Here is a 70,936-nt window from a genome sequence, read left to right as displayed (position 1 = left end):
CCACCTGACATCCAATATCCAGACCACTGGTTATCTAGAGCAAGCATGTCAAACTCAAAGGCTAACACAGGCTAAATAAATGAGGTATGCAGCCTACAGGCCGCGAGTTTGACATGCTTGATCTAGAGAAATACTATCTCAGACCAATGCAGAGGCTAAGAATGCAGGACTGATTCTTCTTAAGGATATACTTTTTACCATAAGAACCCTCTCTGCTTTTATTTCTTCTTCAGAACACTCTGGGTATTGCCTAGTTGTGATTCTGGTTTGCAAACCCTAAAACTCTTGAATAAATCTTTCCACTTATTTCCTTCCAAAGCCTCCTAATTCAGTTATACTCAGTAGACAAACACAATACTTGTAACCTCAAAGCAGTTTTAAAATATTAATTAGCATTTTTAAGTTAAAAGTTTAACTTGATTCATCTAATGAAATATTTATTTTTTTAAATATATTTTATTGATTTTTTTACAGAGAGGAAGGGAGAGAGATAGAGAGTTAGAAACATTAATGAGAAGAAACATTGATCAGCTGCTGCCTCCTGCACACTCCCTACTGGGGATGTGTCTGCAACCAAGGTACATGCCCTTGACCAGAATCGAACCTGGGACCCTTCAGTCCACGGGCCGACGCTCTATCCACTGAGCCAAATCCGTCAGGGTGAAATATTTATTTTTTAAAGGCCAATGACCAAGTTGATTTTATGTAATCCAATATCACTGTATTCTTTTTTTTTTTTTTTATTAAATTTTTATTGTTCAGATTACATTTGTTCCTCTTCCCCCCACCCCCATAACTCCCCTCCTTCCAGTTCCCGCCCCACCCTCCGCCCTCACTCCCCACCCACTGTCCTCATCCATAGGTGCACGATTTTTGTCCAGTCTCTTCCCGAATCTCCCATTCCCCTCCCCCCCCCCAAGAATAGTCAGTCCATTCCCTTTCTATGTCCCTGATTCATTATAATCACCAGTTCATTCTGTACATCAGATTGTTTATTCACTTGATTCTTAGATTCACTTGTTGATAGATGCATGTTTGTTTTTCACAATTTGTATCTTTACCTTTTTCTTCTTCCTCTTCTTAAAGGATACCTTTCAGTATTTCGTATAATACTGGTTTAGTGGTGATGAACTCCTTTAGCTTTTCCTTGTCTGTGAAGCTCTTTATCTGACCTTCAATTCTGAATGATAGCTTTGCTGGATAAAGTAATCTTGGTTGTAGGTTCTTGGTATTCAGCACTTTGAATATTTCTTGCCATTCCCTTCTGGCCTGCAAAGTTTCTATTGAGAAATCAGCTGACAGTCGTATGGGTATTCCCTTGTAGGTAATTGAGTCTCTTTCTCTTGCTGCTTTTAAGATTCTCTCTTTGTCTTTTGCTCTTGGCATTTTAATTATGATGTGTCTTGGTGTGGTCCTCTTTGGATTCCTTTTGTTTGGGGTTCTCTGCGCTTCTTGGACCTGTAAGTCCATTTCTTTCACCAGGTGGGGGAAGTTTTCTGCTATTATTTCTTCAAATAGGTTTTCAATATCTTGCTGTCTTTCATCTTCTGGCACCCCTATTATTCTGATGTTGGTACGCTTGAAACTGTCCCAGAGGCTCCTTACACTATCTTCACACTTTCGGATTCTTTTTTCATTTTGCTTTTCCAGTTGGGTGTTTTTTGTCAAATCTTTGGTTTGATTCTTGTGCTCCTCTGGTCTGCTATTGGGTATAATATTCTTTATTTCAGTCCGTCTATGCTTACTTTCTAATTTCTTTATCGTAGCATCGAGGGTCTCATTAGTTTTTGTGAGGCTCTCCACAAGTTTATTGCAAGCCCTCAAAATTGCGATTCTTAGCTCCATATCCTCCATTTCTGTCATGTTTTTTTGTCTCCGCATCTTTTATGCTTTCTTGGTGCACCCCCTTGTGGTCTTTGTGCGCAGTCTTGTTCTAGCCAAGCCTTAATTGTTGTAGTTAACACTAGAGGGATTTGACCACCAGGCCGACTGGCTGTAGGAATCAGCTGTGTGGAAAACTTCAGTCCTCTGGGGAGGCGCTAGTCCAGCCTTTGCCTGAGGCGATTGGCAAATGGCTCTGTGCAGGGCCTGGGCGGGGCGGGCTCAACAGGGCGGGGGGGGGGGGGGAGCAGCTATGGCTGCTCTCAGTCCGTCTCCAGGGGCTCTGCCTCTCTGTCCCCGCAATCGCTGCAAACCTCGGAGGGACCGTAGCCAGACAGTCCCGCTTCTCCCGTTTGAGTCTGGGTCCCTAGAGACTCGCCCGGATCTGTAGCCCAGAGTCTGAGACTCACTCCTGATTGAAAACGACAACCGCGCCCTCAGCCACCAGCCCGCTTTGCGCGTGCACCGCCGCACCACCGTACCTTTAAATTTTCCACACTGCGCCTCCTCTAAGCCTCGTAATGCTGTTGTTTTTCCTTCTAGTTGAAGAGTCTCTCCTCAGCCAGCCTTCCTGTGGTTCTGGGTGATGTCCGTTCCGTCTTTTAGTTGTATTTTTGAAGTGGTTGTTCGAGGCAGCAAACTCTGGTGTTTACCTATGCCGCCATCTTGGTTTCTTCTCTCTGTATTCTTTTCTTCCATAATCATTCATGATCCTATGGCAATTTTGACTGTTTATAATAATAAATGATTAACTCCTGTTACTGGAAGATTAAACAATACATCTGTAATCTTTTACAAATGTCTTAAACTAGTAAATGCAACTATGTGTCACCTGTATAAAATGTCAACAGTGTAAACTGAACTGATATGAAGTTGTGATACAGTTGTACTTAGCTAGTTCTTTTTTTTCTTTTTCTTTTTTTTAGCTAGTTTTTAATAATAGGAAAGGAGCAAAGGAAAGGCCAGATATTATAGGCATGTCATTTGGGCAGCTTCACTAGGAAGCTACTTTACACTCCCTAGGGGCCCAACAAAGGGAAGATAGACACATGCCCAGTAAAGGTGCTTGCTGTCAATCACACCTGAGGACAGAGATGGTTGGCCAGAATGGGCGTGGCCACTGCAAGGGTGCAGACACTGGGGCTACAGAGCCCCTAATCAAAGAAGTTTGCTCTCCTGCTCTCTTGTGTGCTCTTGGCTCTTTTAGGACTTGAGTGACTCGGAGATTATCGGGCTCTTTTGCTCCTGTGTTCCTGCATTTGCCCACATGGCCCATGGCCATGTGAACCCCACACACAATGGACTAATGGACCATATCTAGCCCGATGCTGAACAGGACCCAGCTCCAACAAGGAAAGGAAACTCTGGACACTGGCTTTGTTTCTAGCTTTACTAAACCTCAGCAACACTTCTTCTATAACTGGACTAGGGAAATCGGACTTTGGAAATCAGGGTGTAATTCCAGGGAAATAAAGCTTTGTACTATATCCCAGGGACCTCTGGAAATGCTTATTCCAGCGGTACCCCAAGAATCCCACTTCCACTAGCAATGGGGGAAGACGAGACATTTTTTCCCCCCAATAACAGTTGTATCATTTCAGCAATTGAAAGAATTTCTGCTTTTTCTGATTGCACAAATGCAATCAAGTAGTCACTGTGGGAAGCAGTGAAGAAGCGGTGGAATGAAAGTGTGTAGGATGGGAAAAGGAAGGGAGATCACTCTGAAAACGAGAAAAAAAATACTTGCCGGGAGCCGGTCCATCCTTGCTGCTTGACACAATCGCTGCAGGAAAGAAACATCTGCACAGCATATGTTTCAATGGACCTGGCATATATAGCATACTGTTCTTAATATGTTTGCTCCCTTTAGCGCCATGTGTTTTAACCAAGGTCACCTCTCCGAGAAAGGGTGTTTCCCCAGGTGGGGATCTTTCCCTGAGGTTAGGGAGGGGATACAACCCCTTAATTAAGTGCCAAGCAGGTAGTTAAGCTACATAATCTTTACTCCCTGGAATGGAGATAAGAAACGCCCTAACCTTTGTAATAGAAATTGACAGGATTAAAATCGGCTGGTATAAATACGGATGTAACTAGACAATAAACATCAGATCCTCATCACATCCTCGTCAGATCCTAACCAGAACCTAGCCAGAGAACATGGCAAAAGATCCTGGACAGAACCTGGCTACAGAACTTCACTGGAGAACCTAGACAGAACATGGCAAAAGAACCTGGATAGAACCTGGTGACTGAACCTGGCTGGAGAACCTGGAGAACCTGGCTGGAGAACCTAGCGAGAGAACATGGCACCAGAACTTGGTTGGAGATCCTGACCAGAACTTGGTTGGAGTTCCTAACCAGAACTTGGTTGGAGTTCCTAACCAGAACTTCGCTGGAGATCCTGGAGGGAGAACCTCGCTATGCTGATGAACTGAAACCAGTTTCCATGTCATTCATTCTTCGCCGACTCCGTCCACACCTTTGGGGATCCCTGAACCCGTTGGGGTTGGACCCCAACAAATACTTTCTAATTTAACAGAGCATGCATCTTCTTGAGCATTAATGTGAACATGTACGAAACTTCATGCAACAGGTTGTCCTTGGAAGTTCTTCCTTTAACTTCTGGTTCATCTTTTTACATCGCAAAAGGGCTGTTTCCACTGCTGAGCAGTATTTCTTTCAGTTGGGTTTTTGTTTTGTTTTATGCTGTCTAATCACCTACTGCCTGACCAATAAGCTGGACAGGTATGACTCGGTTGATCTTTTCATCGCTTTGTTCTTTTTTCTCTCTTCATTTTCTTTTTGTTTCTAAAATATTTTTTATCAATTTTTATTTTTTTTAAAATATTTTAATTGACTTCAGAGAGGAAGGAAGAGAGGAAGAGAGAGAAACATCGATGATGAGAGAGAATCATTGATAGGCTGCTTCCTGCGCATCCCCATCTGGGGGATTGAGCCCACAAACCTGATGTATGGTAGCAACCATCAGGTAGAAACTGTAGTTTAACTCTAACCCTGCTGTTTGGCTTAACAATAGAAAAGTTACTTTGATTTTCTGAATTGTATAAATCATCCCATTCGATTGAATGACTATCCCATTGATTGTTATCTTACTGGTTATCGAAGCACATTCTTCTGTACCTGGGAAACAGGACAGCACAATTACCCTAAATTGTTTTAGTGGCCACAGGTGGTGCGTTCCAGCTGACTTAGTGGTCCCGAGACCAGAACAGCACAATTACTCTAAATTGTCCTGACAACTCAGTGGTCAAGAGACCCGAGGGCTCTAGATAATGTATTTCTGTCAATTCAGTGACCCTGAGACCCAAAACTGTAATTAACATGCTTAATTCTGCTTCTGTAATCTGCTTTTTGCGAGCCAGGTGCCTCATTCCAAACCCTGAGATGTAATCAATACCTTTGTGATTTTTTGCCTATATAATCCTGGAACTGTGACCAAATGGTTGCTATGAGATTTGGGAATGGCCCCTCATAGTCCCGGATTGCAATAAATGTGACTCTTTAATTCGACTTCTTGAGGCGTCCTTCTGTGATTCTCGGGGTACATTTGAACAAACCCAGGCATGTGCCCAGACGGCCAGACAGGGAATAGAACCTTGACCTCCTGTTTCATAGGTCCACATTCAATCACTGAGCAACACCAGCCAGGATTTATTTTTATTTTTTTTTAGAGAGAGGAAGAGGGAAAAAGAGAAACATGATGTTCTACTTTCACATCTATCTGCTGCCTCCTGCATGCACCCTGGGTGTGTGTGTGTGTGTGGAGGGGGTGAGGGGGTCGAGGGGGGATTGAGCTTGAAATCCTGGCAGGTAATCTGACTGGGAAGTCAACCAGCAACCTTTTGGCGCAGGGGGAGGGCATCCAACCAATGGATCCACGCCTGCCAGGGTTAATCGCTTTATTCCTGAAAAGATGTTCTGAACTTCCTTTATATTGTCAGTAAATTCTGGCAGGTGTATCTATTTTGCTGAAGATTACGGCCTATAATTCTCAAAGATGTTCCAAAGGGTATGACTCCAGAGAATTCAAGGCCCACGGCATTAACATAAACTCCCTGCAGCCACGTGTACCAGCTCCGCGCTGGCTTCCCGCTGGGCTCAGAGCCCGGCGCGCCCCGCAGTCTGTCCTCCGCGCAGTCCTCCGAGGCGCAGCTTCCAGCAGGGGTCGCTGCGCCGCCGCCGCGCCCGTGCGTCCTGCCCGGCCAGTTCTCGCCGCGCCTGCGCCGACGGAAGGGGCGGGGCACGGGCAGGGCGGTGCCTGGAGGCCGGAGGTCGGCCCGGCTGCGGGGGGGGGGGTGGGGGCGGGGGGAGCGGCTCTGACGTACAGGTAACTGCGTCCCTGCCGGGTGCGTGGCGCCCCCGGCCCGTGACCCCTCTCTGTTGCTTCACCGCGCGCACCGGTGAACAGGCGCTCGGCGCGCGCCCCCGCCCCGCCCGCGCCGCTGCCGCATCTCCGCGTGAGTCTCCCGCTTCGTGGCCCGGCCCGGCCCGGCCCGCCTCGGGACGCCCCGGGGGCCCGGGGGCTGAAGGGGCCGTGGGAACCCGGCGGGCCGAGACTGTGCGCCCCCACGCTCGGCACCTACTGCTGTCTCCCGGCGCAGACCGGGAGCTCGCGGCCGCTCGTGTTCCGTTCCCCTTGACCTTGAGCGGGAAGGTGCGCAGCCCGCGGGCGTAGGGAGGGAGCGAGGAGAGCCCGGCCTCGTCCCCGCAGCCAGCCCGGTCTCCTCTGGTCTCCCGGGGAAGGGAGGATTTCTAATTGCAGTAAACCTGCAGCAGGTAGACCATGTCCTCCTGATGGAGGAGCGAGCAGGCTCGGGAACTGCGCCGACCCCGCAGCTCCAGGACCGCGTGGCCTCTGCAGCCTTCGGTTCGTCCACAGGTTTTATCTCTCCCCTGAAATCTCGCCCGAAACCGCCGTGGGGCTCACTGCCTAGAGCACCTCTGTGCGCAGTCACGGTGTCGCCAAGGAAATATTTTAAAATACTCTCCTCCCGGGTCGCTTACCTCCTTGGACCTTTTATGGCTCCCATGCCCTCTGGGTCAAGTCCAAGGAGATCTAAGATACGCAAGGCCTTTGGAGACTAGCTTCTTGCCCCTCCAGCCAGCCGCATCTTCTTTGCGCTCTTTCGGACTCCAATGTTTCAGTCCTGATCTCCTTTCATTCCACAGTCATTAAGCACTTACCACGTGCCGGCTGCTATCCTGGGCACTTAGGATTCAGCAGAGGAAAGGGTACAGGTGAAGATCCCTGCCCTTTAGAGTGTTTATCCTAGCAGGGGAGACAGGCAAAAAAAACAAACATTAAAAAGCCACCAGTAAGTTAGATCATGATGGCAGGTGATCAGTGCTATGGGGGAAGAAACGAGAGCAGAGTCGGGGGACGTCGGGAGGGGGAGATGCCTATTAAGTAGAGTCAGAATGAATGGATCTCATTGAAGTGAAGATGCGTTGTCCCTGCAGACCTCTGGGGCAAGAGTGTTCCAGGTGCAGCTGGCACAAAGGACTCTCCCCAGCAATGTGCCTGTTGTGTAGGAGGAGCAGCAGGGAGGCCAGTGTGGCCGGAGCTGAGTGAGCAAGGGCCAGAGAGGCAGGACATGAGGTCAGAGAGGAAACGGAGGGGCCAGATCCCAGGAAGCCTTTAGGCCAGTGGTTCTCAACCTTCCGAATGCCGCGACCCTCTAATACAGTTCCTCATGTTGTGGTGACCCCCAACCATAAAATTATTTTCGTTGCTACTTCATAACTGTAATGTTGCTACTGTTATGAATCGTAATGTAAATATCTGATATGCAGGATGTATTTAGGCAACCCCTGTGAAAGGGTCGTTTGACCCCCAAAGGGGTCGCGACCCACAGGTTGAGAACCGCTGCTTTAGGCCATGGTAGGGATTTTGCTTTTCTCGGTGCTTTCATAGGGTTTTGAGGAAAGTAGTGACATGGTGTAAATTACTTTTTAAAAGAATCACTGACCACTATGGAGAACAGGTTCTAACAGAGCCTTTGTGGGTAACCCTGGTGAGAGAGGAGGTGGCCTGAATCTGTGGTAGCAGAGGAAATGGTGAGCTATGGAACTTGATGTCCTGACATCATGCATATGGGCCTGAGGGAAAGGGAAGAGTCGAGAATGACCAGAAGCTTTAGTTCTTAGCAACTAGAAGGGTGGAGTTACCACTGACTGAGGTGGGGGAGGCTGCAGATGAAGCCGATTTGGGACTGGGGATATGTCAGGAGTTTGTTTTTGGACCCGTTGTTTCCGGTGCCTGTTACACACTTACACACTGAACTGGAGATGTGGAATAGGCAGTTGGATATTGTGTCGGGGGTCCCCAAGGCCACCTCCAGGTTCATTGATTCACTGGGAAGACTCAGTAGAACTCCGCTGTGGGTCACAGCAAACGCATACAAAGCACAGCCAGCAGTGGAGAGGATGCATGAGACAGACTGGAGGAAGCCAGGGTCGGTCTTCCAAGCCAAGAGTCCTCTCCCAGTGCAGTCACACTGGACATGTGTAATTCTCCCAGCAACACATTGTGACAACATGGGAAATGTCTGTCAGGAAAGCTCATTAGAGAGTCAGGGCCCCAGGTGTTTATTAGGATTTAGTCACATAGGCACCCTCTATGGAGAATGAACCAAAATTCCAGACTCACAGAAGGAAAGCAGGTATTCAGCATAAATCAAGTAGTTTGTACAGACAGATTAGGCCCAGTGAGCCACTCCTGTCCGTTCTGTGAATGGTGAGAACCCTCCTGAAATCCAAGTTCCCGGACACCAGCCAAGGGCCACCTTGCAAGCGGGCTTTCTAAGGATAGCAGTCTCGGGCCTACTATAGTAACTATTCTGCACAGACATACAAGTCTGGAATTTGGAAGAAAGGTCTGGAATGGTGATACAGATATAGGGAGTCATTGGCATTTACTAGTAGGTGGTATTTAAAGCCATGGAGATGCCTGGTGACTTGATAAACATTTGCCAAAACTGATGGAGCTGGATGATGTGAATGTAGAAGAGAAGAGGATCAGAGGCTGAGCCCTAGCGCCCTCCAACATTAAGATGTCAGGGAGAAGAGAAGGAAGCAGCAAAGAAGTGTCAAAAAGCAGCAGCAGGTGAGGTAGGAGGTCAGCCGAGAATGAGGTGTCCTGAAACCAAGTGGAAAAGAAAAGAGTGATTAGTTGTTTCAAATGCTACTGAGAAAGTAAGATAAGACGGGGGCAAACAGCTGTCCTTTTGGATTTAGAAATGAGAGGCACTGAAGAGAGTATAGACAACCCTTTTGAGGAGTTTTGTTATAAAGAGGAGCAAGAAAGAGCAGCTGGGGGGTAGTGGGGTTAAGAGGTTCGTTGGTTTGTTTTGAATGAGAAATAACAGCATGCTGATGAGAATGGTTCACTAGAAAGTGAAAAATTACTGTTGTAACTTGCTGTTTCCCCAAAGCTCCATTTCCAGCCACTTTTGCCATCAGAACTCTCCTCAGGCATCCCTGCTCTGGCTCCAACCTGTGCAAGAACAGCCTCCTCGACCTCAGCTTTCACTTAATGTTCTCTGACACCCACATTCCACTTCAGTGGCAGCTTCTTGACAGGACTGTGTTTTATGTAGCCCTCGCTGGCCACGTGGCATATGAGTGGATGTAGTAATAGGTAGGATGCTCATTTCATTTCTCGAAAGTGAATCTTCAAGTAGTCACTGATTTTTATGTGTGCTGAGCAGATTGGGGATGGAGTGAGAAATGGGGTACAGTTCCTGCCCTGTCACTGCCCTTAGGAGATAAGAATAGTACAAAAGACATACAGCATTGGTGCAGCGTGAGTTTGGAAAAGGGCACGGTGAGTGGGGGCAGGGGAGGGTGGAGGAGAGGCCTGGATTTTGTGCCTGGAAGAGAAGAGGCCATGTTAAAAGGATAGAAACTTTTTTCAGTAGTAGAATCCTTATTTTCAATGAAATACAACGAACCCCAGTATTCACCAGCACTGCTTGCTGTTCTGGTTGAAGAGGGGCTGGGCCTGCTTCATTAGCCCTCTCCTCTGGCACTCCCACGTCTCTGACTAGTTTCAAAACTCTGAGGCAGAATCCGAGTTTCTTTCTTAACAACAACAACAAAAAAAATGTTTTAATTGATGTTTTTAGAGAGAGAGGAGGAAGGGAGAGGGATAGAGAGATAGAAACCTCCTGCATGCCCCGCACCAGGGATCGAGCCCGCAACCTGGGCAGGTGCCCTGACAGGGTCAGCGTTCAACCGCTGCAAATCTGAGTTTCAAAGCTCTGGGCAGAATCAGAGGTAATGCTTGGCTTGCCATTTTGATTATGTTTATTGTAATTACATGAGTATGATTTTTAAAGTTATTTTGTGCTAATAAAAGTTTCCTAGTGTAGGTAACTATTAACTGTGTGATGTGTTCAGAGAGCACCATCATATCTGGCATTTCTCACAGAGACAACAGTGTGGTATAACAGCAGGACTCTGGGATGGGGTATGTGGGAGTCCAGGGACTGACACAGAGAGGGCTTCCCTCCCCAAGTATGTCTCCTCTTAGGATTTCATCTACACGAGGACGACACTTCCACTCCACTGTTCCTGAAACTCTTCATTCTCTCTAGTATTACAGTCGGTGAAGGTTAGCTTTTGTCCAAAGAAAATGAGAAATGTCATGGTGTAGCACAGTGGTTCCCAACGTGGGGCACATGCCCCACAGGGGGGCAATTTGGTTTTTAAGGGGGGTAATTCAAGAATGAGTTATTAACTGAATTTTTTGCATTTCTTATAATTCTAGGGGCCTTATATACAGTATATAAATATATTTTGTGACATACTTATGCATTTCAGTTCTCATATGTTTTGAAACTTTATTTGCTATTTTTCATATCACTTCATATTATTATTTTTTTAAACAATTTCTTAGTGACTTCTTCCTCAGTACTTCAACTGTCCTTTTGTTCTTTTATTTTTCTCTTTCATGGATGCCATGTTCTTTGGAAGCTTGTTAGACCAAGTTAATGGCCTTTTAGACTTCCTCCACGTGAATAGGAGTTCACTTTTTGAATAACAAGAATTATATGGCACGGGGTCGGGGAGGTATCAGAATTTTAGAGATGCTTTGGTGGGCATGGCCAAAAAAAGGTTGGGAACCACCGGCGTAGCAGAAAGAGCACTGGATTAGGAGTCAGAAGATTGGTGGGCGATACAGCATGGTAGCGAAGAGTCTGGATTAGGAGCCAGGGAGCCTGGCTTTGAGTCCACTTAGTGTCTGTGTGACCATGTAACTCAGATGGGCTTGTTGGAAGGAATAAATGAGTTCATATGTAGAGCAATGCCTGACCCATAGTAATTAGTGAGTGTTAAGACTTCTCATTGAAATCCTGGCTATATCACTTACTAGCTGTATGACTTAGCAACGTGTTAAATTGGTCCAATTTTCATTTGTATTCTTTTGTAAAATGAGGAGCTTGCACAGAGTTATCCCTGAGAGGCTGCCTTTGCTGTCTCTGCAGACAGGAACAGCTCTGGGAGTGTTGTTAATTGGGATGGAACATGAAGCCAGGCCTGAGCTCCAAGGCATACATATGGCCTTTGGCATTATACCTGATAGCAAAAAAATAATTTGCTGAAGTCACTTAGACCAGTGTTTTCAAACTTTTTGTTTATTGTGATCCACAGTAAATGCATTTTACATAATGACCCAGTGTGTGTGTGTGTGTGTGTGTACATACATATATGCATATGTGAGTAAATGTAACAAAAGTTTCATGAAGCACTATTAGCAGTATTTACTCTTGCTATATGTGATGCACTGTAATATTCTCTATACCCTTCAGTTGTAGCTCTTAAAAAGTAGACATTTTCATAATGGTTCATGACCCACAGTTTAAAAAACACTCACTTAAAGATGGGCAAATCATTGTTATTAATGTCAGTCTTCATCTTTTCCATTACATGAGCATCTTATAAACCAGTCTAGTCTAGGCCCAACAGCAGGGGGTGATTTCAACCAAGACTGTCTTAGCCCATAACTTAGACATCACCTGGATAAATTCTAATGAGTGTAGAACTTAAGCCCAACACAGAATTCCTGAGGCTGATGATGGAGAGCTCTGGCCACTTATGGTTAACCTTCCTGTGTGTTTTGGCTGAGTGGTTAGGTATGAGAGGACCTGCTAGTAAGGGAATTATTTTTTTTAAAATTTTACACTGTGAAGAATATATACCAAAAATGTGAACAGTAGTATCATAGAGGAGATGATTGGTAATTTGACTTTTTAAAAATTTTTTTCAAAATTTCTTTTTTTCAAATTTTATTTATTTATTTATTTTTAGAATGAGAGGAAGGGAGAAAGAAAGGAGGAGAGAGGGAGAGAGAAACATCAACCTGTTGTTCAACTCATTTATGCATTCATTGTTTGCCTCTTGTATGTGCCCTGAAAGGGGACTGAACCCGAAACCTTGGCGTATCGGTATGATGCTCCAATCAACTGAGCTACCCAGCCAGAGTTCATATTTTCTGCCATGAAAATATATTTCATATATAATCATTGAAATCTCTTTTAAAAATTACATTACTACTAAAAATTCCTTATTGGCAAAATAAAGGGTAAAAAATACTTTACTTGGTAAAATAAAAAGTAGTTCATCATTAGGTAACTTTAAAAAAAATTAATTGTAGTGGGCCATAAACTATTTTCTTTATCACTGCTGATATAAAATTTAAAGTTCTTTCTATGAGTGATTACTACCTGTTCTGTATTAGATTAGATAGACCATGTGTATAAATATCAGTATTTCTCTTTAAGGTGCTTCACGTAGTTTCTAGTCAGTATTTTAGAGTACTCTAGGGATTTCGTAGCATTTAAAAATCATTTCAAATTATAGTTGTGTTGAAAAACAGTCCTCAAATTGAGCCTGCTTTATTTCTCATTTACAGCTCACATTGGGGTCCCAAGAGCACTAAAATATAGAGTTGAGCTTCTGTAGTCTGCCTCATTCATGCCAACAAAAATAAGGCCCAAAATGTTAACAAATATAATTTAGAAGTAGCTAGCTATGAGCTGTTGAGTGAGCTTACAGGTAATTGCTGTTGTCAGCTTTGTGATGAATGGAGAGTAAGAAGGAGAAGTCGTGCGAATTATTACCAAATCAGTCTGAAAGGATATAGCCTTGGCGCAAAGTCACTTGCAGACTGGGAGTACGCGGGTGCTGACCACATGGCAACCCTTCTCGCATTACTATTCATGGTGTTAAAACCATCTTGATGGACATGGGAACAGTCTGCCACCATCATAATAATATAGTTTCTACTGCCTTTGAGGTACTGTAGGAATTGGTTGCTCTCTGGCATGTCAGCACCTCCGTGTCTCAGGAAACAATTACCTAGCTTGTGGTCTCCAAGCATCTTTTTTCTTTGCTAGCTAATGCTTCTGAAAACAGTGGGAAGATGTCAAAGGTAAAAGATGGTAAAATGGCCGAAACCGGTTTGGCTCAGTGGATAGAGCGTCGGCCTGCGGACTGAAGGGTCCCGGGTTCGATTCCGGTCAAGGGCATGTACCTGGGTTGCGGGCACATCCCCAGTAGGAGATGTGCAGGAGGCAGCTGGTCGATGTTTCTCTCTCATCGATGTTTCTGACTCTCTGTCTCTCTCCCTTCCTTTCTGTGAAAAATCAATAAAATATATTAAAAAAAAAAAAAGAGAGAGATGGTAAAATGCACACCTGTCCAGTTGGTTCATTCCTAGCTCTGCTTTGCTGGGGTTGGAGGCTGAAATAAAGTTTAGAGATTCACTCTGGGTTTTAGGAAGTCATGATCTGTGTCCTTCCTTGGCAAAGTCAATAGTGTAAGGATGTACTGTATGTCAGTCAGTAAATAGCCTTTCTCTCCATGAGATTTTTCTTTAAAAAAAAAATTGAGAACTATTGTTAATATTTTTCAGTAGCAATCAGTACCGAGCTAATTCAGGGGTTGGAAAGAGTAGAACCAGTGTTTTCACAGATATTAGCATCTAGTATGACCCTTATGGCCACCCTATAAGGCAGTGATAGTGAACCTTCTGAGCTCGGCGTGTCAGCATTTTGAAAAACCCTAACTTAACTCTGGTGCTGTGTCACATATAGAAATTTTTTGATATTTGCAACCATAGTAAAACAAAGACATATTTTGATATTTATTTTATATATTTAAATGCCATTTAACAAAGAAAAATCAATCAAAAAAATGAGTTCGCGTGTCACCTCTGACACGCGTGTCATAGGTTCGCCATCACTGCTATAAGGTAAGCACATTAATTGCAGCTTGAAGACTCACCATGGTACACTGCATGGCCCTTCGTACATGCAAACCGATACGGCCTTTTGTAGGGAGCTTCAGTACAGTAGAGGTATAAAGCGTTCGTGGTGTGTGTGTGGTTTGTGTTGTAAGAATGCCAGGACACTGCACTTGTGAAGTAAAACTGAGTCATTGTCTGTTGCAGGTTATATGCACCATGGCTATGACTAGTGTCAGATTGCCCACCAGTATTTTAAGAAAGCCAGATGCCTGGATTGGACTCTGGGGAGCGCTACGAGGGACACCTTCACACAAACTCTGTGCTTCCTGGAATCGGTACTTCTATTTTTCTAGTACCAAATTAAATGCACCAAGTTATAAAACACTTTTCCATAACATTTTCTCACTGAGACTCCCAGGACTTTTAATAGCTCCAGAATATATTTTCCCGTTTTCTATAAGACTCAAAAGTAATATAAGCTCTAAAAAATCCACTAAAAAGACTCTGCAGAAAGTTGAAGCTGAAGAGGACTCTGATGAAGAGAGTGATCATGAAGTGAGTGAGCAAGAAGAGGAGCTGGAGGATGACCCCAGTGTGGTCAAAGACTATAAAGACCTGGAGAAAGTAGTGCAGTCTTTTCGGTATGATGTTATCCTGAAGACAGGCCTAGATATTGGCAGAAAGTAAGTATGATGTGCATTTCATTACAAAATCACTTGTCTTGTTAGTTATTTAACGTAGCATTATCAGTATTGTGGTGAAGAGTAACCATAAATATGAAAAGACCTTAGAGGAAACCTCTTTCATTTCTATAGACAAAAAAATTGATTCCCAAAGAAGTCAAGTGACTGCAAATCCCACGTGCCATATTTCCTTGTTTCTAAATCTCCCAGAAGATTGTAAGATGAACCATTAATTTAATAACATCTTTGAGGAGAAAAGGAATCACTGTGGTAGATGTATATTGCAAAAAAAAAGATGTATATTGTAAGCATAAATGCATGTGGGTTTTACAAATACTGCAGCGTGAAAAAATGCCTCTCAGAATCAACGAAAGCAGTATAACATGGTGGTTAAGAATGCAGGCTCTGGCCCGGCTGGCGTGGCTCAGTGGTTGAGTCTTGACCTATGAGCCAGGAGGTCACGGTTCAATTCCTGGTCAGGGCACATGCCTGGATTTCAGGCTCAATCCCCAGTGTAGGGCGTGTAGGAGGCAGCCGATCAATGATTCTCTCTTATCATTGATGTTTCTATCTCTCTCTCCCTCTCCCTTCCTCTCTGAAATTAATAAAAATATATTTAAGAGGAAAAAAAATGCAGGCTCTGGCCCTGGCCAGTTTTCTCAGTGGTTAGAGCATTGGCCTGTGGACTGACTGAAGCATCTCAGGTTTGATTCCCAGTCAAGGGCACATACCTTGGTTGCAGGTTCCCCAGCCCCATTAGGGGCGAGTACGGGAGGCATTCAATTGATGTGTGTCACATTGTGTTTCTCTCCTTCCCCTCCTTCCCTTTCACTCTCTAAAAATCAATGGAAAAAATATCCTCGGGTGAGGATTAAAAAAGAAAGAAAAGAATGCAGGCTCTGCAGCCAGACCACTAATGTCTGAATCCTGATTCTGTGTATGACCTTGGGCATAAATTCTCTGTGCTTCAGTTTCCTTATCTGTAAAATGAGGATAATAGAACTTGCTCTAGAAGGTAATGGTAGGATTAAATGAGTATTTCTCTATGTATCTAAAGTACTTATAGCAGTGCCTGGCACATAGTAGGCACTCAGTATGTTACCCGTGATGACGAAAATACTGTGTGTGTTCATATATAGTGCACAGAGATAGCAAGTATAACTTTCAAGATTTCTTTAATCTCATTCTCTCTTAGACTATAATTATATAAGAATAGTGACCCTCATTAGTCATTCATTCCTGTAGTAATCATTGTGTGCATATTGCACTCAAGGTAAGAATTGCAGTATGAATGATAAATTCAGAAAGATTTCCTTATGTAATTTGTACTTTTATGACCTAACTTAATGGCATAGTTTAGTTTTTTTCAATCTGTGGAGCATAAGGACTCATAAAGGTGACTCAGCCCATAGGCAACCTGATTAGGATTTGTTGAATGTTCTCTAAAATCTGACAAACTCATAAGGGGTCCTCTCCTCTCCCAGGGTAGTAGCTGCTGCTGCTGTAATTAAGCAGAACCCCAGATGTCAGTCACTTGGAATCGGAGCTTCAGGAAGAAAGGGCGTTGATTTTTGTCTGCATCCTTCCCTGGTCTAGTTGCCCCAGGGATTAAATTGAGACAGATCAGCAGCTGCTGGGTTGGAGTTTCCCCAATCTCAGTGCAGACCAGTGAGGGTTTCTTACTGGCCTCAGCATACGTGTGGTGCCTGGTTTTTCAGTCAGAGCACAGAGCAGGTATGTGAGGGGGAGCGAGTGCTCATTACTTTGTTGAGAATCACAGGCGCTGCCACCTTGAAGGGAGTTGCTGCACAGGGAGTCAGGTGGAGAACCTGGGCCCCTTCCGAGAGGGCTGGAGCAGGTGCCGAGCCCTCCTGGAAAGCCCCATCAAGGCACTGGTTACCTGCCTGATGGTACTAGCAACTCTTTGCAGCAGGTCAGCGTCTACTTAGAAGTACCCTTTGGTCTCCCTGTTTTAGAAACATAGGGAGCAGTTGCCTTTCACGTTCCCAGCACCCAGGCTGAAGATTTTGTGGGGAGGTACGCGTCACTGTCAGAGTAAGCATTAATGGCAGGTGTGTTTCTCAGACTTGTGTAATGGTTCTGAATATATTTCTATTTTAAAGCACTTTGACTTTTTTTTTTAAGCAAAGTGGAAGATGCATTCTACAAAGGTGAACTCAGGCTGAACGGGGAAAAATTGTGGAAGAAAAGCAGAACGGTGAGATAATAAGACAGCCAGATGTTTTTGTCTTTGCTTTGCAAGTACTCAGTTAATCCCCCTACCTTCCCCTCGGGCTCCTTACTTGGGGCATCCTTGTGTCTGTCTTACCATTTCTCAGGTCTCCCCAGTCCTGGTCACGCTAGTGAGAATGAATCACCAGCTGCTTCAGTCACACAGATCACTTGCTCTTTTGCAGCCATAATGACTTTGAGGTGAAGCTTCTCCCCCTCCCCCCCTTTTTTCTTTAAAATTTCAAGATGACAATCAGAACTGGCAAAAATCTGTTATTTAAACTTCTCAGTCATAATAACCGGGCTAAAAAGAAATATTTGCTCTATGGAGAGGTTTTTTTGGCCCGCTGTTACCTGAGCAGATGTGTAATTCTGTGCGGGCGGAGGACACCCCTCCTCCCAGCACCTGCTGGGTACCCTGCTCTGTGCAGGCGCTGTCACACAGGAGGGGTCATGTTCTCTAGACAGCTCCACATCAACACTACTGTAAGCAAAAGAAGTCACTTGGAAAATGTATTTCCAGTATCCAGTGTTACAGTAAATCATATTTGTTAATTCTGTTAAACATATGTATTTTTGTAAAAGTAAATTACATAAATATATGCATCTAGAATTAAATTATTAATATTACTAGTATTCTTTGGGTGGGGCATTATGGGTTATATTTTCTTCGTGCTTCGTGTTTTCTGGATTTCTTACAAATATGTGTCCCTTTCATAATTGGAAAATACAATAATGAAGGTAAAAGTTAACAAAACAAAAATATGAATGACAAAGACCCTTAAAAAGTTAGGAAGACAGACCTCTGAGTCATTGGCATACATAATCTACCTCCTAGTATCCAGGGAACCAGTGTTCCCGGCAAGTTAAACACACTTTTGGACGTTGTTTTTATTTTAGCTTCTCTCTTATTTCAAAACATCCCAGAGGTTGGAGGCCCTAAGCTGTCTCCTGTTGCCCTGGGACCTGGGAGGGTGTGAGCCGATGGCCATGGACCTGGGTGAGTGCTGCGGCTTTCTTCAGAGTCCTTTCAGGATCAGCGTGGACAGGATAAGGGGACTCCTCAGCGCTGGGTCAGCTGCCAAGTCACAAGGCCCACTCTCCCTCTGGTGGCACCTGACTAGCTGACTGGGTGTCAGTCATTGCTCTGTGAGCCACAGGAAATCAGGCACTACGGCCACGCTTCTGGAGATGGGGTCCTTCTCCACCCTTATTGCTTTTTCGGGGTTGTAGTCCAGCCCCTCTCACCAGCTGCAATGTTCCAAAGGCAAGACCCCTTGGTGCACAGTGCGCCTGTGCTGGGGTCTCATTTACAAACGCCACAGGCCTATTCTCCCTCTGCTACGAGATATTGTTAACTACAGCCTAATTGCTGCTGCTTTATTCTGCCTTGGGTGCTCTGTTATCTCGGCTGCCTTCCAGATTACTCCTGAGGGTCAGCAAAGGAAGGGGCCAGTATTAACATTCTGCTGCCTGTTACTAGGAGACCTGGTAGCCATAGTAACTGCAGCTAAGGGGAGATTTGAAATGTAGATATTTGGAACTGTCCCTAATCCCAGTTTGCTTTGTGTCTGCTGTGCTGTCTCCCACATTAGGAAGGACAGGGCCTTGCAAGGAATAAAGAACACCTCCCCGTGCATGGCCCGCTCCGTGGGGCCCGTGCCTGGCTGCTGGCCTGAAGGGTCAGGAGCTTGCCTGATGCTGCAGCTGTAACCCTGGCTGCCTGCAGCTGGGCATAGCTGTTCTGTGAGCTGCAAACCAGTTGGGACCCAGAGTGCTGTAGGTGCTGGGTAACTGGTGATTCAGACAGGAGAGTGCGGTGAATCCAGGTGTGGGGATTGCAGCCTTCCTGAATTCTCCTGGGATGGGGGGGCCGGGGGGGGGGGGGGGGGGGGAGAACGGTTCCTTCCAGCTTTTCAGGTACATGTGAGCCTGCCCTTCCCTTACAGTATGTCTATGAGAAGGTACACAAGAAGGCATGCCCTTCCCCTATGTCCTTTTAAATTTCATGTCATGTGCATACATTACTTAGTTAAAATGAGTTTTAATGAAACACATCCCCAAGCCTTGTATTTTTGGACATTAATTTTAAGTGTCCACACAGTTGGAGCTGTGTGGTTATTATTATTTAACTGAACCCAGCAGAACTACAGGAGGATCCCCCACCCCAGGTGATTCCTAGGTCAGTCCATCCTTCAAACCTAGGGGAGAAGCAGTCTTCATGCCTGGCTGTGGTGTGAGCCTTTCTGGTTCTCAGCCCAAAGGGGAGAGAGTTAATGGTCTAAAACAGGCCCCTGGCCGAACCGGTTTGGCTCAGTGGATAGAGCGTCGGCCTGCGGACTCAAGGGTCCCGGGTTCGATTCCGGTCAAGGGCATGTACCTTGGTTGCGGGCGCATCCCCACTGGGAGGCGTGCAGGAGGCAGCTGATTGATGTTTCTCTCTCATTGATGTTTCTGGCTCTCTATCCCTCTCCCTTCTTCTCTGTAAAAAATCAATAAAAAAATATATAAAAAATAAATAAATAAAATAAAATAAAATAAAACAGGCCCCTGTGTGGGTTTTCACCCGCCTGCTCTGGGCTGTCTGGATTGACCAGTGTGGTATCATGGTGAGCAGGTGTGCAGTCCCATGTTGTAGACCGAGTATTGTGTCTACAAAAGCCTTGTGTGGGTGGGAGAGCAGATGTTCCGAAAGCATGAAATTATGACTGCCTCAGAGAGCAGTCATTGGAAAATAAGGTAAAAGTCGGCATCTGGCACTATGCCTCTTATCCAGAAGCCTTCTAGTGGGATTTTAAGTGGTCATGAGTGTCCACTTCAAGTCCATGGCCCACACATGGGTCCCCCTTCCCCTTGGAAGAAGGTGAGCAGTCTGAGATGGCCCTGGTCATCCCTGCTTGTGTTCTAGTGGAAGAAGCACATGGCATGTGGGGCAGTTTAGCCCCTTCCTTGGTTGCTGGGCAGATCCCCTGGGATCCGGCATTGCTTCGACCAGGAGTCCATCCTGGGCTCTCAGCACCCTGGCAACAATGACTGAATGCCCTAGGCATGCCCTGTACTAGCTCAACCCAAAGCTCCATCTGGGCAGGAATGGGTTTGACCTCAGCCCTTTGAACCTACGGAATCAGCATCCAGCTTGACCCTCTTTTCTGTGGCATTCATCTTTGTGAGTCCTGTCTTTCTCTCTCCTTTTTTAAGTATAGTTGGTATATAATATTATATTAATTATATTAGTTTTAGGTGTACAATGTAGTGATTTGACATCTTTATACCTAAAGTGTGATCACTTTATTAATTTTAGTAATCACCTATCACCATGCCAGTTTATCACAATATTATTAACTGTATTCCCCTTCACCTTTTTCACCTGTCCACATCCCCTGTGCTTCCCCCCCCCCTCCCCCCCGCCCCCACCTTCTGGTAACCATCCCTTTGGTCTGTTTCTTGTTTCTCTTGATGATGTGGCATCACTGGGGCCAGTCAGTGCGAGAAAAGCAGATACAGTGGAGCTTTGACTTACGAGTTTAATTCGTCCCGAGACCGAGCTCGTTAACTCAAATTACTCTATCAACTCAATGCAAAAAATCGGCCGAGAGACAGCTGGTATCTCAAAAAACTCGTTAGTCGGGACACTCGTAAGTCAAGGCCCCACTGTACAGCTTTTTCCATTTCTCCAAGAGGTACAGCTGAGCACTGTTCCGTAGTGACTTCCAGCAAACTGCCTAGAGCAGTGGTTCTCAACCTTGGCTGCACATTAGAATCACCTGGGAATCTTTTTAAAATCCTGATTTCTGGGCCTAATCCTCCGGAAATTCTGTTTCTTTGTTATGGGATGGGGCCACAACATTAGTAACAAAGAAACAGAATTTCCAGAGATGAGGCCCAGAAGTCAGGATTTTAAAAAGATCCCCAGATGATTCTAATGTACAGCCAAGGTTGAGAACCACTGGTCTAGAGCATGATCATGTAGTGCATCTGGATTGAAATCAGTGAAAAGTGTTACACTGGAAATTGTCTTCTCAGTGCATGTAGTAATTACTATGCACATAATCTCTAAGACTATGGCCCTGACTGGTTTGGCTCAGTGGATAGAGCGTCAGCCTTTGGACTCAAGGGTCCCAGGTTTGATTCCAGTCAAGGGCATGTACCTTGGTTGCGGGCACATCCCCAGTAGGGGGTGTACAGGAGGCAGCTGATCGATGTTTCTCTCTATTCGATGTTTCTAACTCTCTATCCCTCTCCCTTCCTCTCTGTAAAAAATCAATAATATATATATATTTTTTAAAAATCTCTAAGACTGTGCCCCGCTTTTTGTCTTTTGCCATTGTTATCAAAATAAGTGCCTCCATGCAGATGTGTCTTTAAATCATCCAATAGAGGTGTTTGAGTCACACCACACAGGGACTGCCACAAGCTGCCAGTTGTCTAGGTCTGAAGGCAGGACACTGACTGGTATTGAGGTGCACGTGTTGGAGGACGGCAGCTGAGTGTTTCCCTAGGAACCAAGTGACTGTTACAGAGGAGTCAGGACCTTTTCTCACCTGCCCCTGGGTGCTGATCACCTGGTGAAAACTCAAAGCAGAGATGTTTGCATTGGCCTGCATTTCCCAAGATGTAATAAAGGTTCTGTTGTCTCTTAAATTTCAGGTGAAAGTGGGAGATACGTTGGATGTTCTAATTGGAGAAGATAAGGAAACAGAAACAGAGGTAGTGATGCGGATTCTCCTGAAAAAAGTGTTTGAAGAGAAGACTGAAAGTGAAAAACACAGAGTGATCTTACGACGGTGGAAAAAGTTAAAATTGCCTAAAAAGAGTGCGATGAAATAAACGGATTGCTTTTTAACAATAAAGTGTTTTCTGCTGGTGGGGGAAGGAGCTAGCTCAAAAAGCAGGCATTTTTATTAAAATAAAGTTCTCACCATTTGTGGAATCTGCTGAACCATGTTGGAGCAATCAAGATCCATATCTTGGAGTCTACCCCAGCCTGGATTTCTGTCCTGGGCTTGATTTGTGCTTAATTTGACTCGGGAGCATGAGTGAAATGTATGCAGGAGGAGCTAAGCCCAGAGAGGTTTTAATGACTAGCCCACGTTCACTGCCTGGGAGGCAGGGTAACATAAACTGGCTTTGTTACTGTTTTTATTTCAATTTTAACCCTGATGGCCAGCTTCCCTGAGTCCAGGCTTCTGAAGGCAAAGCCAGGCCCAGTGAAGGTCACCCTGCATAGCCTTAGGGGAGCACTGGGAGACCTCATTCTCCTCAGGCCTTTTTGAATTACCAACATGTTGGCTTTAGTTCCCCCTTCAATTTATCTTCAGAAGTCTGGATAAGTAAAATTCCAATAAATTCCAAATAGGCTAGTTAGGGCCCATTTAAAATTAATTGTTTCGAGCAGGGGTTAATAAAAGGCAGCCAGAGGCCTTTTGCCTGGCAGTCAATGTTTTTACATTTTTAAAGGGTTGTTTAAAAAATACAAAGGATGCCCTAGCCATTTTGGCTCACTCGGCCTGAGAACTGAAGGGTCCCAGGTTCAATTCCAGTGAATGGCACATACCTCGGTTGCATACTGAATCCCCAGCCCTGGTTGGGGTGCCTTCATGCAGGAGGTAACCAATCCATGTATTTCTCTCCCACTGATGTTTCTCTGTCTCCCTCGCTTTCTCTTTCCACTCTCTAAAAAAAAAGTCAATGGAGAGGATTAACAAAATATAAAGTGAAAAATTTCTTTAAAGAGAAAACAAAGGGATATATGACAGAGACCTTATGTGGTCCACAAAGCCTAAAATATTTGCTCTCTGACCCTTTAGAGAAAAAATGTAGTGGAGGGCAGGCAATAAGCTGAGAGTTTAATTTTCAGGTGAAAGTAGAAAATACACAGACTTTATCCATGAAGAGAATAAAGAATCAGACTGTTCTAATTCTCGAGTGTTGTAGAAGGGACACACAAATATACATCGTCTAAGGCAGCGGTTCTCAACCTATGGGTCGTGACCCCTTTGGCGGTCGAACAACCCTTTCACAGGGGTCCGTCCCTCAGACCATCCTGCAGATCAGATATTTACATTACAATTCATAACAGTAGCAACATTACAGTTATGAAGTAGCAACGAAAATAATTTTATGGTTGGGTCACAACATGAGGAACTGTATTTAAAGGGCCAGAAGGTTGAGAACCACTGATCTAAGGGAAAGGTCATTTGCATAAGTCAGCCAGTGATTCCTAGGAGCTGTTTCAGGCACTGGAAGGGTCAGCTCAAATAGATTTATTAGGTTATGTAATGTCAGAAAGACTGTGTCTGGCTCCAGCAATTCTTGAGAACTCAAGTTAACTGACAGTGAAGGGAAATGTCTGTAGCCTGGAGCAGTGGGCTATTTGGGCCCATGGACCAGCTCAGGTTTCAGAAGACCCAGGAACATCAATTTTTTAAAAATATATTTTTATTGATTTCAGAGGGGGGGGGGGGAGATAGAAACCTCAGTGATGAGGATCATTGATCGGCTGCCTCCTGCATGTCCCCTACTGGGGATTGAGCCCACAACCCAGGCATGTGCCCTTGACCAGAATCGAACCCGGGACCCTTCAGTCCGCAGGCTGACACTATCTACTGAGCCAAACCGGCTAGGGCTGAACGGCTCTTTAAAACTATTGGTCATTAGTACCTACCTTAGCTATTTGGCAGTTTGACTCATTCCAGACGTCTCTGTTTTTAAAACTCAAACTAAGAAGATATCTATCTGATGATGGAAAATGTTGGTTTGGTCACAGCTCGTGGCAAAAACTGATCTAAACAAAAGCATTTCATAAAGATTTATGAACTCCTGTAACGCACTCATTCCTACTTGACACAAATGACAGCTGCTTTACCGTATAATGCTGTATGGCAAAGCCTCCTCAGATAAAAGATTTGAATATTTTTAATGCAGTGGTTCTCACCTGGGGGTGATTTTGCCACCCGGTACATTTGACGGTGTCTGGAGATATTTTTGGTTTTGGGATGGCATGGACATGGAGTGGGTAGACACCAGTGATGCTGCTGAACATCCTATGGTGCACAGACAGCCCCCACAACAGTTATCTGAGCCAGAATGTGCATAGTGATGAGGTTGAGACCCTCTGATGGCATGACAAGGAAGAATTTTTTTAGTGGTTCTTGTTTTCCCGGAGAAGTATGGAAATGCTGCTGGTGTATGTTTGCAGTTTTTAAAGGATGAACTATTTAAAGTTATGACTTGGTATGTCGTGGCAGAATGCACGGGAGAACAATCAGCCAGCACTCTGAGGGAGGAAAGTTTAACTTTTATTTCGCAGATCTGATAGCCCAGGAGAATTCCGAATACAAAGCCTGAATTCTACTCATGGGGAGGCTCTGACCTATATATCCCCTCCTGTGGTGGCCCCTGAGGGTCCCTGCAGCTCCGCCCAAAGTCAGTCTTGGCGAGGCCTTGGGGGCATGCTCTGCAGCTCCCCCGAAGTCAGCTGTGGCCGGCCCTGGGGTTAGGCTCTGCAGCTCTGCCCAAGTCAGTCAGAGCGGGGAAGTAAGACTGCAGTTTTAACCTGATGCTGAACTAGGTTGCAAGCCCCCCCAACAGCCCCCCCCCCTCCGAATTTTCCTTTTCAGGTAGAGGCCTATCTAGACCTTTTACCAGTAATGGTTAATCCTCTCAAAGAAATAGCTTTTTTCCTAGGAAATATGGTGCTAATTGCATTTCTCAGCCAACAAAAAAGTAGACATTTGGGGGATAATTTGTGGTTTATTTGGTCGACAATGATTGGGGAGATAGAAACATAACCACCATTTTTCAAGAAACAAAGAAGAAAATAGATTTCAGTTGGGGTGGTAGTGCCCGGTCCATGAGCCTTAAAGGGTGAGCCGTGTGTATCATGACTTCCCACTAGAGTTCGGCCTTACCTGGGACATAGAGATGTTGGCCTTCAAACAGTTACTGTTACTGACGACACTGCGGGTGGCAGGGAGCAGGAAGAACGTTGTAAGCTCCATCATGCAGACTCAGGAGAGCAGCAAGGGTGCATCTCCCAGACTGTCTTTGAAAATCAGCCCTAGCAGGGTAGTCTCACCCTGGAAATCAGTAAACGCCATGAATCAGAGTTTACTTTCCCTCGAGAACCACTGACGAACATGCTGTTAAACATTTACCAACACACCATTGGGTGGAATGGGGACGCACGCCCACACGGTTTCCCACTAGGACAAGCCCTCGCACCAGTATTCACCCTCCAAGTTCTTTCAGGTTATTTTTTCTCCTCTGTTGGTTTCATGTACTTCACAGGTCCTCCCTGACTTTAGCCAATTGTTCTAATGGGTGTAATGTGTATCTTTCTTGGTATGCATTCTTGTAAAATGTGTTTTGCTGTTCTCTACACATTTAAATTTCATAAATGGCATTACTATATATTTCATTTTGAATCTTTTTTCACTCAGAATGGTTTTTAAGATCCACCAATGGCACTCACTATAGGTACATCTAATCTATTGTTTCTCTGCTGCATCCACATTTTGCCTACCTTTTTTTTTTAAGAGAAGGAGGTAAGGAGAGAATGAGAGAAACATCCATTTGTTCCACTTATTTATGTATTCATTAGTTGCTTCTTGTATGTGCCCTGAACAGAGATCAAACCCGCAACCTTGGCATAGCAGGACGATGCTCTAACCAACTGAGTTACCCGGTACGGCCTTGCCTATCCTCTCTTCCAGACTCCACCAACTCCCCTCACCACAAATAACAGTGCTTGCTTCCTCTCCACAATGGCTGCACCAGACTGCTCTCCCACCAGCAACACACAATGCCTGCAGGCCCACAGCCTCACCCAGCCCCTGGCAGGATGACCCAGCTTTTGGACTTCTGCCAGTCTAATGTAGTCTAAAGAGGCGTAGTTGTAACATACTTCATAGGTTCTCCTTTCCTATAATGCAAGTGGAGTAGGCAGTTAAACAGCATGAGCAGAGCAGAACCGTGGGCCAGGTGCAGAGGGTCACCAGGGCGGAGAGCGCCAGGTGCCTAGCAACGCACAAAACTACAAGCCCTTGCCTGACCACTCCCTTAAGCATTAACTCCTGGAAGGTGACATCTAGGCTTCAGTTGTTTCAGCTCCAGGCCCAGAGAAGCAGCACCATATCAGAACCTGCTGCATTGACTAATGACCCCCGGGCACCAACCACTGGGTGGAGGCCCCGAGGAGACCTGGGGGAAACATGCTCTATTGAGATCTTCCCCTGAGACCTTCAGATAAAAGCTCTAAGGAGCATCCAGCCCCCTCCCCCACCCCCTCTTTCCCCAGGGCATGCTCTCTTTCCTGGAGTATGCCCTTGTGCCTCTCCTCCCTTTCTCCTCAAGATGCATATCTCTCGCCCTCTTTCTTCTAAACTCCAAGGGAGGGCCCTTTTACTACTTCTGTCACTTTCTAAATTTTCCTTTAAGTTCCTTGGCTCTGAAATCCTTCAAGACAAACTCAAGGAGGGAGGTTGCTGAACCGTCCAGCCTAACGCATGGCTGACGCCAGGTGCCCTTTTCCCACCGCCAACACAAGCTCCCACAGCCTGCCCATTTATAGCTCGGACTTTCACAGAGGGCTCTGAGACCGCCTCTCCTGCTGCTCTCAAAGGCATGCTTGCTGGCTCTTTTATATTTTTTGTTCATTGTTATTGGTTAACAGACCAGGTATATTAAAATGAGGATGGTGGAAATCTACAATTCTGTCTAATCATTGATGTTTCTATCTCTCTCTCCCTCTCCCTTCCTCTCTGAAATCAATAAAAATAATATATATATTTGAAAAATAAAGTGGGCAATTTCTATTTAGAGGTCTGAACTGGTTATATCTGTTTTCTGGAGCCCCACTCAGAGGGGTTAGGTACTATTAGATATTTCCCCACAGAATATGTGAGAATTTTCTTTAGGGTGGTGGGGGAAATCCCTTAACTCTTGATTCCGAGACAAAGGTGAGGCTGAAATGATAGGAACCAGCTCTGGATCTCAGCAACACCATTGCTCTTAATAACCTGAAGAGAAGGCACCCATCCCCATGGGCCTAACATATGCTGGAGTATATGCCTCATCGTGCCTGGAACTGTGCCTGTGCAGAGATTTCAGCTCAATCAATCCAAGGAGACTTGGCTTTAATACCTCGTGTCAGAAATGGAGCCCCAGGAAGATCAGGGCATTGCATTCTGCAGCACTGTGTTCCGGCCTGTGAGCAACAGGAGAGTCAGGGAACCAGAGACCCACAGGTGCACCTCAGACCAGAGCCTCGCCTGCTCCACCTGGGAGGGCTCGGCTGTCTGCACTGAAGGCAGGAGCCAAGGCCTCGGGCTGCCAATGCCCACATGCATCTGGAAAACCAGTTCCAGGCCGGAGACGTCAGGTTTTGTGCTGTTTACCACCAGAACCTTCTCTCCAAGCTAAACAGGCTTCACTACCAACGAGGAAGGCTGGGACTTGTTAGAATCATGGAACAGTGCCCAGAAGGTAGCAGGTGTTTCAAATGCTTTTGCTGAAGGAACTTCCTTTGAGGCAGAGGAGATTCCTCCTGCATTCCTTGTTGTGTTTCCTGTGGCATTAAAAGTTTTCATGAGTCAAATTCTCTCTACTTGGATGGATCTGGAAAGCTCAGAGACTGTAGACAGTTAGCAAAAGTTAAACGTCGGGGACTACTAGGTAGAGAGACGGAGACATTTACTCCACACAGCTTTGCAAATGGCAGCACAGAAATCAAGAGCACACACTTTGGGGTCAGCCTCGCCATCTCCGCTACCTGTATGACCTTGACCAAGTTACTTAACCTCTGGAAGCACCCCCTTTTGTAAAATGGGGGATAAAAATATCTTGCCCACAGGGTTTCTGTGAGGATTAAATAAAATAATGCTTGTGAGGTCCCTAGCACATTCCTGACCCATTACAGGAGTTCAGAAAACAGGAGTGCTTACGAAAAACAGACCTGCCAGCCCTTCTGAACACACAGCTGTCACACGGGGGAGCCTCTGGAAGGAGGGGCTGTGGCATTATATGCTCTCAATCCCTGTGAAGGACACAGCTCACCATCGGGACCATCAGTACTATAAACTCTATTTAGAAGAACAAATGAATTCTTACTCCTTCAAATAAAATCAACGGACATGCTCCACCACGCAGAACTGTTCTGGCAAAAGGCATCACATTCGACAGCGCCCCTAAGCCCTGATGCTGAAGCAAGGCAAACCGCCTCTTCCTACTGACCTAAAAGCTAAGATTTAGTTTACCACTAGTGGAGGAGTCGTCAGTTTTATTTGAACACAACAGGAAACCACTTGTTTCAGCTCAGATCTCTTTCTAATGGTCAGGAAAGTGCTAAGCCTTCAGTTCCTGTATATACACAGATAATCAAGGCGAATTTTGTGAAGTTACTGTAGTGCAGTAGGTCTCAGAGTGCAGCCCCAGCACCGGCATCTCCCAAACCTCCTGAATCAGAACCTCTGAGGGGCGGGGCCCAGCAAGCTGGTCTAACATGTCCTCTGGTGGTTCTGCCGCTTGTGGGTGCTGATGGAGTCCCACCCAGACCACCTTTGCCACTGCCTCCATTCTGTAGCCAGTTACACTCCTCCCATGGGCAAGACCTCAGACCCATCATTAACCAGCCCCATGGCTTCAACGGGGACTAGTTCTGCCGAACAATTCATATCCTAGGGTTTCTCGGTGGATGGGGAGGGAGCTAGACTGCAGTGGCTTTTCCCTGGACGCATCTGCTTTTCCCATGCTCCTCCTGACAGCACACCCTCCATCAATTGCACAAGAACCCCCGTCTCAGATTCTGCTCTTAAGGAATGCAATCCACAGTAGTTAATTTCACAACCTCAAAAAATGCACTACTACCAGAACATGTCTGTCCACAATTCCCAGTTATTTTACTCAAGGCAATTCTCAAACCAGCACACCTATACCTAAGCCCCGTAGAGCAGTGGTTCTCAACTTTGGCTGCACATTAGAATCACCTGGGGATCTTTTTAAAATCCTGATTTCTGGGCCTCATCCTCCGGAAATTCTGTTTCTTTGTTACTAATGTCATGGCCCCACGCCATAACAAAGAAACAGAATTTCTGGAGGATGAGGCCCAGAAATCAGGATTTTAAAAAGATCCCCAGGTGATTCTAATGTGCAGCCAAGGTTGAGAACCACTGCCCTAGAGGCTTAGAGGATGCAGGTGACAGGACACGGACTTGCAATTGTTTTTGGATCTGAACGTTTGTGTATTGTGACTCAGGGAATGTAGTGTTTTAGCTCCTGAGACGGTGTGATATGGTGAGACAAGCTTGGATTCAAATCCTGGCACCACCATTTGCAAGTTGTGTCAACTTGGACAATAAAGCTACTTCTCTCTTCTTCCTCCTTACCACAAAGCAGAGTGCCCCAAACACTGAGTTTTTATGAGAATTAAATGAGATGGCATAGACATCACTCAGGGCCTGAGCTTTCTTGTCTTAACAGGCACAATTACGGGATTTACTTCACAGGGCTCTTGAGAGGATCCAGGTACAGCTCTCACATGGTATATACTACATGAATGTTAGGTGCCATTATAAGGAGCAGGCTTGACACATGCTCATTCCCTTCCCACCACAGGCCAGGGGGTTCCAGATTTACCTGGAAGCTCCCTTAGAGTCCACTCCATCTCCATCCCAGTGACAGTGGAAACAAATGTGGTGTGTCGCCCTTCTCTCTGAGATTCCCTAAGGAAGCTCACATATATGGAAATGCTCTGAATTTTCTCTTTGGTAGAAAACAAAGATTCTTACAGCCAGAAGGGGCTTAAGAATTTAGCTTTCCGTCTAGTCCTGCTTAAACTTGCTCATGTATTTCGCCTCTGGGGCTCCAGCCCTTGACCAGTCCCAACCTGCACGCAGCTCGGCGGACAGGTGTCAGGCTCCCAGCAGCACTCACTCACTGGGGAAAAGTGTCCCCATCACAAGCCACAGCTCACTTCACCTATTGTGGCCCTTGGGCTAGAAAAAGTTCCTCTGACAGCTTGAGACATTACTTTTACTATGAAATATTAAAGTTGGTGATTTGTAATTAGCCAAAGGGTGAGAAAAAAACAGGCATCCTTTTGTTATCAGTTAATAACACCTTAGCTCTGAGGAACTAAATCCCATTTAATCCAAAGGGAAAAGCAGCTCTGCTGGCGGGGCCTCAGGCGGGGAGCGCTGGGCACCCAGGATCCAGGTAAGATAAAGTGAATGCGCCTCCAACATGTGGCCAGGAAGTGGTTTGTGTAGAAACGGGCTAGGATTTATTAGGTGACTTTGTCAGGGTCCAACCCCAGCAGGTCCAGGGGTTCCCCAAGGTGTGGACGGAGTCAGCGATGAAGGAATGACATGGAGACAGCGTTCAGTTGATCAGCAGCCTAGCCAGGATCTCCAGCCAAGTTCTGGTGTTTATTGTCTTGTTACATCTGTATTTATACCAGTTGATTTTAATCCTGTCAATTTCTATTGCAAAGGGAGTAAAGATTATGTAGGTTAAGCGTGATTGTTTGTAGTTAAAGTGATTAACTACCCGCCTGGCACTTAGTTAAGGGGTTTTATCCCCTCCCTAACTTCAGGGAAAAATCCCTACCTGGGGAAACAACCTTTCTTGGAGAGGTGACCTTGGTTAAAACACATGGCGCTAAGGGGAGCAAACATATTAAGAACAGTATGCTATATAAGCCAGGTCCCTTGAAACATATGCTGTGCATATGTTTCCTGCAGTGACTGTGTCAAGCAGCAAGGATGGACCGGCTTCCGGCAAATTTTTTCTTTTTCTAGTTAGAAACATTTTATTTAAATGTGCCAAATAAAAACTCACATTTGCAAGCCATAAGATGTTAATACATTCAACAAAAATTTATATTATCTTACTGCTGTGAATTTACAGAGTAATAATCCAGATCCATTTTGATTAGATGGTTGAAATAACCTTCCTAGGTTACTTTTTACAAACATCACAAATCCCTTATAATAATGTAAACAAAATAACTTTTCCCTAAAAGGTGAACTTGAGAACTTCAGTCCACTCTTTCAGGACTTGCACTTCTTCTTGGATTTCCTGATGGGGAACAACTTCTTTTTGGAGATGGAGATCTGGACTTTTATCGGCTGCTTCTTGGTCGTGAAATAGACCTGGATCTTGATCTTGATCCTTTTATAGAACCAGATCTAGATCATCTGAGTGAAGCGGATCGTGATCTACGAAGAGATACAGATCTTGATCGTCGAGGAGATGCTGATCTCGACCTCCTTCCCCTGCTCCTGCTCCGTGAGCGAGAATATCGTCTACCTCTGGATCTCGAATATGATCTAGACCGTGACCTGCTTCTTCTTCGTCGGCTATAACGATGACAATCATAAACATAATGTCCCTTTTCACCACATTCATAGCATCTATCATTTGGATCAAAGGGACGTCGGGCAGGTGGTCTATCCAAATGAGATCTCCGAGGCATGCATCTTCTTCTTTTTTTTTTTTTTTTGTGACAAAGGATTTTTACTGAAAAGTCACACAAAAGTGGACACCTAGTAGTGCTGTAAATAATTCTATACAATTATACTCTTTGTGTATCTTATTGAGATCTTTATACTTTGCCAATATAAGCAGGCATCCAGCAAACATATCCAGAATAAAGAACATTTTATGGACATAACACTTCATCGTAACTGGTAAGACAGCTGACCTCCAAGTCTTCCAGCAGAATGTACTCCTTTCTCAGGCATATGAATTAAGCACAGGGAAGCTGTACGCAACTCCCTGCCTGTCCAGCACCAGGAGGGTGCTCGACTGGCTCCCCATGTGCTTCTGTATGGCCCCCACCATGATTTGCCTCAGAAATGCAGGGATGTGGGGGGACAGTGGGAAAGAATATACAGGATCCCCAACAGACTCTGCTTCCCAAAGGCCACTTGTGGGGGATAGGGGGCAGAACAGGTGCGCCCACACCGGCCGCAGAGAAGGGTTTCACTGACACCACGAAGCTCAGAGAAAGACCACACCAGCTTTACACCCCCTTTATTTAGGGTTCCCACTCTTCAGGTTCACAGGATTATCTACAGAAACACTAGGTCCATGTGCAGCCAACATGATCAGAGACAATTCACCCCCTCCCTGCGCTGCTTCCTGCAGGCCCAAGGGACCGTGATAGTCTTTGTCTCACAACAAAAACTCTGTACATGCAAATAAAAACAAAACAAAATAAAAACAAAACAAAGAAAAACAATTAATGACTATCTACAAGGCTAGCTCTTTGTAGAGGCTGCAGGTTCTGGAGACTGAAGAAATTCGTACGGGTCATGGGTCACCTCTGGCTGCTCACCGACACTGAGGTGAGAAGGGCTTCCCAGGTGGTGCTGATCCCTGTCGGAGGTGTTAGACAGGGAGCTGAGGTTGGACGATGGCTGGGAGCCCCCCATGCTCTGCTTGTGCCTCATGCAGATCCTGTAGGAGCTTTGTCGTCTCATCCAAGTTCAAATGGCTGTCATCATGGTCCAGCTCCTTCTTCACTTTCCCCAGAGAGCTGAGCATGGAGATGTCCAAAGAGACGTCAGAATACGACTTCATTGACATGAAATCAGCACAGAGCCACCATCTCCTAGGGAGTCCCCAGTCTTTACTTCATCTGATGGCTTCATCGCGACATTTCTCCTCTGCCTTACCTGGAAGAGCATGCGGGAGTGGTCTCCGCCTGTGATCTGGTCCAGAAGGTCGTCCACCATTCTCTTGCTGTAGCTCCCAGCATCCTTCACAAACTCCTGCAGGCTCAGCGCACACTGCACACCTGTCTCATCTCCATAGGCAGAATATAGAAGCTCCGTTTCGTCTGATTTTAAGTCTCCAAATACAGAATTATTATGCATTGAAAGTGCAGTACTGGCACTTGAGAGAAATGTGACTTTGCTTCTTCTCTCATCTTTAAAGCCCAGAGTGGTGAAGCTGAAGCCGGGGAGCGGCTTGCTGGAGAGGGAGCTCAGGTCCACCGGGTGGGTCTCCTCCTCGTTGGCATCAGGCTCAGCTGTGTTGACCACGCTGTAGAGCAGGCTCCCATCTCCGCTCTTCTTCAGGTAGCCCATCTTGCTACCTGGAAGGAGTCGGTTGATCCTGTCCCGAGCCTCGTCTGCTGCGTGCTCCACCGAGGCCAGCACATGTTCTTCAGCTGTGCTGTCAGTCAAGCTGCAAGCATTTCCTTCTGGCTCAAACATGCAGCTGATGACTTCTCTACTCGGCCTTTTGGATTTCTTAGCAGTTTCTACTTGTACAGGTACAACTTCGGGAACTGGTTCCTCAACAGCTGTGTCTTCGTTGCCCAGAAGAGCTGTCTGCTGAGAAAAATCCATGTCCTGCATAAACGACATGCTGCACTTCAAAGCTAACAGCCGCTCTTTGCTCATCATCCTAAAGCCTGCGTGAAGGATCTTCTTAGCTAACTTGTAGTACACAGTGTCTGGCCTGTTGTATGTCATTGCATTATCACACATCAGTTTGATATCTGCCTTAAATTCCGTGACTGATTTGTATTCATTAGCCATGATTTTGTCTTTCATTGTGCCAAAATCCATTGGATGTTTTATTATCATTGAGTATCCAGGAGCAATTGCATCCGTGACAGGAAAAGCAAAAAACCCATGAGGATCTTTTCTCTGGAGCTGGCGGAGGAAATGTTCTAGTAGTTGCTGAATAGGCGTGCTCTCATTTTCAGCTGGCTGTGTCCGGCATGCTTGGACTGGCCGATCGGGAGGTGGCTCCACCTCTATCTTCTTCCCAGGATCAAAGTCATCAGCCTCTCCCTCCGTGTCGCAGTGTTCCTTTTCCCGTTTCCACTTCTTCTCTTCCTTCCGTTTCCTTCTTTCGTCATCGTCCAGGTATTTCTCCTTCCCTGACTTTTTCTTCTTTTTTTTGTGCCTCTCTCGCTCATGGTCTGACCTGTCATTGTAGTAACTGGAATCATGGCCAGATCCCAAGAGTTCAATCACTTCACTTCCTCTAAACTTGAAAACCAGCTTCAGGGGCTCCTCCAAGGGTTTGTCTGCATACTCCTCGTACGAGGAGCGCCACTCGGTCTTGTGCTTCTTGTGCTTCTTGCCCATGGCGGTGGCGGGGCTGGGGCGTGGGGCCGAGGGCAGCAGCAAGCGCGGCCCTGGCTCTGTGCCCGAGAGGCAGGCCTCTTGATAGTTCAACCCTCACTCGGGAACCACAAATCACCTTGCCATCCAGGCCTTGAACTGCATCTTCTGCATCTCTAGGGTCTTCAAATTCCACAAAGGCAAATCCCGGAGGATTTCTTGCAATCCACACAGTTCTTAAGGGGCCATAGTAACTGAAAGCCCTTTCGAACTCTTCTTTGCCAGCACCAGTTCCCAGGTTACCAACATACACCTTGGTTTCTCCTCTGTACCGCCCGAGAGCTCGGCTCGTTCAGCTCCAGGAGCCCAGGATCCGAGTGACGCGAGAAGCTGCAAAGACCTCGCACACCAATGGTCCCAGCGTCCAACCCCAGCAGGTCCAGGGGTTCCCCAAGGTGTGGACGGAGTCGACAATGAAGGAATGACACGGAGACAGCGTTCAGTTGATCAGCAGCCTAGCCAGGATCTCTAGCCAGGATCTCCAGCCAAGTTCTGGTGTTTATTGTCTTGTTACATCTGTATTTATACCAGTCGATTTTAATCCTGTCAATTTCTATTGCAAAGGTTAGGGTGTTTCTTATCTCCATTCCAGGGAGTAAAGATTATGTAGGTTAAGCGTGATTGTTTGTAGTTAAAGTGATTAACTACGCACCTGGCACTTAGTTAAGGGGTTTTATCCCCTCCCTAACTTCAGGGAAAAATCCCTACCTGGGGAAACAACCTTTCTCGGAGAGGTGACCTTGGTTAAAACACATGGCGCTAAGGGGAGCAAACATATTAAGAACAGTATGCTATATAAGCCAGGTCCCTTGAAACATATGCTGTGCAGATGTTTCTTTCCTGCAGCGACTGTGTCAGCAGCAAGGATGGACCAGCTTCCAGCATGACTTCTCAGTCATTCAGCTGTGACAAACTGAAATCCTGTGAGCTACTGCCCCGACACCCCAAGTGTGGAAGCCCCAGAGGCCGGGGTGCCCTAAGCATTCATGTCCGCCCCCCCCCCCCCCCAACCCCAGCAGTGAGGAGGCCGCAGAGAAAGACAAACAGACCAAGAAACGTCTTCCCTAATGAAATAAGATGTTACGAGACCATATTTTTTCTATTTTTAAACATTTTATATAACTCATAAAACAGTGCTTGTATAAAAATTCACACAAAGTTGCTAGAGAGCATACAATTTCCAAAAAGGTCCTGGGTTTTTGTTACATTCAGTTTTCTAAGGATGCACTCAAATCAATGGTAAGATGCAGACATTATGTGATAGTTCATTATCTTTGGTAAAACTATGCTCATTATTTTGTCTCCTCACAGTATTAACTCTGATATCCACTTTGTGCAGGGTCTGCTATCACTAGGATGTCAGAAAAACATTAAGGCTGGATCTACGCGAGGCAAGTATTTCCAAATGGCAGTAACAGCCCTTGGCCTCCAGCCCCACTTCATATCACCTAGCTACACAGGCAGGGAGAGAGTGCAATGGGCTCCAATCAGGGATCTTGAGAACCCCCCTCCCCCATCAGGCAAGAGGCAAACGTTTTGGGGAAAGGAGGAAACAGGCCATTTCTACAAGAACCTGGTGCCATGCTGTGGTCTGGTCAGGCCAGTGACTCTTACCATTTAAACAGCTAATCCATTCATCACTCAGTAGATCCCATTGGTGGGTTGATGATTGCAGCTGACATGATACCCCTCCCCCTCAACTTACAGAAAGGAAGGTTCAGGGCTGACACGGAATGGGGAGGGGCACACTAACACCCTCGACACAAGACACGACTTTATTCCCTGTCAAATGGCTGCTGTCATGTAGACACAGCCAAAGTGAACTGAAGCAGGATTAGAACACATAGTACATTCAGGACTACCTTCATACATTCTTTTAAAAGTTCCTAACACAGAACACGAGGGACACTACCACCTAACGTGACTTGCTATTTCACTTAACATCAGAATGTGTCTGTGCTAATTCTTTACTTCTCCGGATACAAGGCAAAAGAACACCCCGAAAAACAAGTGAAAACCAAAAAATTTAGATAGGGGGAAGGGATTTGCCAACAAATTTTATGGAAAACATTACATTTCGAAAAAAAATAAGTAGTTTATACTTATATTGCTTCATGTAAAAACTGCCCCTGAGCCCACATGCATGGCTGGGGAACTGAGGGCACCATACAGGCCACAGGGCCTGCGTTCGCTTCCTGCCAACAGTCCAGAGGGACAGCAAACAGCTCCCAGAGTGTGGCCACCTCTCTTCACTGAAAGGGACACTAAGATTGGGGGTGGGGGGTGGGGGGCGGGGGAGCGGGGAAGAAGCCCTACACAGGAAAGGTATAAAAGGAAACCACCCAAATACAGTTTCCAAAAACATGATCTAGGTTACGGAGGCATAGTTCATTCTTAGACCTAGAACCTGTTGATTTCTTTAACGTGGGTACATAGGATTTTAAAAAATGATTGTGCTTCTGAAGTTGCAGGGTCACACATTCCACCCTCTAGAAAGCAGGACAATTTTCACATGGCTTGGAATCCTTTCGGATACATCCTAGAGACCAGAACGAATTCCTCGGCACTCTCCAACCAGCAGGGCTGGCGGCCAGTGCCACTGCCATCTTTGGGTAGGGGGTAGGGCATGTGTGTGCATGTGTGTATATGCATGCATGTGTGCATGTGTGCATTTACGTGTTTGGGAGACTAAGGCATAGAGAAAGGCGCAGGTGAGGGGGCGTGGGGTGAACCTCCTGGCTGCTCCAGTCCCTTCTTCTTTCCAGGCACAAAGAAGTTGAAGTTGTTTATGTAGGTCCCCATCACTCGTTTTTAAATAAGAAATGTGTGGGTGCACGTGTGGGTGGGTGAGAGAGTCATTCAATCCCTGTGCATTTCTAAATTTCAATAATTTAGGACTGCAGTTTCAACAGAAACAATCTGTAAATGACATCTAAAAGCAAATTTAATAAAGCTAGGTCAACACGTAAACATTGTTCAAAATCCTGTCATATATATTAAAACAAACAAACCTGCTGGGTGCAGGCAAAATGCTGTCCTACAGCCACCGGAACCGAAGTCCTTGTCAGCTGTATAAAGACAATTCACAGATTGTTTCTGTTGTTTCTGCATTTTAAGGTAGCCAATATTTAAGCCACAGGGTTTTATGACTACCCTGTGTGATTCATTCATGTTTCCAGGTTTCTGGTATGATGCATTCAGTTTGAGTTCTAAACTGTTTCCTTTTCTTCTTAGGCATTTGGCCCCCAAAGTCAGGTCCATAAAAGTATTGTTTTCAAGAACTTCTAACTACTGGGGAATTTCCTGGTCAGAACTCCTGGAGAACATGCCACTGGCCTGAAATGGTCTGACCTTCCCAACCAGTGGGAAGAGAAGAAATGTCACAATCCAAGGCAAGGGGCCAAGATGTAGGACAGCAGGGCCTTCTAGAGGGTCTGAGGGGGGAGCTCTGAGTGGACCCTGGGAAGGGACATGGGATCCCCATTTGAGATGATCTGTGTCCTTCCAATACCGGGCATTCCCAAAAGGGCCTGAGGGTCTGGGCCTGCCCTGAGGAACAGGATGCATACTGATCGGAGGAGCTAACACAGAGCTGTGGTGAAGTCGCCATACGGCTCCCAGAACCCAGGTTTTGTACAAATACACACACAGAAAGTAAACAGTTCGTGGTGAGACCAAAGGGACCCATCCTTACATCAAACAAGAAGCCAATTAATTCACACACACAGTTCTCCAAGGACATGTGTCGGCCCCTCCAACGAGCCTCCTCGTATGGAGAGGGAAGGGGGCAATGGAAGGACACAGCTCAAATGACATTGTGAACGTGTTCCCACGTCTATCTACATTCATCTCATCATCATCATCCAGTGTTCTTGTCTACAGAGTGAGCACAGCATCGGACCCACCCAGCAACAACGAGCAGGCCAGGCCCCCAGGAAGCCCCTTCCTCGGCACTACAGCGGAGGGAGCGAGCGAACATGGTCAGGAAGAATGTCACGCCACCCCGTTCCCTCCACTGCCATCCAAGGGGCATCCTGACCCTTCAAAATCAGAGATAAAGACAAGGTCAGTCAGGTCGATCTCTGCCCCCTGAAGCTATTACTGGCCACCATGCAGAAACATGGCCACGCTAAAAATTTCATAAATCTGAAACCACCTTCAAAAGAAATCCCAGCAACAGAAGTCATCTAACAGTATTTCACCATGAATATTTAAAAGACTTTTTTTTCCCCTAAGCAAATTGGCCCCCAAAGAGCCCAAATGATCTTTTAAAAAAGGGTTTCCTTTTAATTAAAAAACAATTGATAAAAATGGAAGATGTAAAATGTGGGAAGAGGAACAAGAGTTGCTGAATTTGCATTTCAAATTGAGAAGAAGGGGAGGACAGCCAGGAGAGAGAAGCCTGCTCCTGAGGCCTTGGCTGTCACAGCTCAGCCATCCCCAAACTGGCTGCACCCCTGGGGAACTCGGGACACAGGTCGGAAGTAAGAGAGACCAAATGTAAGGCTTCGTTCTGGTGGTTGGGTGGGTGTTTGTGTGCAAAAGTAGTAAGCCACTTCCCACTGCCATAAGGTGCGTGTCTGTGGATACCATACACGTGCTCCGAAGGAAGGCTCAGGCCCCAGGGTACCGTCACTTCTCCACCTTCTTGGCTTTCTTCAGGATGTCACATTTTTTCCTGTTGGGGCGGCGGCATCGCTCGTCGATGCTGGGGATACATTCGTAATGCCACACCTCCTCCATCTTCTCCACGGGGTACACCGCCTCCACGTAGTGGCGGATGAGTCTGAGCCGCGTGGGGTCCAGCTGCTTCTTGTTGCAGGCCCCCGAGTGGTTGTACTGCAGCCGGAGGTTCTCGGCCGTGAAGAGTTCTGGGAAGAGCCTGACGAGGAGCCGCGCGGCGAAGTTGCCCACCGAGAGGCTCTGCTGCACGATCTCGCGCACCTCCTTGTCTGACAGCAGGTATGGCGAAGGCACGGGGAAGTCGGGCGAGGGGACCACCAGCTCGTCCAGCGGGATCTTGCAGAAGTCTTTGCTACTTCTTTCGGGGGGCAGCGGGGGTCCCTCAAATTCCTCTCGGAACCTCTCGGAGTTGACTGCATAGCTTGCCAGGTCCCTGCACTCGGGGCCTGGCACATGGACCTTGCGCTGCTGCTGGTAGGAGCGCCTCTGCTCCGTGTCCCGGCGGCGGCAGCGCTCGTCCAGTTTGCCCACGAACTCCAGCGTCCAGACGCGGTCGTTCTTGGCCCGGGGATAGAGCAGCTGCACGTAGTGGCGAATGAGCTTGATGCGGGACGGGTCCAGCTGCTTCTTGCCCAGGGAGCCGCTGCAGTTGTACTGTTTGCGCAGGTTCTCGTGGGTGAAGAGCTCGGGGAAGAGGTGCACCAGCAGGCGCGAGGCGAAGTTGCCGATGGACAGGCTGCTCTCGTAGATGCTGCGCAGCTGCTCCTTGCTGAGCAGGCAGTCGCCGCCAGGCACCTCGAAGTCGGGCTGCGGGACCTCCAGCTTGTCGAAGTCAATGGGCACCAGCCAGATCTTCTTGGACCGCCGGCCGGGCCGCTCACCCTCGAAGCTGTCCTCCACCTTGATCACGGAGATGTCGTCAGGCAGGCTGGAGGAGTCGTAGCAGTCGTCCCTCGGGGGCTCGCCCTCGCTGCCCCCGTCCAGCCCCAGCCCCTCCAGCTCGTCGTTGATGCGCTGGGCGCACTGCTGCAGCCAGGCCTCCTCCTCCTGCATGTCGGGGAAGTAGATCTCCGTGTAGTTTCGGATGATCTGCAGCCTCTGCGGGTCCAGCTCCTGCTTGCCACCATCCCCGTAGCAGCTGTACTGCTCACCCAGCTTCCGGTGGTCAAAGAGCTCGGGGAAAAGCCGGTGCAGCAGGAAGACCGCGAACTCGCCGGGCGAGGAGGCTTCGTCCAGGAACTCGGTCAGGTCCTGTGTGTCCACCACGTGGTCCGAGGCGATGGTGCTGCTCCGATCCAAGGACAGGGCCTCCTCCTGGTCTTTGTTGTCCAGGAAGTGGCCGGGGTCCACCTGCTCGGCCTCAAAGAAGCCGGCGACCTGGCCCGCTGGCTGGCTGTCCTCCATTTCCCGCTGGGCCCAGAAGCGGCTGAAGAAGTCGTTCAGCTGAGGCAGGCACTCTGCCTGCCACACGGCCGTGTCCTTCACGGAGGGGTAGTAGACCTCCACGTAGTTGCGGATGAGCTGCAGGTGCAGCGACTCCAGCTTCCGCTTGGCTGCGAAGCCGCAGGCGCTGCAGCCGCGAGAGAAGTCCACGTCGCTGAAGAGCTCGGGGAAGAGCTGCACCAGCAGGCGGCAGGCCAGGTCCCCGCCCGACAGGCTCTGGTCCACGATCTGCTTGAGCTCGGCGGCTGTCAGCTGGTACTCGGGGGGCGGCTGGAACTTGGCCACCATCTCCGTGGGGCTCACCTGCTTCTTGATGCGGCTCACCTCCAGGGACAGCAGGTCCACCTTGCTGTGCAGCTGGGACATGCTGGAGGAGAGTGTGTTGAGCATGTAGAACATCTTCTGGAGCAGAAAGTAGATGTTGGGGTCGCCGTCGGTGGTGGCCGAGGCCGCACTGCCACTGTCCCGCTTCTGTGTCTCGTTCAGGAGCCGCAGCGGTGAGGGGCTGTTGCTGGGGTTTGCCTTCTCCAAGAGCTCATACGTGCTGAGCATGTCGCCCGCAGGGGGGTTCTTCTTCTCCATGATCTTGTGCGAGATGCCGTACAGAGGCTTCTTGTAGGAGGGGGTGGTCGCGTCATGGCAGGGCTCCTCCTCACCCGGCCACGCAGAGACCAAGTTCCTGCCCCTGCCGGCCTGCTCCCCGTTGCCCTGGCAGGGCGAGCTGTTCTCCCGGTTCCTCATGCCTGCTAGGAGCGCCTGGAAAACAAAAGGTGTGTTAGGGGATGTTCCGACTTACTACACTCGACACAGGTCTGTGCCACACACACACAGGGGCCAACGTCAACTGCAGGAGCACCTGAGGAGCCGGTTCCCTCGCCCTGGAGCCACTCTGTCCAGAATGCACCACGGATACAAACACGCGTCTCAGTGTGAACCTGTTCATGCCCCTACTTCCTGAGAGAGGCTCCGACTGGACCCGGAAGGCTGCAAATTGCTGCGGGACACCAGCGCTGGGCTTTCTACCCAGGGCCCGACAGGAGACAGAGCACCATGGCTGGCAAGGCCGGGCAAGAGCCCTGCTGGGGGTGGGAGGGAGACCATGGGAATGAGGAGCTCCCGGGCAGGTGACCTCACTGACCGCAGCCTCAAGGCGAACAGGCAACTCCACGTGGACAGCTGAGATGCCCAGTGGTGGGCACAGAAGAACGGGGTCTAGGCAGTGGCAGTGTGCTGCCAACTCCACCACCGCCTGGAATCACATCTTATCTCGATGGGAAAAGGGCTAGCTAGCCCAGATGTTCCAGAGCCCGTGCTACTGAGAGTCCATGAAATGATGGGGCCTCCCAGGTTCTAAGTTTTGGTCTCCCTGCTGGTCCAGCAGCCCTTCTCAACCAGAACTCCAGGAGGAAAGGAAGCCCCACTGTCCTAAGTCACCCACAGTCTGTAATGAATTAACATGTATCTTATGCATCTCAGAAGGGTATTTGCTATGAATGATCCACTTTGCTCAACAGAGGTCTGTGAGAGAATTAAGACTTACCAACAAAGATCTGAGGGACGGGTTCCTCCACTCACCCAAGGATGGTATACTCTGACGGCCCCTTGTTGCCAGACACCCAAGGAAGCTCAAGATACTCTTTAAGAACCTCAAAGCTGGACTCCACACCCCACCACGGGACAGACATCACCCTGACCATTGGGAACCCAGCGTTCTCAGGGCTTTCATCAGTAGTTTCCCCACTGCCAGGCCCTGAACATTTCAAGAGGCTTATTTACATATATGTGGACAGGCGGTTTTTGAGAAAGGTTCAAAGGCAAGCCAGTGGCGGTGCTGGCTCATTCTACCATGTTCCATACACAAAAATGAACTAAGGATGGATTGCGAACCTAAATACAAATCCTAACTTAAAATTCTAATACTTCCAGAAGAAAACATACGAGAAATCCTTTGTGACCTTGGTTTAGGCAAAAATCTCCTAGAATACAAGCACAATCCATACCGTAAGAGAACAAATTGATATACTGAACTTCATCAAAATAAAAAATTTCTGCTCTTTGAAGGACACCATTAAAAGAATGAAAAACAGCCTAGAAGAGAAGAAAATACTGGCAAATCATTTATCTGATAAAGGACTTGAGCCCAGGATACTTACAGAACTCCTAAATACAGTAACAGACAACCCAATCAGTTATTGCAACAGCTACTTCAAAGTAGATATATAAATGGCATATATGCACATAAAGGACGCTTATTAATAAAATGCGGATCAAAGCCACAATGAGGGGACTCTTTCTCCCTCCGAGATTCTTTCCCCTTCCCCACGTGGGACTCTGTACTTGTTCTTCAATAAATTTCCACCTTTGCTATACCAAAAAAACACAAACAAACAAAAAACCCACAATGAAATGCCACATCACACCCACCAGAGTGGGTAACAAAAAAGACAATAAAGAGTGCTGGAGATGAGGTGAAGGAACTGGAACCCTCAGACACTGCTGGTGGGGATAGAACCACTTCGGGAAATACTTGGTACTTCCAGAAAGTTAAACATACATGGACCATATGAACCAGGTATTCCATTCCTAGGAATTTATTTACAAGCAAAATGGAAGCACAAGATCATATAAATACTTCTACGCAAATGTTCATGGCAGCCCTATTTGTAAACAGCCCCAAACTGGAAACAACCCAAGTTTTTATTAACAAGTTATAAACAAACTGTTATATTCGTACAAAGGAATACTACTCATAATAAAACTGTTACACCATGATAAATCGAAGTAATTATGCTGAAAAAAGCCAAACAAAAGATACCATACTATAGGATTCCATTCACATAAATTTCTAGAAAATACAAACTTATCAATGGTGACAGAAAGCAGATTAGAAGTTATGTGGTGTGCAGGGAGGATGCAAAAGGGCACAAAACTGTAATGGTAGCTGATGATGGGTATGTTTATTATCTTGATTGTGGTGACGGCTTTACTGACATACACATGTCAAAACTTACCAAATGGTACACTTTATGTGCCATTCATTGTATTTCAGCCCTAACTTTATAAAGCTGTTTTTGGCAAATGTTGAATTTGACCCCAAAATGTATGGGAATATATTTTCCAGGGTTTAATCAAGCAAAAGAGCTCATTGGCAAGCACTGGTGGCTGTCAGGGGAGCAGGCAGGGCTGAAGCTTTACAAATGGTTCACGTCCACAGACATGCCTGTGCCCGAGGCAACTGTGGAATGGACAGGAACAAGGTGCATCTGAAGGGAAACGTGACTGGCTCGGCTGGCCCAGCCAGGGCTTCTGAAATGCAGTCACCTGGAGTCTTGCTAGAATGCAGATCCTGATCCCTGGCTCTGCATTTTGAACGAGCTCCAGAGTGGGCATTGGTCCTCTCCAGGGCCTGCTCTCCGTTTTCCTCATCCAGGCAGATTCAGTGTCATTTGTTAGCCTTCAGATAACTCATGCCGCATCAAACAGCATGTGAGGTTTTTCCTCTTGCAGGGCAAGGAACAATTTCAAGAGGCAGGGGTTACAGTGGCAGGTGAGCGACATGGTGTGAGAAGAGGTAGGCCCAGGGTGAAAACAGGCCACAAGGTCACATCATCATAAAACCTTGATCCTTCTAAACTTCCATGCTATTTTCATTTAAATTAATCAACTACTTCCTTGACCCTCTTAGATAACAAAATAATGACTCATATTACAGAAAGGTTAATTTTTCTCTGATATCTCTGTTGATAACCATGCCAAAGAAAAGCTATTTTACTCTCCTAGGAACCTGAAGATATAGGTATTCTTGTGTTTTAATTATCCCACAGAGCTGCCCAATACTTTCTCAGGGTTCATCTGTCTAAGCTGATGAGGGGTCAGAAGCACTGGCTCCTCCTGTACCTCCCCCTCCCTCCACTTCCCAAGAGCACAGGAGCAGGACATGCTGGGTTGGGGAGCCTGCCCCTGCCCTACTCCCTTCTGGAGTCTCCTCACCAAGCTATCCCCATCCTCATCCAATAGGAGGATGGTTACCTGATGGGAGCAGGCCATTCCTGAGTCTACCCCCAGTGACAAGCACAGTGCCTGGGACACACAGAAGCTCAATGAATGTCAGTTAACCACATACAAGGAAGTTTAAAGCAGAGCAAGGGGTTCTACCACTCTCAAATACATGCTTAAGACAGAGGAGCAGTTCAGACAGGCCACTAGCTCCATGAATAACTTGACTATAGAGGTGAAAGGAGTGGGTAAGTGTTCAGCTCAACTGTCATGCTGTCTGTCCTCTGTGTGACCTTGTTACATTACATGACCTTTCATGTCTCAGCTTCCTGTGCATAACTCAGGGATAAATAATGTACCGGTCTCGTGGGGTTGTGAGGACTTAATGTACATAAGTACTTAATATTTATTATTACAATATGATTATTATTTTGTTGTTGTCATTAATCCTCACCCAAGGACATTTTTTCCACTGATTTTCAGAGAGAGTGGAAGGGAGGGAGGGAGGAAAGGAAAGGGGAGATAGAGAGAGAGATGTGAGAGAGACACAATGACTGCTTGCCTCCTGCAGCACCCCACCTGCAACCCAGGTACGTGCCCTTGACCAGGAATTGAACCTGCGACCCTTCAGTGCATGGGCTGATGCTCTAACCCACTGGGAAACACTGGCCAGGGTTATGATATTATTAAATAACTAGTAGCCCTGCGCACGAGTAGCTCACTGCCACTTGCCTGAGCTGGCCACCCGCCCACCGCCGCTGGTAGCTCTCCGCTGCTCGTAGCTCGCTGCCCTGCCCTCCTGTAGCTCTCCCCGCTCCTAGCTCGTGGCACGCCCTCCTGTAGCTCTCCACCACTTGCAGATTGGTTGTGATGTTACAGCGTAATGGATAATTAGCATATTCCTCTCTTATTATATAGGATGTTACTCCTAAGCCAGAGCAGAGGTAACCCTATGGGCTTTTTATAAAACTAGTTGTAATGATTACTCTCTACTGGTAAACAAGAGAGCTTGCCTACAGCACCAGGAGCAGGGTAACTCACTCATGGAAGGTTCATCTTACAGGCCTGTTTGCCAGGGGAGGAGTACAGGACAACTGAGCTAGAGGTGGGGTTTTAAGCTCTTAATATATTTTTTTGTTCTGCTATCTGGCAGAAAGCAAAGGAATAGGAAGGAGGAAAGGAAGGAAGCCGCCCCCCACCCCCAAATACACGCATCAGAAACTTGGAAAAAGGAAAGGATAGAGATAATTGGAAATCTTACCCCTAATGCAGTGTGTTTGGAACAGTGGGTCATGACCCATTAGTAAATTGGTGCAATTGACTTGATGGATCATGACTAGCATAAGAAGAAAGAGGGAGGGAAGGAGGAAGTATGAAAGAAAATAGAATAGAAAATACCACAGTGCACTGTGCATGAATTAAATTTGGGAAAGTTTTGTTTCATTTCTGGGTGTAGCTACATAATTACATGTAGACTCATATATGTGAGCTGTATTTCTCTGCAAGATGGATTACGGCTGTGGGTCACTGTTGAAAAGCACTGCCCAAATAAATTCAAAGTGCCTTATGTGCTCATTCCTGCAGACTGTAAATTAGATTTTTAGCAACTTATGCACCTTAAATTCTATTATACCAATATAACTTTGGCGGTCCCGTGGATCATGAGATAACTAAGAGGTTTTACCAATATAGAGAAATTTGAGAGTGTCACGCCAGCACTGCCAAGGGTGAACCGGAGTGGGGGCAGCTGAAAGGCTTAGAAAAGACAGACAAGAGAATGAAAGCTGGGTCTTGGTGGGACGCTGCTTCTCTGAGAGACAGCGACAGTGCCCACAAGCCATGTCTTTATTTTATAGACAGATTCCACGAGGCAAAGTAAGGGCATGGTCAAGATGTTTACAACATTCTCATGGTTTTCAATTCTACTCAACTACACGCATCTGAACTCTATCACTCAGGCACGTGGGGCCATGTGTTCGGACCATAGGTTCAAGCTTACAACTATAGCTGTTGGCTATAATTGTGCTGGGAGGACTCTGCCCTCCAAGCTGGGACTTGCACGTGGCAATGAGAGGACTGTGCCCTCTCATCAGTCCAAGGCTTGAACCTGTCCAAAACACTGTAGCTGCTCCCCACATTTGAGTTTGTAATGCCCATCACTAAAGAAATCATAACTGAGGTACCATCTCACACCTGTCAGACTGGCTATCATCAACAAATCAACAAACGACAAGTGCTGGAGAGGATGTGGTGAAAAAGGAACACTCGTGCACTGCTGGTGGGAATGCAGACTGGTGCAGCCACTATGGAAAACAGTATGGAATTTCCTCAAAAAACTAAAAATGGAACTCCCATTTGACCCTGTGATCCCACTTCTAGGAATATATCCCAAGAAACCAGAAACACCAATCAGAAAGGATATATGCACCCCGATGTTCATAGCAGCACAAGTCACCATAGCTAAGATCTGGAAACAGCCTAAGTGCCCATCAGTAGATGAATGGATTAGAAAACTGGTACATCTACACGATGGAATACTATGCTGCTGTAAAAAAGAAGGAACTCTTACCATTTGCAACAGCATGGATGGAACAGGAGAGCATTATGCTAAGTGAAATAAGCCAGTCAATGAAGGAAAAATACCACATGATCTCACTCATTCATGGATAATAGAGACCTTTATAAACTTTTGAACAATAATAGATACAGAGGCAGAGCTGCCTCAAACAGATTGTCAAACTGCAGCGGGAAGGCCGGGAGGTTTGGGGGACAGGAGGGAGGGGGGTAAGAGATCAACCGAAGGACTTGTATGCATGCATATAAGCATAACCAATGGACATAAGACACTGGGGGGTAGGGGAGGCCAGGGGATTGTCAAGGGCAGGGAAAAAAAAAAAGGACACATATGCAATACCCTTTGTAATACTTTTAGCAATAAAAAAAATAAATAAAAAAAAAGAAATCATAACTGCATTAGGAATGATTTTAGCAACAGGGTCTTTGTTTTACAAGTGACTCCACTAAAATTTTTTAAAAAGATTCTGTGAAGAGAGATCACCAGAAACCCACATGCCAAGCAGCAAGAGTACAGGTTCTAGAGCAGTGGTTCTAAACCTTCCTAATACCGCGATCTTTTAATACAGTTCCTCATGTTGTGGTGACCCCCAGTTTCATTGTTACAAATTGAACATAATTAACTTTAATCACAAAAACTATATGTAATTATATATGTGTTTTCCGATGGTCTTAGGCGACCCCTGTGAAAGGGTCGTTCGACCCTTGAGAACCGCTGTTCTAGAGGGAGATCTGAACAAACCAATCCCAGGCTAGAAAGTAAGCAGGAGGGAAGTTTCTGGGTGAACTGTTTGAATACCAACAACAAACAGACGTCCTGACTCCCCTACCTCCCCACAGCAGGCAGAAGGCCAGGGTACATCGGAACTGGAAATCCCCCCTATAACTCTCAATATTCAGCCTCATTAATAAAAACATTTCAGTTTCTACCAAGCATGTTAGGAACAGTGCCACCCACTGAAACATTTTTGGCTAACCTGCTTGAATAAAAAATTAAGTTTGAGTCCAAGTAGAGGGCAACATTCCTCACTCGCAGAGACCTCGGATACACAACTCAACACAAAACACAACACCAACACCGAAGAGAAGGTTCTTAGACATCTCCACAGTGGTGACCTGTCAACTCAGTGCTCCAATGAACTGCACAGATGCTGACAAGGCGACGACGGGCTGGCTGCACTGGCAGCCGCTGATACAATCTCTGCTCAGCTGTCTAGGAGTATCAAGAAATCTTAAATCTGTGCTACTTGGCACTGGGTGTCTGGCTGACACACTGTTCGTGATTCTCCAAGGTTCATCTTCCAACCATATGGGAACTCGGCAGCAGAGCTCAGGCTCAGCAGTGCCAGCATGGATTCTGGATTTGATCAGCACCCTCAGCACCCTCAGACTCAAGAGGGAATGCCCAAATCTCTCAGCTGGAGAATCTGAACAAAAAGGTTGACGCTGGGTTGCAGGTGAGGGGTAAGTAGACTACTTAGGGGAGATTCCACATGTCTGTGTTCAGCGGCATCGCAGGGATTGTGTCACCATGGAGATGCTTTATGGATTAAACAGCTTTCTCAGGACTTCAAATCCAAGAACAGTCACTGATTTCAGTTCAGCGAATGATGAGTTGCTAAATGGTGCCCAGAGAGTCAGCAAACTGGAACACCAAGAAAGCAGCATGCCTTCGAGAGAGCAGGGAGTGGAGCATTAATGCGGCGTCAAGGCAGACGTGTGAAACGCCTCCAAGTAAATGAAGCAGGAGTGATGCTTACCTTTTTCATTTTCAATAGAATGTTTCTTCTTCTTCTTCATATCATCACCACCATCATCATCAACTGATCAGCTACTGTTTAGCAATAAGGTATGGAAGAGCTCTCTACCACACTGAGCCAGTAAACAAATACTACTGAGTGCCCAACATCTGGCAGGTTCTGTGCAAGGCCATGGGCACACAGGGAATGAGCCAGACACAATCTCTGCCCTGGTGGCTTTTCCCCTGGGGTCATCCTCACACTGCCAAACAGTGTATGGTGAGGATCAGGGATGATGCCTGAGAAAATAAGAATCTGGACAGAAAAAGCAACTACAATGGAAGTGAGAAGAAAAAGAAGGGACAGCAAGGTATCAGGGCAGGACGCCCTCAAAGGTGTTTTTTTTTGTTTGTTATTGTTGTTTATTACTTTCTAAAGAATTTTTATTGCATTTATTGGGGTGACACAGAGTCACCTTATAACTACCCCACAGCCCTTAGAGCCACCATGGTGCCTAAGTGCACAGCTCCCAATGGAGCAGGCGTGGCAGTGCTGACTGCCTGCACCTCGTGAAAACAGGAACGGCCATAATTCCTATCGGCTATGGTTGTTGTAGAAACCATTCTAAACCCCCAGCTGGTCCCACAGTAACTGACACGGAGGAGGTGTTCAGTACATTTGCACTGAATGAATGAGATGGCATTTTTGTTCTCCAAAAACAAACCACAGTGACACTTTAGGATAAAAAACAAACATTAACAAACGCCCCCAGGAGAACAAAGCTAACTTCTGCCTGACATACAGCTACTGAATAGCGCCCCCATGTCCATGAACAAAAAGATGATTTCCAATAAAAGTGTTGGCTGCTCACCTTCTACATCTGCTGTGTTTGGCTATGAAGCCTTTTCCAGCAGAGGCGCCAAATAAGGCTTTATAGAGCCTTTTGTTAAAATTTTTGAGAGAGTTTTTATTTTTCCTCTTAGTATTGTACTATATGTCACTCATGAACAAGTCATCGGCCCTGATGAGTCTGCATGCGACGTACCTTTAGCATCAGAGTTACCACTCAAATCCTCCCCTCGTCACCTTCCTCCCCTCCCCTTGGGTTTGGGGAAGAAGACAGAGGTGGTCTCCTGTGCTCAGACTTGAATGGTGTTCAGAATCAAGGGTGCTCAGACCTGGGTGTCCTAACGGGCATCAGATGGCTTCCCTTGGAGGGAGGCAGTTGAATAGTGACCACAAGGGGTGGAGTTGGATATGGGGGGAGGGGGCAGTAAGTAAACAGTTCTGAAGGCTGGCATGGGTCAGGCCCTGTGCTGGGCTCCTTACATGGACCTCAATGACCCACACAGGAAATGAGTGAGCAGTATCATCCCTCATCACCATGTAGGAACCTGAGTCTGGGAGGTCACCAGTTGGCCAAAGGCCCCATGGCGAACTTCCCCTTAGCTGACTCTAGAATCTCAGCTCATTCTGCTACTCTGTGTTCCTATGGGCTGGATAGGAGCAGGTGGGGCTCACGCCTGGACGGGGAGCAGGGAGCCGAGCGTCCCAATCACTTTACACCAGGAACAAGGCTGCCTCACCGGCATCCCAGCACTTTACTAACTTACATGCCTGAGTTTTCTCATCTGTCTGGTGAAGATATTAATCCTCTCATCACCAATTTACTATATGGATACATGAAATAAGAAATGGTGGTATTTGTCGAGTAGGGACTCAACTGTTTTTTTTGTTTGTTTGTTATTGTTGTTTATTACTTTCTAAAGAATTTTTATTGCATTTATTGGGGTGACACTGGTTAATAAAATCATATAGGTTTCAGGTGTACGAGTCTACAATACATCATCTGTATATTATATTGTGTGTCCACCACCCCAAGTCAAGTCGCCTTCCTTCACCATTTATCCCCCTGTGCTCCCTTCTACCTCCCCCCAATACTGTTACTGCACTTGCTTCCCATCTTTTGATGACTGCTTGTTTCAGCCTCCTGGTTCCTCTGGTCTCACCCTGTGATGACTGTGCTGAAGAAAGCGGCACACACTCCTTACCTCCACCTCCACCCCTGCCACCACATATGTCAGAAGGATCAGAGAAAACTCAGGGGGAGACGGATAAAGGACTATTCACTCTGAACTAGGACTAGTACCATTCTGAAAAATCAACATGTACTATAATTCCATAAAATTGATGGGTTGTTCTGAGGTCCCCAGGGTTCTGAGCCTCCTGACAAATTGACTCACATGAAGTTTAGAAGGAAATACTGCCTTGAAACCACATGACACCTTTCTACACGGAGGCTCAAGAGTTTCAAAAGGTTTTACTTACATATATTCTTTTTACAGAACAGGAAGGGGTGAAGGGAGATCAATCACACTTTATATACACTAAGGAAAATGAACACAGCTAACACCCAAAATAAAACCCAGGAGTAAACATGTCTTTTCCTTGCCAAAATCTAATGAATTAGAACTATAGCAATCCACTGCAAAGTAAACCTATCTGACCAATTAGAATATGTAAATTGGACCAGTCATACTAGAAATATTCAAATACATTTTGGTTCCCTTTTCTCTGAACATGTCAGAATTCCCGGGTGGTACCTGAAGCTCGGGCCTGACAAAGCTGAAACCATCACATCACTCATGTGATGTGCGGGCAACCCCTCCACTGTGAACCTCGTGGGGTGCTAGCCCAATGCCAGGTCTTTTCTGACTTGCTTCACATGCTGAAGGATTCAACTAAAACACAAATCATAAGCACCTTCTCTCGATCTTTCTGCTCCAAGAATATGAAGATGCTCCCTTCTCTATGACGCCGTGAGAACAGAAATTTATTGAATGAAGGCATAAAGAGTGACACTATTTGTGTCCACGAAGGCCAGAACCCGGGCTTCACACGGTCAGAATTCCTCCTAGATGTGGAGCTTGCTGTTGCTCACTGAGGTGAATTGTTGATGAGTGTCCACCACCCCAAGTTGCCCCACCCTGTGTGACAGCCTCTTTGCAATGGGACTTGGCTGCTCCTGCCATCAGGGGTGGGATCTATTTTCCCACCCGGGCACCCAGGTTGGGCCATATGACTGACTTTGACCAGTGGGACGTTAGCAAACGTGATGCAAGCAGAAGCCTGGTGAGTCTGCAGTCCTGAGCTTGACCTGTCTTGCTCCCAGGAACTCTTCCGTGTTATGTGAACAAGCCTGGACTGGCCTCAGGGAGGGTGAGAAAGTGCACAGGGGAAGCTGCAGTCCTCCCTGCCAGCCCAGGGGCAACCCTGGATGTGGGAGTGAGGTCATCCCAGACCACCTCGCCCCAGCCATGTCAGGCCAAATCAGGAGAACTACCAGCTGACCCACATAATTTTGAATAAAATGGTGGTTGTTTTAAGTTTGGGTTTTTTTTGGGGGGGTAGGGGGGAGTTGGCATACAGCAAAAGTGAATCAATAGGCTCAACTCAGTGTCCCACTTGAATTCTGGCTTTACTCACACACTTGAAGGGCTTTGTAGGATTTTTAAAAATATATATTTTTACTGATTTCAGAGAGGAAGGGAGAGGGAGAGGGAGAGAGAGATAGTAACATCAATGATAAGAGAGAATCATTGATAGGCTACTTCCCGCACACCCCTTACTGGGGATCGAGGCTGCAACCCGGGCCTGTGCCCTTGACCGGAATCGAACCCAGGACCCTTCAGTATGCAAGCTGACGCTCTATCCACTGAGCCAAACCAGCTAGGGAAAGCTTTGTAGGATTGACCATAAGCAGATGACAAACAGAAAAAAAACTTTTAGGAGCTCCTTTAGGAGCTAACATAGGGCTTCTCAAACTTCTCAACACTTTCTGAATAACCTCGAGGAATCCAATCCAGAGAACACGCACAGAGGGGCCCAGGTTTACTTACATGGATGGTCCTGGGGCACTGCTGTAAGAGTATAAAAGTGCAAAACACCTAAATACCAACCATCAGGGGAAAGGATAATAAATTATGGTTTAAAGTAAGACATAAGAAACGGCAAATGGTTAAACATTTTTCAAAGAAACTATTCTACTATCTTGTAGCTTTCATTTGCCATAAAAGGTATCTCAGCAGACAGAAATCTGAGATTTAATCTGTAGTAACTGCTTACTGCACTAGAAACTGCCACTCACACAGGAAAATTTCCCCAGGGTAACAAGGCATGCAGCCAGTGCTGGTTTTAGGAAGCCAGAGTCAAGGGTGGGATATCTCTAATCAATCCTTTATTTTTTTTAAAAAAAAATAAAAAGGTATAAAGAAAGGTATAAAAAATTCATATAGGTATTAAAAAATTCAACCTATTTTCTGGGCATTATAGATCTTTAAAAATGTATTGCTCAAGTATTACTCATGATAATAAAAAAGTGAAAGCAACTCAAATGCCCATCAACTGGTATCTTTACACAATGGACTATTACTCGGCCATAAAGAGAAATGAAGCACTGATACATGCTACAGCCGGGATGAACGTGGAAAAAGAAACCAGATACGAAAGACCACGTATTCTATGATTCCAATTATAACAAATGTTCAGAATAGGCAAATCCAGAGACAAAAAGTAGGTTAATGGTTGCTAGGAGCTAGAGCAACAGGGAATAGGAACTGACTGATAATGGGTACAGGATTTCTTTGTGGGGTGATGAAAATGTTCTGGAATTTATTGTGGTAGTGGTGGTTGCACAATTCTATGAACATATGAAAAACCACTGAATTATACACTGTAAATTAGTAAATTGTATAGTATGTAAACTGTATGTCAACAAAGCTGTTTTTGGAGGGGGACCTAGATAAATAAATTGATAGGTAGATTAAATAAATAAACAAACAAATAGGTAGGTAGGTAGGTAGATAGATAAATAAATGTATTGCTCAATGTTCCATGATGTGGGAGACAGGTCAGTACTCATTATAATGTAACGTACACATGTGTACTTGAATCCTGGTGAAAATCTTAACTTCATCAGTTTGCCACTCAAAGAATCGTTTTTACTTACTGAAGACTCAGTCTCTAAAATCCATAAATGCCCAGTTTATTTGGAGCTTCCCTAGCATCTCATAGTAGATAATGAAAACAAACCAATAACAGTCCCAGGATGATACCCCATGGTGTTCTGACTCATGATAATGAGACTTGAAAATGGGGACTATTTTGGACAGACATGCAGAAATTGAAGTAACTGTCTGGGTCCTCCCAAAGAGAGTGAGTTAAGTGTGTGAGTGTGTGAGTGTGTGTGTGTGTGTGGGGGGGGGGGGGTTCGAGAATTTGGAAAAATGTTCTGAGTTTGAGGTATAATCTGCTGACCCATGGGGAGGCTCGCTGACGAGATATCCCAGGGGACCCCCTTCTCGTGTCCCTCCTGTCTTCACTGTTTTTTGTTGTTGCTTTAAAAATATTTTTTTTTATTGATTTCAGAGAGGAAGGAAGAGGGAGAGAGAGATAGAAACATCAATGATGAGAGAGAATCATGGATTAGCTGCCTCCTGCACAACCTACACTGGAGATTGAGCCCGCAACCCAGGCACGTGCCCTGATCGGGAATCCAACAGTAACCTCCTGGTTCATAGGTCAATGCTCAACCACTGAGCCACGCCAGCCCGGCTCAGTCTCCACTGTTTTGTGTACGTGTCTTATCTCCCATGTGGACTACAGGCTGCTAGAGGGGGCCACTATGTCAGTTCCACTTTCTCAGAATTTAGCAGAGTTCCATATAACCGGCAGGTGACTAAGACATAAAACAAATGCATAAAATAGATAACCTAGGAATAACAGATATGACATAGAAGAATTCCCCACTTTGCAAAAATGATTCACTGAACAGTTTCTCTAGGCAACAAACTCCCATAATAGACATAAAAGATGAATTTGATTTAGGAAAAGACCTGCTAACCCTTGGCACTTTCTCAGGAATCTATGTTAAGAGTGCACCATGGAAAACTAGACTTGCCGTCAACAAGTTCCTGCCTTCCCTGAGAGCAGATGCTGCGAAGACTCCCTGCCCCCTCTGAACCCAGACAGACAAGATTCCAGTTAAGGACACTTTCTAGACACTCAAGCCAGAGACGGGACAGCTGAAGTGAAAGCCTCCTCATGCCCAGGCGTTCAGGAGTTGCCCAGATCCCACGAGCAGAGACTCAGCATCTTATCAGAGGGTTAGCGCTCAAGCAGGCACAGACAGGGTGGTCCCTTACCTCGGGAATCAGCCGCCGCCTCTTCACGCCGGAGACAGAGTCTGGCTGGCCCTCGCTGCCTGGCTGCTTGCGCTTGCTGGAGTCCTGGAGGGTGGTGAAGACACTGTCTAGAGGGTGCTTCTCCGAAGACCTGGAATTCACTGAGCAGTCCAGGACAGTATCCTCAGCCTCCGTCTCCACTTTCACAGTGTTATTTTTTAGAACTGCGGCAGAGGAGAGAGAGGATTCAGCGGGAGAAGACTGTGGGTGGCTCAGAGATCAGTAGGGTCCCCCCAGTGACAGGCTGTTTGTGGGCCGCCCTTTGACACGACCACTCAGATGATAAAGTCTAGTCACAATAAAACTGCACCTTCCAACCAAGCAATGTTTATCTTACCAGACTAGTGCTACACAATAAAACCCCTTCCAAGAACATTTTGTTCAAAACTGGTTTTAAAGTCTTTTTGGAGGGTGGGGGAGAGAGAGGAGATGGAGGGAAAGAAATACTACCTTTTAAATGATGCTTTTAGAAAAAGTAACTCTGGAAAGACACACAGATAAGATGCATGGGTACCAGGGCAGGGAGACTTTTCATTGATTTTTTATTTTGTATCATTTTATATTTTTGAACCCTGTGAATGTATGACCCAATAATAGTATTAAGTTAAAAATAATTTTAATAAGTATTTTTTTTACCTTCTTCTACATCTTCACTGAATTCAGTTGAGTTCATCTTCTATTCCACTACATGAAAAGACAAAGACAAAGTCTTGATTTATTGCTTGATTTATTTCTTAATTTTCCCTCCCCAAGGGGAATTCCCTTTCCCTCCCGACCCTGGCTCTGGATAGTAGAAGGTTAAGCCCACACTGCTCAGCAACGTCATGGAAAATCGCATCCTCTTATTCTTGTTTGCAGTTGCTCAAAGCATCCAGGCCTTCTGTGCACCTGCTGGGAGCGCTTCTCCAAGACTCTAGGTGGGCAGAACGGGTCTTCTAGCTCCGACTGAGAGCACTTACGGAGCTAGGGGAACGTCACTGAAGAAAAGCAGTCTTTTGTACAGACTACAGTTTAAATCATCTGTGTGTCCCTGCTTTATAAATTCCAGCCACAACAATGAAAAGGCTGGCTAAGGAGGAAGCTGTGGGTCCTGCGGACCGAGCTGAGGTCTTAGGACTCCAGGTGGTCCCAGGAGACCTGTGCTGCCCAACAGCATAGCCACTGGCCATATAGCTACTGAGGACTGGCCATGTGGCTGGTCCAAGGGGAGATGCACACTCTGAATTTCAAAGACTTAGTTCAGCTCCAAGAATGTAAAATAGCTCATTAATAATTTTTTATATCGATTACATGTTGAAATGGTAATATTTTTGATTTATTGGGCTAAATTAAATACTTTAATGAAATTAACTCCATCTTTTTTAATGTGGCTACCAGAAAGTTTTAAATTACATATGTGGCTTGCATCACATTTTTATTGGATGGTGCTGGTCTAGCCTTCCCTTCAGAAACAACTTTCCCTTTCAGAGAAAGAGGTGCTGTGGGTTTTTATAGCTCTCGAGTTCCACACAATCTGTCCAAACCCTTCTTTTTATTGATGAGGGAATGGGGCGGGCGGGATGGAAGGTGCCCTGCATGGGTTTCAGGGCCTGGTGCAGAGCTGGCCTGACTCCCACCGCCCCAGCTGGAATGGAAGGGGCACCATGACTAAAAGCACTAGTATGTCTCTGAGACTCCCCAATTTCCATACCAGCATGCCCGTAACAACAACAGGAATACATGAGGTCGTGCGAAAGAACACACGCGACAGCCTTTACTATGACATCGGGGAGCTGTGGCTCCCACAACTGACGGACGGCAAATATCAGTCTCACTCTGGTGAAGGATCAGGAGAGCAGGACTAAGGAGCATCGCTCAAGAAATTTCTATAAGGAAGAGGGATGCCATCTACAAAGTCCAGTAAACCATCGCGAGAAGCTGGGGAACGGGGTGTGGTCCCGGTTTACACCAGTGAGTGGAGTGCTGGGGGATGGGGCAAGACAGAAGGAGCATCCAGGTGACCTGGGCACAGCATAACTTCCAAATTCACTAGGAACAGCCACGCAGGCACCGTGCTTATGATGGGACGCACGGTGCACCGCATAGCCTTATGACAGGCACAGTTCCTTCAATCCCTGCCCTGCTCATTTTCAGAGGAATGAATAAGAAAATGTAAGGTTTATTTGAAACTGAAATGAACACTACAATAATTCCTACTTACCAAAAACTATCTCCCATCGGGAAATCATAACACACAGGTGATACTGAGGGAAAATAAAGGGTAAGTAAACTTCGACAGTCCAAGAATGATTTTGCCAGCGGTGATTTCTAGCAAGTACACCTCCTCCGTATCCCAGGCCAATAAGCCCCGTGCTTGATGACATCACCTGCTCTGGGCGTCTCCAAGGGAGGCACCGGCAGGCGGGCAGGAATTTCCCATTTGCAGGTCCAGCCCACCACCACTGCATTTCGGGCAAGAGGGTGGCCAATGGTAGGCAGAAATGCAGCCTAGTCAGGGGCCCCTCAAGGGGACTCACTTCAGGCTTCACCCGAAGGCCCGAGTGTGGCAACTGCCCTTGGAAACCTGCCACAGGGTCATATAACCAGTTCCCTCAAGCCTAGGGCAGAGGTGAGAGCAGCAGAGCAAATGGGAAAATGAGAAAATGCTGGTGGAGGGGGTACACTATACAAAACAAGCACATTCTGGAGAGAAAAGGAGGGAGGGGGAGGATGGTTTATGTGGGGGGCCGGGAGAGGGGTCCAAGTGGAAGAAAACCACAAAGACTCTGGCTAAGTAGAAAGCTTTAAAAGGAGGAGTAAATCCTAGAAAAGAAACAGGAGCCAATGAAGAAAACACATCGACAGAACCACAAGTGCTGAGCAAGGACGGAATCACCGTCTAATATTACATCCACCCACCTGCATTTCTCACAGGAGCTCAAGGAGAGCATGAGGCCTGGAGTCATGGGCTGGGTGTGGCCCCTGCCGGGTTGTGGCTCAGTGAGCAGGAAGGGTATTTTCTGAACCACCACCACGTGACACGACTGCAGGCAACTCAGCACCCGAATTCTGAGCTCCTAGGATTATCCTGTCAGAAAATCACAAAGGAGGAGCACACACCTGAGCCACCTGTGTCGTGAGGAAAAGCAGAGGGGGAGCTAGAAGGCTCACAGCGGGGAGGCGGATGGGAGAGGAAGGGGCGGCTGGCTTTACGAGCATTCAAGATGCCCAGATGCATCTGCTTTGGGAAACATGTCTGTGTTCATTTACAGACCAGTGACAGATGCTGCATTAGCCCAGAAGTAACCCGGAACAGAGTGGCAGGCCCTTCCCTCCCGGCCAGCAAACAGCCGTGCTCTTCGGGAAGCTGGGGTGCTGGGTGGTAGGGAGCGAGCGAAGGTCCTCATTCACATCTGCAGCCCTGAACTTCGTCCAGACACCGCTGGCCACTGTGTGTCTCCATCTCACCCTGAGCTATTTGAATCCCATTTCTACCAATAAGGAAACTGAGGGCGTATATCTCAAATATACACAATTTCTATTTGTCATTGAAGCTGGGAAAAAATGTTTTTAAATATATATATTTTTTTGAGAGAAAGAAGGAGAGAAACATCAATGAGAAAGATCGATTGGCTGCCTCCTTCATGCCCCCTTACTGGGGATTGAGCTGGAAACCCGGGCATGTGCCCTGACCAGAATCAAACCAGTGACCTCACAGTGTATGGACCATGGTCAACCAGCTAAGCCACACAGCCAGGGCTGGGAAAATATTTTTTAACATTGTGATTAAGGAAATAAAATACTTGAATACTGGAAAGGGGGGAGAGGGGGAACGGAGGGCAGGTAACTTGCCAGTGTCACAAAACTGTCAAGTGGCAGAACTAGCGCTGAAACCCGGTCTGTGTCTCTCTCCCATCAGCCGCCAGGAGAGGAACTGTGAAGAGAACCCTCAATCTTCTGTTGAGGTTCTTCTGCTGAACATGGGGCCAATTTTCAGCCTTAGATTTCTCAGTCCAACAGCAGCTGGAACATCCAAATCTTTCACCTCCAGGTAACCACCTGGAAAACCTGTGTGCCCTGTGCTTATGAATAGACTCCAGCCCAAGCACAGAAGTTTCTCCAAGCGGAGTGTGTGGGTCACTCCAGGCATCCTGGACTGAGGCAGTGACAGCACATCAACTTCAGGGCCGGAGAGAGGGGACGGATATAGTGTTTGCTACCTCCACTTCCTGGTCATCTGCAACATGAAGGTCACACAGGGCTGCTCATCCTGGGTGGATACGGAGTATCCGGATGCCAAGCATGCCACAGACATTCCTTCCGTTACTTAACTACAGGTTATGGAGGAGCCACCAACCACCGCAGCTCCCGCCCACCCAGGCTGCCAAGATTGCAATCTCCTTCGCCTGCTGGACTTTTGTAGAATTTCTCATGCTAATAACATTCTTTCCTTTTCAAAATCTTATTTCTCTCACCACAATCTCAAATTGTGAAACAATCTATGCATCCACAGATTCCTGAAAATCAGCTTTCTTCCCAAGGGGTGGCTGTTCTACATCCCTCAAGAACCTCTGACCAAGCCCAAGGGAAGGTGATTCAACTGAATGAAGGGAACATGTGTCAACAAGACCTGTGTAGCTAGCTGCTGCTTCTAGTTAAACCAGCACAGGCTCTTAAGACATCAATGAGCTATCGAGGGTAACTCTCAAACAGAACTAATCTCCAGTGGTTAATCTAATAAGTGAAATGTTCTTTAACACACACACACACCTTAGGAAGCCTGAGGCAAAGTGACCGTCATTGTTACAGAAAGGTTTGCAATGTTGCAGAACATGCAGAAGTATATATAATTTTATTAAAATGCTTCCTAGTCTCTATCCTTCTGCGTAGAGTCAGATGGACAATATTCAATTTTCCACGCATGGGTATAATTCTGTTTGTGGCTGCAGGAAGATCAGAATGTTCTCAGGAAAGCCTTTAGTTTACAAAAAGGACAAAAGAGACGGTAAAAAGGTAATCCCAAATGTTCGAGAATAAGATGCTTTGGCCACTCAAATCTCAAATTACAAAGGATAAGTTGCTTAAAGTGGCTGCATAAATGCACCAACTGGTGGAGCTGCCCCTGTGCCTCATGCTGAATTGAGGCTGAATCTAAATCCCAAATATCAGCATGCACCTGGCTTGGGCTGGAAAGACGCTGAGGAGGGAAGGGAGTCTGTGAAGCAAGACAAGGAGGAGACAGATGTGAGAACCATCCCCTGGTGCTTAGAACCAATTCTAAGAGATGCCACAAAGTGATGGGAAAACTGTGAAGATTTACAATTATACAATTACTAGAGGTCCGGTGCATAAAATTCGTGCACGGAGGGGTCCCTCAGCCCGGCCTGCACCTTCTCCAATCTGGGACCCCTTGGGGGATGTCCAACTGCCGGTTTAGGTTCAATCCCACAACCGGCAGTCCTACATTCCTCTCGCAATCCAGGACCGCTGGCTCCTAACTGCTCACCTGCCTGCCTGCCTGATCACCTCTAACCCCTCTGCCTGCCTGATCACCCCTAACCACTCTCCTCTGCTGGTCTGATCGCCCCTAACCGCCTCTGTCTCGGCGCCTGCCACCATGGCTTTGTCCAGAAGGACGTCTGGTCTATCCGGTCTAATTAGCATATTACCCTTTTATTAGTATAGATAGGTCAATTTATATTTTTAGAGTTCATTTTAAGAATGGAAGACCCTTAAAATCCTTTTTTTTTTTTTTTTTGGACTAGGTTATACATGCACGTGAAACAAAATTCAAAAGCTGTAAAAGAACATTCGGTTAAAAAGTCCAGTCCTCCAGTCACTGGGTTACTCTCTTGGAAGCAACCGTGCTATTTTCCTTGTGAGTCCTACCAGGGACGTTCTGTCAGTGGCTCTCAGTGTGCTTTGTACACAGTGGCTCCCTGCAGGTGGCCTACACAGGCTTGTCCAGATCCTCTCATCCCCAACTCCACCATGAGTGGGGTCAAGCCGGTATCTTGAAATTGGCCATAGGGAGAATTTACACGATGGAAATTGACACTTTTACTACCAGGGCATTTTCTTTTTCTTTTTGGAGAGCATGTTTATCAGTACATCCAAGACCCTTTTGGGGGGGGGGGGGGGTCCATGAGATCAAAACTATTTTCACAACACTGAGATGTTATTGCCCCTTTTCTCACACAGGTACACAGGAGTTTTCTGAGGCTACATGATGTGTCAGTTTGCAGAAGACTGAATTGCAGAAGATAGAATACAGAGGCAGATCCGAAAATGTGGCTGTCTTCTATCAAGTCAGATATTGAAGAGATTTGCAAAAATGTAAGTGATACCATTCTTTTCACAAAGATTGTTTCTTTGGGAAAATAGTTATTTCCCCTAAAAATGTTATTGATATTAACTTGTAATGATTATGATTAATTTTAAAATGAATTAATATTTAAATATTTTTGTTTTAATTTCTAACACATTAAATATTGACAGCTATAATCCTCATAAATGGAAGATATTTGGGGTCCTCAACAGTTTTTAAGAGTATAAAGGAATCCTGAGAATAAAAGGTTTAGGATCCTCATTCCTTGCTTTTTTCACTTAATGTATCATGGAAATTTTATTTCTTTTTTTAGTTTGCATTCCCCCAGAGGCAAATTTTGAGACAGGGATTTGGAGTCGTTTCTTTGGGAAGAGAGGGAAGAGCTGAAAACTTGTAACAGGCAAATTAACAGGCGTCCGGTGAGGAAACCCCCTGGCTACAGGCAGTGCCGAGGGCACCACTGCAGGTGTCCAACAGGGTCTCTGGGAGCAGAGGGTCATCCCAGCCCATCTGGACAAGTCCTGGAGGACAGCAACCCCACTGTGCCACCCTGCTGTGCCACTGCTCCCCACACTGCATCCTACACTGTGTGGGCGGTGCCCTGCTAAGAGCTTCCCGGTCAACTTAACCTAACAATCCTATGAGGTAGAAACCTGTTTGCCTCATTTTACAAGTGAGGACACAGGCACAGTTATATTTGTTTGTTTGTTTGTTTGTTTGAATCCTCACCCGAGGATATTTTTCCATTGATCTTTTAGAGAGAGTGGAAGAGAGAGGGAAAGACTGAGAGAAACATCAATGTGAGAGAAACACATCGATTGGTTGCCTCCTGCACATGCCCTGACCAGGACCCTGGCCAGGGAGGAGCCTGCAACCAAGGTACATGCCCCAGATGGAATCGAACCTGGGACCCTTTGGTCTGCAGGCGGATGCTCTATCCACTGAGCCAAACCGGCTAGGGAACAGGCACAGCTTTAGAGCCAAAGGGACCTCAGAGACCATCTTGCTTTACAAGCGTGGGACTCGGGGCTCAGAGAGGTTAGAAACACGCTCAAGATCACCCTGTCAGCAGTGGCCTTTCGCCTCCCTTCCCTGGGCTTTGGTGGCCACATGCCCCACTGTGTGATGGGAGCTGTTGGTGGCACTGCCCTCTGTGCAGGGAGTCCACCGAATGTACCCCTTATCCAAGGGATCACAACCAACCCATGGGAGGACCTGGAGGATGAAGGGGGACCTCTGGGAACTTCTGTCCAAGGGGGATGAGAAAACGCCAGGAAGGAAAGAGCAGCCAGAACTCCAAGGTTAGAAGATACTACGTTAGGGTTTCTATAACAGGCTGCGTCCAGGGCTGTGCAGACGACCACCCACGCTTACAATTCTGTGCTCCAGATACAGCTGATTTTAAACTTTTACTTATACCTACAAGACGCTTTTCCTTTGCGGGGGAGAGATGTTAATCCAAGAAAATCCCAGGGGGAAAAGGTCTACTTTGAAAATAATTTTGTCAGTGTTCAAATGGGCATATCTTTTTTAAAAAATTAATTTTCCCTTTATTGATTAAGATATTACAAATGTGACCTTATCTCCCCAATGTCCTCTCATCCCCCCCAATCCTGCCCTCGCCCTCACCCCATTGTCCACATCCATCGCTTATGCTTATATGCATGCCAAATGGGCATATCTTGATCTTCCTCAGCACTTTCAGTGTAAAAAGACCCCAAAGCAAGCCTTTCCGTCACTTACAGAGCCTCACACACTCGATGGTTATGATATGTGGTCATCACGATGAGCAACGGCCGGAAGGGCTACACACAGAGCCCGGGCCCGTAGGTCTCTTCCTTCACAGTTGGTCTTAGGTCAGGCACAGCCAGGGACTCTAGGGGCAGACCACACCTCGTGCAGAGGACGCCCTCCAAAACCACCAGCCATAATTCACTACCGATAAATTCCACAAAAAGCTGCAGAGAAAATGGAAGGGCTGACAAGTGGAATGTGACCTGGACAGAGACCATCACACAAAGTTAGGAAGTCAACTTCCACACATGTTCTCAACACATGACCTCAACCTCTACTGACAGCAAGAGCCAAGCATTCAATGTGTAAAAAGCTTCAAAATCAATTGTTCAACACAGGACTAGCCAGTCAATAACAACATCCTTCCCAGTGCACTGGGGATATCTCAGCTACATAATTAAAAATGCCATACAGAGCAGCTGGATGCAAGTATGCCAAAATGGTAATTACTTCCAATTAGGAGGATTATGGATAGTTTTTTTTCTTTCTTTATGTTTTCCTCTACTTTCCTAATATTTTACAGTGAGTATGCAATTCTTTGGAAACAAAGACTAAATTTTTAAATGAAAAAAGTAGTAATCCTTACTAGGGAGGTCACATTCTAAGTTATGTCCACACATAGAAACAAGCTAAGAATGTAAAGTCAGATCATTACATTTCAACAACTGACAAACTAGTGAAGACCTTTCATTTCATAACTGTCCCTGAATCATGGCCTCTGAAGGTATAGAAAGCTCCTCAGGCCCTGACTGGTTTGGCTCAGTGGATAGAGCGTCGGCCTGCGGACTGAAAGGTCCCAGGTTCGATTCCGGTCAAGGGCACGTACCTTGGTTGTGGGCACATCCCCAGTAAGGAGTGTGCAGGAGGCAGCTGATCGATGTTTCTCTCTCATCGATGTTTCTAACTCTCTATCTCTTTCCCTTATTCTCTGTAAAAAATCAATAAAATATATTTTAAAAAAAAGAAAGAAAGCTCCTCAGTATGGGGAGAGGGGGCATCAGAAAAGTCTCCGTCACAAACCCAGGAGTGAATAAGAAGGTGCAGGGATCAGCTTTGTCGTTTCCTGATGGGTGCACTATAGGCTCTATCAATGCATTTGTCCGACACTTGAAGTATTTATCAAAGTAAGCCAAACGTCACAGGAGGAGAAAAAAATTAATGCGGGACCAAGTCTTCCGAAGGAGGGGTCCGAGCTGAGTGCTGAGAGCCAGGTCACTAGGCGGGCGTGTGGCTGCTGGGAAAGCGAATGGACTGAGAGCCGCTGGGTGGGTCACCCGGCTGATGCCTACCCTGCTGGGTGTCTGCACTCTGGATGGCGGATGACGGATGACGGTTACATGCGGTCCTTTCTTCCGGGTTCTCTTGCGTGTGAGCACCCTGCGAGAGGTTCTGAGCCCCTCCTTCCTTGACACCTGAACGCTGGACCGAGCTGGGCAATCGGAGGCTTGCTCCAGGGGCCCCGGCTTCAAGGTGGAGCGGCGGGCAGCAGGGGGGACAGAGGGGAGGTGAGGAGGCCTGGGGAGCTGAGAAGTGGCCAGCCCACAGAAAAAGGGAGTGTAGGGAGGTCAATGGTTAAAAGTGGGTAGTAAGGAGTCACGCAAGAATCTGACTTGGGAAATTCTCCTTGTTAAGAGCTGAATGCAAGACCACAGCAACGTGAGCAGGGGACACCTGGTGTGGCGATTCCTTGGCAAAGGCAAAGGATCGTTGGCCTCATCCCTCAATGTCCCACAGGTTTCCAAAGGAAAACGTTCTCTAGCACTGCCCACAGGGCGGTGGTGCCTCTCTACCCAGTTCTTTTAAGAGAACTGGCCAGTCCTGAGTGATCAGCCAGACCAGGCCTCTGGTGAGAGCAGCACGAGGCTAATCAGAGGCGCCAGAGGCTTGTGGCTGGCCAGTGTCACACAGGATAAGCAGCAGGCCCAGAAATGGGAAGTACTTGGGCTTCCTGAAAGCCCGAGGTTCAAATCCCAGCCAACTGACTCAGGATCCTGCTCCACTAAACCAGAAACATCCACTGATCGTAGGACTCGCCACTGGGCTGAGTGCAGGTCTGGGAACAGCCGGCCCCTGCCCTGCAGCCCTGGCCTCAGGCATGCACGCAGGGGCAAGTCCTCCTCACCTCCCGTCAGGTTTCTAGCTGTGAGGTGCAGCAAGCTCTCCCCCGTGAAGACAGGCTCCTTGAGAATGTGAGCCCCAGGAGGTGAATGTGACTGGAACCTGAGACCGTGGGGCCGGGGGCTGTGCAGCACTGCCACATACAAAAGGCACAGCGGAGAGAAGAGGCTCAAACCATTTGACAGGCGTTATTAATAAAACATATCCGAAGATTTAAAAAGTTTTATTAAGACCTAACGAAACCTACCAGTACTTCATCCTTTTCTCAACTGTCACACCATATGATCTGACACCTCTCTCCTGCAGGTCATAGTGATTTTTAAAAATGAAACAAAAAAGGAGGACAGCAGCTGACATTCACGTAGCGCCAGCTCCGCGGTCTAAGTGTTTCACATGTTAGCCACGTAATCCTCACCAGAGCCCTGTTTGGTTGCAGATGGAGAGCCAGGGGGCCAGCAATCTGCATCTCCCTCGGAGGAGGTGCTGCAGAGATGGAGGAGAGGGAAAGGAGTGGGGCTGATGGTCTCATCCCCGTCTTCCAAGAAAAGCTGGGACCCGATGGGGCATGACCATCCCTTCCTGCTGAGCACCCATCAGGAGGCTGGGCTCAGATGCAGGAGCAAGTCCACTGGCCACATGGGCCCTCAGACCACAAGGCAGGGACTAGTGCTACTGATCTCAAAAGTAGGATCCCCTACTAACCTTAGAGTCAGCCAGAACTAGGTTAAAACCCTGGCTCCACCTATGTTTGGTTTCTGACACTGGGCAAGTTGCTTACCCACCCAAGCCTTGGTTCCTTCTTCTGTAAAACAGAGCTGATCACGCCACCGCACCTAGTATAAGTGAAAACTACAATGGGGAAAGTGCCTGGCACGTAGCACCCAGTACATGTTATCTATTACAAAGCCTTTTTGAAAAGATGTTTAAAGTACATCTTAATAGTGACTATTTTTTTAAAACTTCAAAATTAAATGACTTGCAGTGGTTCTCAACCTTCCTAATGCCGCGACCCTTTAATACAGTTCCTCATGCTGTGGTGACCCCCAACCATAAAATTATTTTCGTTGCTACTTCATAACTGTAATTTTGCTACTGTTATGAATCTTAATGTAAATATCTGATATGCAAGATGTATTTTCAGGGGTCACGACCCACAGGTTGAGAACCGCTGAAAAGCCTTTGGAAAGGTTAGTATAACTTGTCTTTCAAATGAAAGAAACTGGAAGGGGGTGAAATCAAATCCAACGGCCTCCCTAAGGACGGGAAGAATGTTCCCATGCCACACTCTCTCGCAGGCCAGTCTCTGGGTTTACAGGAACGGCTGGGAGCCTTGGGGCTCTCAGAACCCAGCCCTCCCGACAGTGGCATCCTGCCCATGGGACTTTGCACGACATATTTGCAATTTGTTTTTATTTTTGGACACATCTGCACACGCTGTTTGAAAAATAGCAGTCCTCCCAAAACCAGGGCAATTTTCTCCCGAGTTGTTCTAAAGCTGTAATTGTCAATGCCTTCCTCATTCAGTCAGAGCACAAACCCATCCTTCAGCATGCAGCGAAGTACAACCACACAACCCTGCTGGCCTGCGACTCTCAGCCTCTTACCCTTGCGACACTGAGTTTTCTGAATGTGACTAAATGTGATGTCTTCCTCAGCAAAGGAAGGGCAACTGCTTTCAGTGTCCATGGTAGGAGGCATAAGACCCTGCTTATAAGTTTAACCTTGGCATAAGGAGGAAAGGGGAGCCAGCACATCCCAGCAGCCACCCATGTGACTGACTGGACAACGATGACTAATTTTCCTGGGAGGTATAAGCTGAATTTCCTCTGTACTTCCCACTTTTTCATCTGTTGTCTTATGACCGCACGAGCTAATTAGAGTTGGGGCATAATCTGGTGTAAACTAAACCCCACCCTACCCTACCTCCAAACCTCCATGCAAGACCACTAAGTAATTTGTTCAAGCGAGCAATCAATGCCTTTGTAGAGACTGATGCAACTGTTTCACTGTCCAGTGATAACTGAAGATCAGACAGGAGAGAGGAAAAGAGGTCATTGGTAGAAAACAAAACACTAAGAGGGCTGCATTTACACATGTTGCAAGTTGGATGGATTAAAAATGGAGGCAAGGTATTGTGCCAGGTGAGCTGCGGAGAAAAAAATCAGCTCTGAAACCACAGCCTGGTCATTGGGGACGAACAGAACCCGACACTCCAAGTGAAACAGCACTTCTCCCGTCTGACACACCGAAAGCCTGCTGCCCGCATGGAGAGATCTCAGCTTGGCAAGTGCCGGTCACGTGTGGCAGCTGGGTCCAGAAACCACAAGAGCTCTGGGCTGAAATCATAATGTTGCAGGAGATACTGGAACACCAGAAGGGAGAGAAAAGAAGTGTCTAATTTGGAGGGGGAGGCAAAAGCAAGGTGATGCGCACAAAACACATTCAAACGTCCATGTTTTTGGCATGTGTGTTTTATGTGACTTTAAATTTTATTTTTTAAAATTATCATACAGTAAAATTTTCTCTCTGGAGGGAAGGTGTACTGTTCTATGAAAAGGCAGATGTACAATATCTCCCTGTAACCACCAATGAGAGGATACTAAAAAGTCCCATTACCCAAAGATTAATTCCACAATAATTCCTCCAAACTTACTTTAGCCAATAATGACACAATGACTATGAAAAGTAGCAAACATAATTCCCCACCTGCCATCAAAATTAAGTGCCAGAAACAAAACACTTCACCCCAACCTCCAAATTGTGGCACTTCACTAACACCAAATTGTTTTTGCTGGTCGACAGCAACATTCACGTTTCTACATTATAAAATTTGAGATGCACGTTGTTTCCTTCCTCAGTGCTTCAGGGGCTTTCTTGCAGCTCTAAAGAGTGGTAGACGAGCCCTAGCCAGTTTGGCTCAGTGGATAGAGCGCCGGCTGCAGACTGAAAGGTCTCAGGTTCGATTCCGGCCAAGGGCATGTACCTTGGTTGCGGGCACATCCCCAGTAGGAGGTGTGAAAGAGGCAGCTGATGGATGTTTTTCTCTCTCATCGATGTTTCTAACTCTCTATCCCTCTCTCTTCCTCTCTGTAAAAAATCAATAAAATATATATTTTAAAAAAAGTGGTAGACAAGACATTTCTGCAGGACATTTTCACCTAATCAGGGTTGATTCCAAATTTTGTCTTCCTAATTATTAGACATTCTGCTATTCCTTTGCTCACATAAGGGATGCTTGGGAACTTAGAAGTGACCAAAAGGGAGGGTGTGAATTAAATGTGTCAAATGTAATACACTTCAACAGACTGGGATGCTGACTATGTCCTCTGCTAGGTCCTAACTGGTCTCTTTTACTGTTACTCGTGCTTTGGTGGTAGTGGTGGTGGTGGTGGGGAAGACAAAACTTTTCTTTTAAATTACCTCAACAAGGAAATGGCATCTCTGGTAAAACCCGTGCTCAGTGGCAGTTTTCATGTGCCAAATTTTAAAGGCTCTGTGAATTACATTTTAAGGACCAGGCACAGACAGGCTAACCCACCAGCAAGAACAGGCTGCACGGAACCCACCTTTCTTCTGGAATCCAAAGGGCTCTCCACTCATTTAGCAAATGTTTACTGAGCACCTATCAAACTCAGGTATGGAAAACTCTTAAGAAGATACAAAATCTTGGGCAAATCTCATGATTGAGGGCGCGGGAACTGACAGGGTCCTGTATGGTGATACAAAGCCACAGACCAGGAATGGTTGTTTAAAAAAACAAAAAGGGGTGGGGCTGGGGAGTGGACAGCAAAAGAATCTCCTCCATCCTTCTTGTTTATATACCGAAGCCAGCCCCAGAGCTCAGTTTCTGCCTCAATTTTCTGCAGCCTTAGCTTTCTGCTACCGTACGCGTTGCCCCCTCCCCGTGGCACGTTAAACATCCTCAAGTTACTTCAAGAAGGTGAAGTTGAACATTTCCGATTCTGAAGTGCTTAGCACCATTCCACGCACCCTTGTCTGGTTAGCCTCGGCGCATAAAATTCTTCCAGATGGGCCACCTGAGCAATCACTCTTTTACTTTGTAAAAACACCTGGGGAAAAATTGTATGTCTCGGTACACAGGTCCTTCCAGGGGTTCTGCGCAACTCACCACTGAGGCGAGGGCAGAGTCTGCGTGGGTAATCACGTTTGCAAGAGGAAAAGGGGGGAGGTCAGGAGCAGCGGCGAGCGCCTCAGGCTGCAGTCCGCGGCCGGCCACGAAGGCCTCGCGCCAGCCGGGGTGCACACCCAGGGCGCCGGGCCCGCCTCCAGCTCCCGGGCAGCGGGAACCGCGAACCACGCCGTGGAAGACGGGGAAGCAGCGCGGCGCCCCCTGGCGGCGGGGCCTGTATCCGTCCGCTCCCGGCCGCCGCCGCCACCGCCGCCGCCGCGGGCCGGCCTCACTCCATTTGCAGACTCCGGTGGCAGCCTCCCTCCGAGCCGCGGCTCCTCTGGCCTCCCGCGCCCCGCGCTCGGCATCTCCCTCCAGTCCCCGCCCCCTGCTCCGCTCCGACACCCCCTTCTTCACGCCGAACCGTCCCCCGCCGCAGCCCGGCCGTGCGCGAGCGCCGAGCCCCCACGGGCTCCACAGAGCCTTCCGGCGGCCCCGGCCGCTCCATCGCGGCGCCAGGCAGGGGTGCGGGGCCGGCGCGCGGCGCGAGTGGGGCGGGCAGCGGCGGCAGCGCGGACCATTCCACTCCGCGTCCCCCCCGCCCCCGCGCGGCGCGCGTGCTCCCGGGGACGCCATGGAGCCGCCGCGTTCCGAGCGGCACAAAGGGGTGCGCGGCACAATGGGCGCGGCGAGCCCGTGGGCGCCGGGTGCTCGCTCGGCAGCTCGGCCCTGCACGGGGGTGGGCGCTCCTGCCGCCGGGCGCGCTCAGGGCAGCCCCCCTTCGCGTCCCCTCCCCTGCTCCCGCCCCCACCCCGGCATGGATGTTGCAGCCACTCTCCCGTCCGTCTGCCCCGAGCCGCCGCCGCCGCGCAGCCAGCTTGGTCCGCCCCGCACTTACCTGGGACACGAGTTCTGTACTTTGCAGAGCGGGTCCGCGCCGAGTTTGGCGCCACGTGGGGTGCGGGGTAGTGCAGGTCCGGGTGGTGGGGGACGCGCGCGGAGGGCCTGGCCCGGGCGGCCCGGGGAGTCGCTGGGGGCGGCGAGCGGGCGCCGTGTATTTTCCCCTCTTTGTGTGTGTCCGTGCGCTGCGCTCTCGCGTGACGTGACGGGACTCCGTGTGTCATTTCCGCACAAGGACACAGGAGCCCCTGCCGCATTAGAACCACAACCCCTCCGCCCCCACCCTTGGCCCGCCCCTCCCCCTCAGCGGGGCACACGCGGGACGAGCGGTGGCGCTCGGGCGTGAACGGCCGCGGCGGGGAGCTGGGGCGCGCACTCCGGGGACCCGGGCGCCCGGCGCGCTCAGCGGGTGCCGCGCTGCTCCACGTGGGCCCGCGCCGGGTGCCCGGGCGGGGGGCGGAGGCCGCGCACCCACGGCGCTGCGGGCCGCGCTGGCTCACAATGACCCCTGCACACCGTGTGTTCTCCCCCCGCGAGTCGTGTCTCTAAAACGTGGTTTCTCAGACCCGAGGAGTTTGACCTGAAAAGCCTCTTTTTCTACTTTTTTTTTTTTCTCTCCGCGGGACGGCGACTGTGCGGGGCGTTTCCTTCCCTAGCGTCCGCGCCTCTCCCGAATTCTTAGCATTTCCGCGGTACCCTGGGCCCCCGGGCGGGTGTTCCCGCGCCGAGCTCGGCACAAAGACATCGGGGCGCAGGGACCCCCGTGGCCCCCGAGACCCCGCGGAGCCGGCATGGAGCCGAGG

At 47.2% G+C, this 70,936-nt stretch overlaps 2 protein-coding genes and 2 pseudogenes across 3 annotated transcripts; 1 reads left to right on the top strand and 3 right to left on the bottom strand.

The window, feature by feature from the left end:
• Positions 1-6,205: 6,205 nt before the first annotated feature.
• Positions 6,206-21,917, top strand: MTRES1 (mitochondrial transcription rescue factor 1). 2 transcript variants are annotated; one of them, XM_070417990.1, is made up of 4 exons: positions 6,206-6,229; positions 14,357-14,835; positions 16,981-17,053; positions 21,715-21,917. In XM_070417990.1, exons 2-4 carry the CDS (start codon positions 14,369-14,371, stop codon positions 21,892-21,894), a joined length of 720 nt encoding a protein of 239 aa, XP_070274091.1. In that variant the 5' UTR covers positions 6,206-6,229; positions 14,357-14,368; the 3' UTR covers positions 21,895-21,917. The 2 variants fall into 2 exon arrangements, with proteins under 2 accessions (XP_070274091.1, XP_070274090.1); XM_070417989.1 differs by having other exon boundaries at positions 6,209-6,359.
• An 8,977-nt stretch (positions 21,918-30,894) lies between these two features.
• Positions 30,895-37,010, bottom strand: LOC139012839 (serine/arginine-rich splicing factor 7 pseudogene; annotated as a pseudogene).
• LOC139013098 (bromodomain-containing protein 9 pseudogene) lies at positions 32,172-34,178 on the bottom strand (annotated as a pseudogene).
• BEND3 (BEN domain containing 3) lies at positions 35,339-70,345 on the bottom strand. The gene is made up of 4 exons (XM_070417988.1): positions 70,132-70,345; positions 55,522-55,569; positions 54,847-55,049; positions 35,339-41,090 (listed from the first exon to the last, which is right to left on the bottom strand). The coding sequence occupies exons 2-4, from the start codon at positions 55,556-55,558 to the stop codon at positions 38,841-38,843; spliced, it is 2,490 nt and encodes an 829-aa protein (XP_070274089.1). The 5' UTR covers positions 55,559-55,569; positions 70,132-70,345; the 3' UTR covers positions 35,339-38,840.
• Positions 70,346-70,936: the final 591 nt, after the last annotated feature.

The sequence above is a fragment of the Myotis yumanensis genome, unplaced genomic scaffold (assembly GCF_028538775.1).
Source record: "Myotis yumanensis isolate MYYU_CA2020_CCGP unplaced genomic scaffold, mMyoYum1.0.hap1 SCAF_6, whole genome shotgun sequence".
NCBI lineage: Eukaryota > Metazoa > Chordata > Mammalia > Chiroptera > Vespertilionidae > Myotis > Myotis yumanensis.
The sequence above is the reverse complement of the archived record's forward strand: the minus strand, read 5'-3'. Positions and strand labels throughout refer to the sequence as shown.

Bases quoted from the DNA above. Each gene is read 5' to 3' on its own strand.
- MTRES1 (XM_070417990.1), top strand. From the start codon at position 14,369: ATGGCTATGACTAGTGTCAGATTGCCCACCAGTATTTTAAGAAAGCCA. The intron at 14,836-16,980 runs GTAAGTATGATG...TTTTTTTTTAAG, and splicing joins GGCCTAGATATTGGCAGAAA to CAAAGTGGAAGATGCATTCT. The intron at 17,054-21,714 runs GTGAGATAATAA...CTTAAATTTCAG, and splicing joins TGTGGAAGAAAAGCAGAACG to GTGAAAGTGGGAGATACGTT.
- BEND3 (XM_070417988.1), bottom strand. From the start codon at position 55,558: ATGAACTCAACTGAATTCAGTGAAGATGTAGAAGAAG. The intron at 55,050-55,521 runs GTAAAAAAAATA...CCTCTGCCGCAG, and splicing joins CAGTGAAGATGTAGAAGAAG to TTCTAAAAAATAACACTGTG. The intron at 41,091-54,846 runs GTAAGGGACCAC...TTTGTTTTCCAG, and splicing joins GGCGGCGGCTGATTCCCGAG to GCGCTCCTAGCAGGCATGAG.